Source organism: Syzygium oleosum, unplaced genomic scaffold (assembly GCF_021117445.2).
Source record: "Syzygium oleosum isolate NSW1041296 unplaced genomic scaffold, Sole_v2.1 Sole_v2.15, whole genome shotgun sequence".
NCBI lineage: Eukaryota > Viridiplantae > Streptophyta > Magnoliopsida > Myrtales > Myrtaceae > Syzygium > Syzygium oleosum.
The window spans coordinates 6,990,655-7,044,269 of NW_026607499.1; the positions used below are offsets into that span (position 1 = coordinate 6,990,655).

General features: G+C 41.4%; 6 protein-coding genes and 1 non-coding gene across 18 annotated transcripts; 2 read left to right on the forward strand and 5 right to left on the reverse strand.

Moving 5' to 3' along the window:
* Positions 1 to 7,791: 7,791 nt before the first annotated feature.
* Positions 7,792 to 10,373, reverse strand: LOC115675588 (GDSL esterase/lipase 7). Its single transcript, XM_030598309.2, has 5 exons — positions 9,529 to 10,373; positions 9,173 to 9,300; positions 8,826 to 9,065; positions 8,308 to 8,563; positions 7,792 to 8,216 (listed from the first exon to the last, which is right to left on the reverse strand). The coding sequence occupies exons 1-5, from the start codon at positions 9,896 to 9,898 to the stop codon at positions 7,984 to 7,986; spliced, it is 1,227 nt and encodes a 408-aa protein (XP_030454169.2). The 5' UTR covers positions 9,899 to 10,373; the 3' UTR covers positions 7,792 to 7,983.
* A 7,375-nt stretch (positions 10,374 to 17,748) lies between these two features.
* On the forward strand, positions 17,749 to 20,874 carry LOC115675550 (phosphatidylinositol 4-kinase gamma 4). Its single transcript, XM_030598273.2, has 2 exons — positions 17,749 to 19,348; positions 20,198 to 20,874. The coding sequence occupies exons 1-2, from the start codon at positions 17,981 to 17,983 to the stop codon at positions 20,573 to 20,575; spliced, it is 1,746 nt and encodes a 581-aa protein (XP_030454133.2). The 5' UTR covers positions 17,749 to 17,980; the 3' UTR covers positions 20,576 to 20,874.
* A 339-nt stretch (positions 20,875 to 21,213) lies between these two features.
* LOC115675372 (uncharacterized) lies at positions 21,214 to 22,321 on the forward strand. The gene has a single exon (XM_030597992.2). It carries the CDS (start codon positions 21,331 to 21,333, stop codon positions 22,039 to 22,041), a length of 711 nt encoding a protein of 236 aa, XP_030453852.1. The 5' UTR covers positions 21,214 to 21,330; the 3' UTR covers positions 22,042 to 22,321.
* Positions 22,322 to 25,758: 3,437 nt separating this feature from the next.
* On the reverse strand, positions 25,759 to 30,816 carry LOC115675377 (UDP-glucose 4-epimerase GEPI48). The gene is made up of 9 exons (XM_030598000.2): positions 30,426 to 30,816; positions 29,514 to 29,563; positions 28,902 to 29,037; positions 27,955 to 28,056; positions 27,531 to 27,758; positions 27,264 to 27,342; positions 26,625 to 26,707; positions 26,084 to 26,175; positions 25,759 to 25,900 (listed from the first exon to the last, which is right to left on the reverse strand). Exons 1-9 carry the CDS (start codon positions 30,606 to 30,608, stop codon positions 25,807 to 25,809), a joined length of 1,047 nt encoding a protein of 348 aa, XP_030453860.1. The 5' UTR covers positions 30,609 to 30,816; the 3' UTR covers positions 25,759 to 25,806.
* Positions 30,817 to 35,543: 4,727 nt separating this feature from the next.
* On the reverse strand, positions 35,544 to 41,879 carry LOC115675376 (uncharacterized). Of its 7 annotated transcripts, XM_030597999.2 has the most exons (12): positions 41,268 to 41,878; positions 40,753 to 40,916; positions 40,525 to 40,602; positions 39,782 to 39,861; positions 39,419 to 39,503; positions 38,583 to 39,002; positions 37,963 to 38,070; positions 37,242 to 37,309; positions 37,014 to 37,101; positions 36,846 to 36,917; positions 36,713 to 36,766; positions 35,544 to 36,079 (listed from the first exon to the last, which is right to left on the reverse strand). In XM_030597999.2, the coding sequence occupies exons 1-12, from the start codon at positions 41,767 to 41,769 to the stop codon at positions 35,999 to 36,001; spliced, it is 1,800 nt and encodes a 599-aa protein (XP_030453859.2). In that variant the 5' UTR covers positions 41,770 to 41,878; the 3' UTR covers positions 35,544 to 35,998. The 7 variants fall into 7 exon arrangements, 3 of the variants coding, with proteins under 3 accessions (XP_030453859.2, XP_056174156.1, XP_056174157.1); XR_008818013.1 differs by lacking the exon at positions 35,544 to 36,079 and having other exon boundaries at positions 36,716 to 36,766; positions 37,014 to 37,120; positions 41,268 to 41,879; XR_008818014.1 differs by lacking the exons at positions 35,544 to 36,079; positions 37,242 to 37,309 and having other exon boundaries at positions 36,716 to 36,766; positions 41,268 to 41,879.
* Positions 41,880 to 41,967: 88 nt separating this feature from the next.
* On the reverse strand, positions 41,968 to 42,040 carry TRNAA-CGC (transfer RNA alanine (anticodon CGC)). The gene has a single exon. It is a non-coding gene; the product is annotated as a tRNA-Ala (tRNA).
* Positions 42,041 to 43,052: 1,012 nt separating this feature from the next.
* Positions 43,053 to 47,304, reverse strand: LOC115675378 (uncharacterized). Of its 6 annotated transcripts, none has more exons than XM_030598003.2 (7): positions 47,136 to 47,304; positions 46,470 to 46,538; positions 46,322 to 46,380; positions 46,057 to 46,149; positions 45,785 to 45,924; positions 44,110 to 44,164; positions 43,053 to 43,542 (listed from the first exon to the last, which is right to left on the reverse strand). In XM_030598003.2, the coding sequence occupies exons 2-7, from the start codon at positions 46,534 to 46,536 to the stop codon at positions 43,342 to 43,344; spliced, it is 615 nt and encodes a 204-aa protein (XP_030453863.2). In that variant the 5' UTR covers positions 46,537 to 46,538; positions 47,136 to 47,304; the 3' UTR covers positions 43,053 to 43,341. The 6 variants fall into 6 exon arrangements, with proteins under 6 accessions (XP_030453863.2, XP_030453862.2, XP_056174309.1 ...); XM_030598002.2 differs by lacking the exon at positions 47,136 to 47,304 and adding an exon at positions 47,034 to 47,088 and having other exon boundaries at positions 46,057 to 46,146; XM_056318334.1 differs by lacking the exon at positions 47,136 to 47,304 and adding an exon at positions 47,034 to 47,088 and having other exon boundaries at positions 43,053 to 43,539.
* Between the last annotated feature and the right edge of the window lie 6,311 nt (positions 47,305 to 53,615).

Below are 53,615 nucleotides of genomic sequence, written 5' to 3' on the forward strand. Positions count from 1 at the left end.
CCTAGGTCCTTGGCGATCCGGCCCAGGTCTTGGACCTCATGGTCCATGTGAAACCTAGCACCCTTTTGAAAAAAAAAAATTATAAGCCGGTCTTAGGGTCCGTTTGGCAACTTGCCAAACAGTGAAAATTTCTGTTCTTTTGTTCCCAGAATCAGTTTGGGAACAAGAAAACCGTTTATTAAATTTTTTGTAGTCAGGCACAAATTTGCAAAAAATTGTTCTTACAATCAATTTTGGAACAGAATCAAGAAGCAACTTGCTTCTTGATTCTGAAACAATTTTTCCATTTCTGATTCTTTTTAGTTTTTTTTTTCTTGGTTTGTTGTTCTTCTTCTTCCCGCCCTGCCGCCGGTCACAGGCCAGGGCCGGCGAGGGCGTCGCAGCCCTCGCCGGCCCCCCTTGCCGCCTAGGCGAGGGCAGCTCGCGGCCGCGACGGTGAGGCCAGTGGCGAGGGCCGCGACGCCCTCGCCGACCCTGGCCTGTGGCCGGTCGCCGACGCCGGCGACTGGCCATGGCCAAGGAAGGGAAGGAAAAAAAAAAGAAGAAAGAAATATTAAAAAATTCAAAATATTATTAATAAAAAGAAATTTTATGTAGTTAGTAAACGCATTTTTGTTTTTTTTCTATTCTAAGAATAGAAATTTTGGGCAGTTACCAAACGCCTTCAAATGCTTAGAAATTGTTCCCGGACACGAAATAAAAAATAATCATTTCTGAGCAGAATCAGTTCCCAGGTATAGAATCGTTGCCATGCGCACCCTTAGTATATTTAGCATTTCTCATTCTTATTATCTTAGCTACTGCACATGCACAGTCCCACCGTATTACAATAGCTCGGTTGCTTAAGCTTTTGCAATAAATCATTGCGCACGACACACCCTATAGCCAAGTTCATGCTCTAGCCAATTTAGTTCCAACATCCTAACATATAGCCCATCACATTAGTTCCATTGAGTAAACACAACACCAGCACGTGAAGTAGTGTTGAAGTGGTCGAATTTCAGTTTTACATGTCTTCAATAATGTAGTAGTGGAGTCCTAGTTTGTAGGGGTTTGTTTCTACACGTTTTAGTTAGTGGGATATGTTAGTGGGTCTTTGTTATTGTTATCCTGTTGTTATTTTCTTGCTGAGTAGTTTTCGATGTTATGCCTATTTAATAGGCTTGTGATCTGTTGAATAATATGTACGAGAGTTTTTCAGCAGCAATTTTTTGTGTGTGTCCTCGTCTACTCTTTGCTCTCTTTAGAGGTTATTGAACCATACTTGCCGCTTGTTCTTTTTCAACAATCTGGTATCAGAGCCAGGTTCTGGGTATTTTGTGAGCATCTCTATTGCCAAGATGGGTGATCTTCAAGTCGTTGGCGGAATCAAGAAGCTCAGCAACAAAAACTACAATTCTTGGTCTACCTGCATGATGTCTTATATGCAGGGCCAGGATTTGTGGGAGGTTGTCAATGGAAACGATGTGAGACAATCGGAGGCTGAAGATGCGAATGGGACATTGCGGAAGTGGAAGATTAAAGCGGGCAAAGCCATGTTCGTTTTGAAGACGACAGTTGAAGAGGATGTGCTGGAGCATATCCGAGATGCGGAAACTCCCAAAGAAGCTTGGGATACGTTCGCCAAGCTGTTCTCTAAGAAGAACGATACGAAGCTCCAACTCTTAGAAAGTGAGTTGTTGTCGATGGCGCAACGCGACATGACGGTCGCTCAGTACTTCCACAAAGTGAAGACGTTATGCCGAGAGATTACTGAATTGGATCCGGAGGCTCCGATTGGCGATACTAGGATGAAGCGGATCATCATCCATGGTTTGAAGCCAGAATTCAGGAGTTTTGTTGCTGCCATACAAGGATGGCAAACTCAGCCGTCGCTTGTCGAATTCGAAAATTTGCTAGCTGGTCAAGAAGCATTAGCTAAGCAAATGGGAGGAGTCTTGTTGAAGAATGAAGAAGAGGCACTCTATGCCAACAAAGGCAAGTGGAATTCCAAGCGGCATGCCTACGGTGGATCCAAAAAGAACGACGACAAGGCGAGAAGTCATCAAGATGAAGGGAGCGTTCGTGCATGGAAAGGTTCTAAGAACCATGGCAATGGCCAAAAGTTTGAAGGGAAGTGCTACAACTGCAATAAGAAAGGTCATATGGCGAAAGATTGCTGGTCAAAAAAGAAGGCCATCGAGAGTAACGCTGCTACTTCAAAAAACGAAGACGAATGGGATGCTGAGGCTTTCTTTGCTGTAGATAAGGAGGAGCTAGCCCTTACAGCAACAACATTCAATCAAATCGATTATGAGAATGATTGGATCGTTGACTTGGGCTGCTCAAACCATATGACCAGTGATAAAGAAAAGTTGCAGAACTTGTCGAAGTACAAGGGAAGTCAGGTGGTGGTGACGGCGAATAACTCAAAGTTACCGATAGCCCACATCGGTAATACGGCCGTCTCTCCCCAATGTAGCGATGCCGAGGTGCCACTCCAAAACGTCTATCATGTTCCAAGTATGAAAAAAAATCTTCTCTCGGTAGCACAATTAACATCTTCTGGCCATTTTGTTCTGTTTGGTCCACAAGATGTGAAGATATATCGAGACCTTGAGATAACAGAAGAACCGGTAATGAAGGGACGAAGAACGGAGTCTGTCTACGTGATGTCTGCGGAAACCGCATATGTAGACAAGATGAGAAGGAATGAGACGGCAAACTTATGGCACATGCGGCTAAGTCAAGTTAGCTATTCCAAGCTAGATGTGATGATGAAGAAGTCGATGTTGAAGGGACTTCCACAACTTGAAGTGAGAATAGACACTGTATGTGCAGGCTGTCAGTATGGAAAAGCGCACCAGTTGCCGTATGAAGAGTCCAAATTTAAAGCGAAGGAACCATTAGAGTTGATACACTCTGATGTGTTTGGACCAATTAAGCAAGCCTCCGTTGGTGGGATGAAGTATATGGTGATCTTCATTGATGACTTCTCGAGGTACGTGTGGATTTACTTTATGAAGGAAAAATCTGAAACTCTTTCAAAATTCACAGAGTTCAAGAAGGTAGCGGAAGCGGAGGTTGGTAAAAGAGTCCGTTGTCTACACACCGACAATGGGGGAGAGTACATCTCAAATGAGTTCACAGATTTCCTTCAGGAGTGCGGAATACGCCATCAGTTCACATGTGCTAGCACTCCGCAGCAAAACGTGGTGTCAAAAAGGAAAAACAGGCATCTGGCAGAAGTATGTCGAAGTATGCTTCATTCAAAGAATGTTCCGGGACGGTTTTGGGCGGAAGCGATGAAGACTGCGGCCTTCGTGACCAATAGGCTTCCTCAACAAAGGTTATGCTTTCGTTCACCTTTTGAAAAAATATGGAACATGAAGCCTGCTGTTGGTCATTTTCGAGTTTTTGGATGCGTGTGCTATGTATTTGTACCTGACCAGTTACGTAGCAAGATGGAGAAAAAGGATGTTAGGTGTATCTTTGTAGGATACGACAGTCAAAGAAAAGGGTGGCGATGTTGCGATCCAACAACCGGGAAATGCTACACATCTCGGAATGTGGTGTTTGATGAAGCTTCCTTATGGTGGTCCTCGAACAAGGAAGTACTACCGGACTCGGATGTTTTTAAGGAAATGTTAGAAATTTCTCAATTCCAGTTGAGTTCAAGTGAAACAGAGGTTACAGACGACGATGTAGATGTTGAAGAAGGCATAGCTCAAAATCCTTGGCAAACAGGTGTATACCAAAGGCCAAGCGAAGAAGATGAGCCAAGTGGAGCAAGTACACCAACTGCACTTAGAAGGTCAACAAGAGCCCGAAAGCCAAATCCTAAGTATACTAATGCCGCCATAGTAGAAGAGGCAGATGCAAAAGAGCCTGAGACATTTGAGGAAGCGTCTCAGAGTTCGGAATGGATTAAGGCTATGGAAAAGGAAATTGCTGCATTAGAGCGAAATCAGACTTGGGAGCTCATACCAAAGCCAAGAGATGTGAAGCCTATTTCTTGCAAATGGGTGTACAAGATAAAGCGCCGCACAGATGGATCAATAGAGAGGCACAAAGCTCGTCTGGTAGCTCGAGGGTTCTCTCAACAATTTGGACTAGACTATGATGAAACGTTTAGTCCAGTTGCGAAGTTTACAATTGTACGAGTCCTACTGGCACTTGCAGCAAGCAAAAGTTGGAACTTGTGGCAAATGGACGTGAAAAATGCATTTTTGCATGGGGAGCTAGATCGGGAGATCTACATGAGCCAACCAATGGGCTTTCAGAATCAAGATCATCCTGAGTATGTGTGTAAGCTCCGGAAGGCTCTCTATGGGCTAAAACAAGCACCGAGGGCTTAGTATGGTAAGATTGCTGAATTTCTTACTCATAGTGGTTATTCGGTGACATCTGCGGATTCTAGTTTGTTTGTCAAAGCTAAAGGAGGGAAGCTAGCTATTTTGCTGGTGTATGTGGATGATTTAATCATCACAGGAGATTGGGAAGAAGAAATTCTCCAAACCAAGGAGAATTTGTCGGTTCGTTTTCAGATGAAAGAACTTGGACAGCTCAAACATTTTCTTGATTTAGAGGTCGACTATACTCAGGAAGGAATATTTCTCCATCAGCAAAAGTATTCCAAAGATTTGTTGAAGAAATTTGCAATGCTTAGATGCAAGCCAATTTCGACACCGATGGAGCCAAACGCCAAAATGTGTGCTCATGAAGGGAAAGATTTAGAAGATGCTACCATGTATCGGCAGTTGGTGAGTAGTCTTATCTACTTAACTTTAACAAGACCGGATGTTTCTTTTGCAGTTGGTGTGATGAGTCGCTACATGCAAAATCCAAAGAAGACTCATTTGGAATCAGTTCGTCGAATCTTGAGATATGTAAAGAGCACGCTTGGTTATGGTATTATGTACAAGAAAGGTGGAGATTGCAGACTAGTTGGCTACTGTGATGCCGACTATGCAGGTGACCATGATTCCCGGCGTTCAACTACTGGGTATGTCTTCATGCTTGGGTCCGGAGCAATTTCTTGGTGTAGTAAAAGACAACCAACAGTGTCTTTGTCAACCACGGAAGCAGAATATCGAGCAGCAGCGATGGCAGCTCAAGAAAGCACTTGGCTTATGCAATTATTGAAAGACTTGCATCAACCAACAGAGTATGGTGTCTCTTTGTACTGCGACAACTTGTCGGCAATACGTTTGGCGGAGAATCCAGTTTTTCACGCAAGAACTAAGCATGTGGAGGTGCATCATCATTTTATCAGAGAGAAAGTCTTGCAAGAAGAAATTGAGTTGGAGCATGTCAAAACAGAAAACCAAGTTGCAGATTTGTTTACAAAAAGCTTGAGTAGCAACAAGTTCGAAAGTTTCTGTCATCAGCTCGGTATGCTGAAAAGAGTAGAAGCTGGTGTTGAGGGGGAGTATTGAATAAACACAACACCAGCACGTGAAGTAGTGTTGAAGTGGTCAAATTTCAGTTTTACATGTCTTCAATAATGTAATAGTGGAGTCCTAGTTTGTAGGGGTTTGTTTCTACACGTTTTAGTTAGTGGGATATGTTAGTGGGTCTTTGTTATTGTTATCCTGTTGTTATTTTCTTGCTGAGTAGTTTTCGATGTTATGCCTATTTAATAGGCTTGTGATCTGTTGAATAATATGTACGAGAATTTTTCAGCAGTAATTTTTTGTGTGTCCTCTTTTACTCTTTGCTCTCTTTAGAGGTTATTGAACCATACTTGCCGCTTGTTCTTTTTCAACAAGTTCCACCTCCATCAGACATTTCTTGATCCTCTCTCGAATTGGAGAGATAGTACGATATTCTGTCCATGCAAATAAATCATTGAATCTGAAGTTCTATCTATTTGATTGAAAAGGGAACGAAGATATTCATGATATTTTAAGTGGAATTAATTCCTTAGGTCTTTATCCATATAAAGAATGACCAAACGGATTGCTCCTCCAATAAATTCTCTCGTTCCCTATACCGAGCAATGAACTTTTGTCCTGTATTTAACCAATGATTATCTGTCACATTCTGTCCAAAACAAGGGACCAGGTACTTCTAAAAACCATCTTTATTCATGGGCTGCATTTGCACTGGGCACGGACTTGGACACGAGGACTCTGAAGCTCTTGCCTCTCAAACCTGCTGTGTGCTTCCGTTTCTCATCAACCCCTCTCCTCTTATGGTCGCTCCTTTCTTGTTTTCCAGTTGAACAAATGTAGTTGTTGAGTTACACTCCGGCGAATAAGATGAAGTTGTTGGTACTCGTTCTTTCTAAGAAACGACTCTCTCGATTCTGTTCTCGCAGTTAATGCTGGTGAAGTCGAAGCTTTGTACCTTCTGTTCAAGAAATCAAGCTGTTGCTTATTGAATGATGGGCTCACAAGCAAAGTAAGCTTGTAGCTTTCCTTCCCTCTGCTCTTTTCACGTGCACAAATATAAACGTCTTGCAATCAAGAAAGCGAGCGATTAGGAGTTTCAGTCATGTGCTGTAGCAGGACTTTTTGGTAATCTTCACGAAGATAGAGTAGATTGACTTGGCTTTTCATCTCTGAGCAGAGTTTTGATGGTACAGGAGGAGCTTCTTCTTGGCTTACTCAAGGGCAGAAAGAAGCAGAGTCTCTTCACAGATAGGGTCAGCATCTTAACCATGAATTTTTAATGCTTTCTCGTCCTTAGCATCCTCTGTAGCGGGTCTAGATTTTTCCGGATCTTCCATTTGTTCGACTTGAAGCACAGTGGGGTGATCGAATTTCAAGAGTTTGTTCGCTCTCTAAGTGTTTTCCACTTGTTCGTTCTGTATGGAGTTTCCCATTTTTTATGAACTTCCTATGCATTTCTAGTCATCAAAGTCCGTTATTTGAAGGAGTTAATCGCGTGCTGCAGTTTCCTTCCAATTGTATGACATACAGCAAACTGGCTTCATCGGACGCAGAGAGGTAAACGACTTCTAAACATACGAAGCAGACGACATCTGCAAAATGAAACTTCTTGAGGCTGTCATAAATGACTAGCTCCTCAAATACCATTCATAGAAAAGTCTCATGATGAAAAGATAACTCAGTCTGATCAAGTAGCTAATACAAGTGACAAGATCTATAGTGCTGAACTCATGCAAGGTTTCGCTATTTGATCATATCTACGACTGACGCTACCTTTCGAAATCTCGCCGTGCAAGGTGGAGGAGTTTGAATTTGGCTCTTCTGAAGGAGTCGGACCTGATCCTCCCATGGGACACTGTTGACGCCATCATCTATAAGGTATGTGCAATATGCTAGAGATAATTGCGAATTTATCTGTCATATAACGGTGAAGCGATGGTTTTACTTCAAGCTCAGACATTCCAAGAAGTAGATAGGAAGAGAGACGGAAAAATCGATCTCGAACTCTACCCAGATAGTAGCAAGATATTGCACACCTCCATCAAACATCACATTTTTACTTTGAATAATGACTCTTTTCCTTCTCACGATCACCAGGGTCATTTAACCCTTTGCATCACTTCAGACCTCTTTCATTTATCTAGGCTCGACAAAGCATACATCTATACTAATCAAGACTGCACTCTGGCATTAGACATACATCTGTAAGAGAGTAACGGGAGTACTTGTTAGTTGCTCATGGCATTTTATCTGCATTGCTTTCGTAATCCTAGTGTCTTCTACATAGAAATTTTCAATTTGCTTCCGCAGGGACATTACTACTGCATTCCCTAGTTTCGAGGTAGGATCAGATATAAAAAATGACACGCCTTTCCTAAGAAGAGTTGAATGAGCAATATTGGAAGCTATCTTTGAGTTTTGTTGGATCTTCAGTGGACAATCTATTGATATGTAGAAGTTAACATCAGGTACTTCGATATTGATCATGAGATACTTCACTCATTATTCGCTACAGACATCACTTTTATAGCAAATGAACAGTGCAAGAAAAAATAGGCAAGTTTGCGGATGAATTCGGCTGGTCTGGCCTGTAGAACCTCTATACTAATCATTTGGCCCTATGAACCACCATCTCTTCCATGTTCATCGGATAGCACATCCTCGAGTGCAGCCCGTTCCACACATTGTCCGCTAAAATTGCGTTCGCCGCCGCCGTTGGATGGAACTGATCCCACCAAATATGCCTAGAAGCATCTTCGCATGCCATTTCGGACGACAAACACATGATCCAGCCTCTGTACTTGCCTAGCCCGCAGCATGCATCGGTAGTAAAATTGAAACCTGAACCAGAGTTTCAAAACTTCAATTCGAATTTCAAACTGCAGGATAGTTCATTCAAGTAGAGAAGATGGCTACTGGACAATAACCCCACCATAATGCTCGTGATTCTTCAGTATGTCCATGGAACCTTCAAACACGTCGCAGAAGGTGATGCTTGCGCCCGGGAGTTCCTGACCTAGCCCCTTGACCATGAATCTCATGGCGAAATTGAACTCCATGATTGTGTCGTTGATCTCGTCCACACACTCCCCATTTTTGCTCTTGTACTGCCACAGATAGTGAGGAGCGCAACCGATAGGCGGCAATCCCATCACCACAACCTTCCTAGCATACATGTTGTGCAAGTTCTGCATCGAGGATCATATACATATTGGCAATCCATCAACAAAATAATCAACACTAAAACACCCTGCAAATTTAACAAAACACCCCGCTCCTCATCACCTAGCAATAGTACTTATAATAAAGCACATTTCTTTTGTTGACAAAATTGGGTTGCCTGTAAAATTGAACCAAAGTACTTAAACACACCGTAATTCTCCCCTCATAAGTAAATGTCAGCAAAATTCAAAGGTTATGCATCTGAATGAATAGGGACACTATAGCAACCTTAATTTCCTGCCTCAGGGATGATGCCAGAAAATGGTTGAAACCCCACGGTAAGTACAGGCTCTGCACGCCGGACACATTAGGCAAGTAGTAATGTATGTAGTCGTTGATTCCGATCGAGATATAGATCACCGAGCTCGAGATGAGATCAGCCGCAGCGTCCTCTCCCATTTTCAAAATGAACTGCTGGCGTGTGTCTGCGAATTGCTGGACTTGCTGAGTGAAGGAGACATGTTGACCCTTCATAGGATTGTTAGTCAAAGTCACTATGCTAGTGATGAGTGGTTCATCAGCAAAAATTCATATCATCCATTTTCGTTTTATGAGAGATGTTATGAAAGTTGTACCATCGCCGATCCGCTCGAGAAGATTAATCCGGCACCGGCGGATGCGTAGTTCACTCCATGAATCATATCTTCCACCCGTCCTCGCTGTCCAAGATAACTCGGAACAAACGGAAGACCGAGATATAGAGCTGATAATAAAAAGAACGAGGACCCGACGAGTAATGAGAAATAAACCTCCACGGATATTTCGATGGGATATATGATCATTGAAAATGGTGGGGAAAATGAGATCTTCACAGAATGATTTAAAAAGTGGGACTCTCCATGTCTTTTGAGTGCTTGATGAAATTTCCTCGGGTCCAAGAAAAAGGGTCATCAAGAAATCAAAGAAAACCAAGAAAGTGAGGTGAAGTTACCGAGATAGTCGACCGGGATCCGTCCATTGCAGAACCTGCCGGTGGGCTTGTGGGTGTCGAAGTCTCTGCCGTAAGGAAGGCGGTCCGCCCTCGCGAGCGTCCCGAGGAAACTGTTGGTGCCACAGTCGACGGAGGAGTCGCCGAGCACAAACAGGGCAGGGGCGAGAGGACGGGGGCTTGGACTCGGAGAAGTCGGCCGTGGAGATGAGATATGGACGCCAGAGTCGTTCAGTGGTCCTTGACGAGAAGTCGAAGGGGAAGGCGATGAAGCAGGGCTCGACTGCGGCGAGGGAAAGGACGTGCACGGCGAGCAAGCAGCGGAGACGAGGACGAGAGAGAAGAGGAGAGAGAGTTGGAGATCCATCGACATTGTTCGTCGCGTTCTACGCAGAGATACAGAGAGAAAGAGAGAGGGGAGAGAGGAGGGAGGCAGGTCACATTGGCGGGAAGATGTGGCGGTTAAAGTAGTTGAAGGGAAGAGTGGCCGAAACAAAACGACATTTGCTCAACTTCTTTCAGTCTCGTGCAATCTTTGCATAACTTCATTATTGATGGTCACACATCAGTAGAGTTCGAACCAAACAAACTAATGCCAAATCAGCCTCGAGAGCTCTCTTTCTTCAGTTTTTCAAAGATATCGCGAGGGGCGGCGGAGGTACCGCTCCCCGCCTCCCGGATACCGTCACCTCGAAGTCGAACCGACGACCGCACAGATGAACGGACACGTTGTCCTCCTAATTTTCTCGGCTGTTGGATCTTCTTCTCTTGGATTCTCTGCGGAATTCTTTTTCTTGTTAAGATCTACAAGTTCAGGTTGCAGAAGAAAGAAAGTCGCAACCCACGCAAGACTTCTGTGCAGCAAAAGTGAATTTTCAATTAGTAATGCTTGGAATGCCATTCAAATAGAGTTCCCCAGTTGTGGTTGAGTGCTTGAGCGTTTGGTTCTGCTGTGGAAAAATCCTATATTTGAATTACTACGTTGCACTCACAGTGATGTTGTGGGCACGTCCTTCACGGGTTATCCGAACCTCTCTCACTTGATCCTCATGATTGCACAATATGCTTTTAATAAAATCAGTGCTTGGAGTTCATTTGGCTTTTAAATTCGCATTTTCCATATCATGTTTTCAGCTTGAAATCAAAATGACTTTTAATTAAAATATACAACCGCAAACTTTGCCGATAAGACCAAAAAAAAAAAAAAAATCTTAAATTTGATGTCGCAAAATGAAGTGTTTTGCGAAAGAAGAGGTGATCAATGAAGCGATTTAGCATTTGCTTTCGGGCCAAAAAGCAATTATATCGAAAGCCTTTAAGATTTCATGCACCGTTGCCACCACAAGGCCAAAACTGGGCACGGACTATTTTTTTTTGTAACTAAAATCCTTATCTAAGCCCGTCCGACGGTGCCCTCACGGCTAATGTGGCCTAAGCTCATCCGTGAATCGCCAAATTCATGACCAAACCTAATGCGCGTGCACTCCGGATAGGTAGCGTTGCATGCACCCGATACACACAACTCACCTAACTCATTAAGAACACTAAGAAATTTAATTTAATTTCTTTTTTTTTTTGGGTCGGAAAAACGCTAGCGATATTCTCGTTCAAGTAAAAGTCCGAGCAGACAAAGTACGGGCTTCGGAACAAAGCGACTCTAGAAGATAAGTAAGGGGATGAGAGACCCGAGTAATCAAGCAAAAGCCTAGCTCGGCGGGCTTTGACGATCCGATCCGCTACTTGATTGCAATCTCTCCTGCAATGGGCCACTTTCATATTTGCTAAAATGCGTTGACACGGGCATGGGCTTCAACGATCAAGAACACTGTGAAATTTTAGTAACTCCGTTTGACGTTGGGGCTTCATCTTTCCCACTTCAGGACGGCAGAAACAGAGACAATCGAACCGGACCAGAAAAGAATCTGAATGAAAACAAAAAGGAAAACGCCGAACGAGGGAAAATTCGTTTTGCAGCCTAAATTTCATGCACCGTGCCACCACAAGCCCAACTGGGCCGGACTCTTTTTTTTTATAACTAAAATCCTTATCTAAGCCCGTCCGACGGTGCCCTTACGGCTAATGTGGCCTAAGCTCATCCGTGAATCGCCAAATTCATGACCAAACCTAATGCGCGCGCGCTCCGGATAGGTAGCGTTGCATGCACCCGATACGCATTACTCACCTAACTCATTAAGAACAATATTTTTTTACTTTTTATTTTTTTCTTTTTTCCTTTTTTCGTTTTTTTTTTCTTTTTTTTTTTTCCTTCTTCCTCCGCCATAGGCAAAGCGACTCTAGAAGATAAGTAAGGGGATGAGAGACCCGAGTAATCAAGCAAAAGCCTAGCTCGGCGGGCTTTGACGATCCGATCCGCTACTTGATTGCAATCTCTCCTGCAATGGGCCACTTTCATATTTGCTAAAATGCGTTGACACGGGCATGGGCTTCAACGATCAAGAACACTGTGAAATTTTAGTAACTCCGTTTGACGTTGGGGCTTCATCTAGACATGACCACAGCCGGTTTGGTCCGGGAACCGGCCAGTGTCAAACCGGGACCGGCCGTTGATCGGGCCCGCGGTTCAACTGCCCGGCGGTGGCCTACGAGCCTGGTTCGGTTTAACAATTTTGGGCAATTGGAATGCCCAAAAAAAAAAAAAATATAGATAAGTGGAGAAACTCTTTTTTTCCCCAAATTTGATTATAATGTATATTTTGATTACATTTTATATGAATAATTCATTATTTCATAATTTGATAATTTATTATTTTTTATTTCATAATTTATTGTTTTAATTTTTTATTTGGTTTGAACAGGGCGAAGCGAGACATCGAAGCCGGACAGAAAAAATCTGAATGAAAACAAAAGGAAAACGCCCGAACGAGGAACAGCTCTCGTCTTTTACCCAGTCACCCTCCGACACGTCTGCAACTTTGCCGACCACATCGCTCGACTTCCCCAACGGCCTTTAGGAGGAGCGTCATCGGAACTTTCGTTTGGCGGTGCCCTTTTCTTTTTTCTTTTTTTTGACCATTGTGTGCCAAGAAAACGGCGAATGATATTTTCAATTTCGCCATTGAATAACCGGCCGATTAGGCCAATAGCGAAGATTTTGACAATTTTGAAGAGAGTTTGAGAATTGGGAGACCGCATGTTTAAACCCGTATGAAGCAGTGAAAGGAAACTCTTCGTGGCCCGAAGCGAGATTCTCCTTTATTATTGCAAAAGCAAGCAAGATATCCTCATTTCTCATTGAGCTAAAATCGGGTCGACTTTGCAAATTCAAGTAAATAAATATATATTTGGTAAGGAGGTAAAATTTAGGAATACATTAATCTCCTCATCGAGCTTTAATTTCGAAATTGAGGTTTGGTACAATAAAGTTGGGATTGTCAAGCTACCGAAACCGTGGTAATTAAAGTAGCGATTCATCCATTTACTCATAAGTTTTATCCTCGAAATGCCACTTATGGAACTTTATAGTGGTTGAGTGATTGGCTTATGAGTTTCCACAGCATACCAAAAAACAAAAACATTATATATATATATATATATATATATATATATATATATATATCTATTTTTGCTGCGCAATGTCTGGAGCAATGGGACGCTACATTGATAGAGAATTAGATGAGAAACAAAGAAACAAATACCGGGACTCCGTGGTTCAACCAAGTTTTGAAATCTCCGACCACTAGGAGATTGGCAACAATAATAAATTCACAATGAACAAGGAAAGTACGAGGCTGAATCTATATGTCTCTCTGAACCTGAAGTTGGACTCACCCAATATTTCACACAATTTCTAACATTATTTTCCTCTGAAAAAACTCATCGAAAGAATCTGGAAACACTCTGCTCTGATGTGTAATCTTAGAAAATAGGTAAAGCAACAACAAAAACACAAAAGTTTTAGCTAATCGGGATTACGGTTCTATGGTAAGGTCCTACCAGTGGTTGATCAAAGAACGGGGCTTCGATCTTCCTTTCAACAATTGGCCAAAACTCGAGACATACTCAACAATGTCCACTTCAGCGTGCATACGACCCATTCGGAAATCTCTTCCCCTAGTTCTAGGAAATTAATCTTGCTCTTCATTGTCCCAGAGTTCCATGATGTCGCCACTTGACGGTAGAAAAACAGATCATCACGCAAGGACCCATGAAAGAAGACAATCATGGAGAAGAGGACCCCATATGCCACATGAAGGGCCATGATAGTGCTCAAATTTCCATTGAAAAGCGTGTCCCCACTTGTTGCTGCTTCTGCCATTGCAGATCTTTGCCCCTTTTCTTCCCTCTTTAAAATTGAATTCGAAGTTAGACCATCTAAGTTAATTCAACTTCCCCAAAAGCAATCATGCCGAAAGGGGCCTTTTGCACATATATCTAGCTCCTTTTTCATTGGACGACTGGGGAGCAAGAACTTGCGATGCAAGTCTCAATGTTTCATGCATCCCTAAACTTATCTTTTCCTCCCTTTTTTGGCCCACCAAAGTCGATTCGTTCATTATTGCGAAAACCCATTTTGTCCATCGCAATCGCTATTTGCACCCCATCGATTCTTTCGAGGAACCTTCTTGGAGGAGGCTTGAGCAAACATCAGCCTGCATCGATGGCATATCATTTAGCAATCGGCCTAATTAATCCCACCCTGGAAAGTTTGATGATCATGCCATCCCTTTTTTATTCTTTAAAAGACGAACAAGCTTTTCCGACCGTAGAAAAGAGAAAAATAAAAAAAGGACGAAAAAGCGCGATGGGGTAAGTGAATTATGGACAAAGTATGATGGGGTCGAAATTATTGTGAACGATCCGAACACAAAATCGTTTTCAATCAGTGATGAGGAGAGCTGAGCCCGTGTCGTGCATCTAATAACCCTGCATAAGTCCATGTCTTAATTGCTAAATCGATCTTATGGACTTTCGGATAATCGAGTCTCTATACTCGAGCTCTGGATTATTAAGAGAAAAAAATAAAATCTCGCGAGATTGGTATACATACCATCCCTAAATCTGTCGAACCAATGTCCAAAGTCACGAAGAAAGTAGAGGAGATGGTTATTATCAATTAATATATCGGCGATTCTTGCACAATAGTTTAATGACGCAAAGTATAATGCCCATGAAATAATTCTTCGTCTCAAATATAATCCTATCTTTGTAATCTTGGTACATCAAAAAAAAAAAAAAGGAAAGGGGTTAATTTGTAAGCTCTTTACAGAAGACAATTCTATAAATTCCGCGCACTTCACTTGGTGACTTAGCCGATGCTCCATAAGCACCAAAAGAATGGTTCAATAATCAAATCAAAATAGAAATATCAAAGAGAGTCTTAAAGCAACTTGGTCAGGACACATTAAATGTGATTTTAAAATTGTAATTGTGCCATTTAATGTGGATATACTTGTTATTAGGTTCGTGAGGACCGGTTGCTAACAAGATCCGACATGAATGCGAGTAGTGATCCTAAAGCACCTGGCTCCTATCTATATAATATACTCAACTCATCTAATTCACTTTTTAATAAAATTTTTTGGAATAATTTTAAAGCAATCTCAAGATACTTTGCGCCATTCGTAGCGTCTTAGAATAGTGCACTACCCATTTCATTCGAATGAATTATTACTTCTTTTTTGTGACTTTTTTTTTTGTATCGATAATGTGAAACAATATTTATTGAAGTGATTTGATTGTACCGATTTAGAAAGATTCAAGACTTAATTGCAACAATTGCAATATTCAAGATTCAAGTACATTCTGTCCTAACAAAGAAGAAAAAGTCCATTATATTTTTCTAACAAAGTTTGGGACTCTCGACATTTATATACCTTCTCGTCCTTGAAAGAAAAAAAAAGAAATGGAAGCCTCAAATCCCAGTTGAAGTTTTTATCTTTAAGCAAACAAATTCCTAAAATTTTGAACATTAATATATGGAATCAGAGAATGTATTAATCCAAATAATAGTACTCAACTTCTAGGGTTGGCCTATTGAAAATTACATAAGTTCAAATTATATCGACTGCGTGCAAATTGCTCTAACTTGAAGCAATCTACAAAGACTAAAAAAGCGGTTAATGGGACTTGTAAATAAAAAGTAATTGTCGGTACATCCAACGGGCAATGAAGGCCGGTACGCGATGGGCACACTCGTCCAAGTTTACATCCGCAACATTCATAAAAAATTTACGGAGCACTTATATTTTCCATTCTAATTAACGAGTTCCATTCAATAGCCAAGGAACATATTTATTTATAAATTAGGCACACGATACAATTTCAAAAACCCCGTAGCACCAAGAAGCTTTTTCTATTGAGAACATCCATTTGAGTTTCGGTTTGCATCTCTAACTCGAGCTTTACCTACTGAAGATGGGTAACGAAATTTTTTTTTGGTCATCCTCGAAGCATGATAGTTAATTAGCGAGTTCTAAACAATAAACACTCGGTGATTATTATCATTACTAAGGTTAATACCACAAAAAACCTCAAATTGATACACCTGTGATAAATATACCAAAAACTAATTTTGTAATCACAAAAAACCCTAAACGGATACATCCGTAACAAATTTAGTTTCCATCTGAGTTTGATGACACGTGACAGTCGACAGGTATACCGGGTTTGGGGTTTTACCCATCGTTTATCACAGGTGTACCGGTTTGTGATTTTTCGTGGTATTAAATCCAATTTAACGGAAACTAATGGAGGGTAAATTTGTCACGGATGTACCAGTTTGAGATTTTTTATAATATAAAAAAATTAATTTTGAATAAATTTATCGTAAATATATTAATTTAGAGTTTTTCGTAATATTAATTCTTATTATTCGTACCTCGGGATGCCGGAGGAAGTGGCTTCTAGCTGTTGCCCCCAAGAAAGCCATTTGAAGAGTTGTTCAAAAGGACGAGGTGATTCTTACGAGACGGAAAGGACAGGTAATATATAAACAGGGAGCAGCATGATTAAGCGACAAAAGCGGGATCACCTTTTGAAGATGTGTAATGTGGAAGTTGGACCCTTTTCTGTAGCTAAGGCACTTAAAACAAGGTCCAATGAACCTAAACTTTCACGGAATCAATTTGTTTTTTTTTCATGATCTTGTTTGAAAATTTCTAATGGTACATTTATTATAATCGATTGCAATATATATAACGTGAGAAGACGGATAATATTCCGAAAAGAAAATGTCTTTTCAATTTATTATTATTTTTCCGAAGATAATTGCAAATGGCCCGTAATAATAGCTAATTCCGTGGGCATTGCGTGTTAATTTAAAAATAGCGTTACCCCGAATCAAGAAAAGAGTGGAAAAAAAAAAGGAAAAGAAAAAGAGAAGAGAGGATTAAAAGAAATCGCCATAATTCCCCAAAAAAAAAGAAAAACTACTTCCAAGGGGGGGGGGCATTTCGGTAACTTCCGCCTGACGGACGCTCTTCCCTGTCCTCCTCCTCCTTCCGTGAAGCTGCGGTTCGCAGCGGCTCCTCCAATGAAACGTCCGTTAGCAAACGGTTTAAAAAAAGAAAATATAAGAGAAAATCGAAACCCTCGTCGTTTTCTTCACCCCCCAACCAAAGAAAGAAAGAAAAAAGAAAAAAATTGGGATTAAAAAAAAATAAACCAAAGAAAAAAAGAAGAAGAGAAAAATCGAGAAAGCTTTTTGTTGTTTAAAATCGAAACACGTTCCGTCATGGCCGTCGGGTCAAAAGGCTTGATCGTATCTGCGCGAGAGCCAACGGCTACATTCCCGCTCTCTCTTGCTCGCTCGCACGCTCATCCGCATCGGCGACATCCTTATCGGAACAGAGAATATCGGCGAAATGATCGCGCCGTTGGCATCGACGGCCCCCTAATCTTGGAAGGAGCTGTTGTTGTCCACCCCCCGAGTCATCGCCAATTCGTCGCTTCTCGATTTAACCCCTCGCCCATCTCCTCGTTTCGGCTTCGGTTCTTTCCCCTCGAGGTTAGAATCCGCTCTCTCTCTCTCTCTCTCTCTGTGGACGGAAAAAAGAGAGCAAAAAGGCCTTGATCTCGCGCCGGTCCTCGCCGTCCGTTTCGCTTCTCTGGGTCCTGAGCCGTTCGGTTCACCGTTGGTGAATTGAGGGGGGCGGGGAGGAGGAGGAGGGGTTTTGGTTTCTGGGTTTTCTGGGGATTGGAGGTGCATTTTGGAGGGAGGGGGAGGGTGAGGGAGGGGTTTGGTCTTGGATCTTTTCGGGCTCTTTTTTTTTTGTTCTTCTTTTTTTTTTCATTTTCGTGTATAGAGTTCTTCTGGGTACTGGTCTTTCAATCAATTTGATTGAAGGGCCTCATGGAGGTAAAAGGGTGAAATGGGCTTGTGTAGTATTGTTACGTAAATGTGTACAGGCGTTTAGGTGACGAAGAAGGAAAGGGATTTTCGCGGGTTTTCTTTGGGGGGCGGCGCCGGCGCCGGCGAGAATTTTCATATAAAAAGATGTCTGCTGCCGATGTCGCCTTGAGCCCGGTTCGGGACGGGTCGGTGAGGTTCCCCGGGTATTGCCATAACAGGGCGTCTGATTCCGGGTCGTGCGAGTCGATCCTGATATACCTCACCGTCGGGGGTTCCGCGATCCCTATGCGCGTCTTGGAATGGGACTCGATTGCTTCGGTGAAGCTCAGGATCCAGACGTGCAAAGGGTTCGTGGTGAAGAAGCAGAAGCTCGTGTTCGGAGGCAGGGAACTAGCGCGGCACGATTCTCTCGTTAAGGACTATGGGGTCACGGGTGGGAATGTTCTGCATTTGGTTCTCAGGCTTTCCGATCTTTTAGTCATCAGTGTTAGGACCGTTAGTGGGAAGGAGTTTGAGTTCCACGCGGATCGTCATCGGAATGTGGCTTATCTCAAGCAACGAATAGCCAAGAAAGGGAAAGGCTTTGTTGATCTCGAGAGCCAAGAACTCTTCTGCAATGGCGAGAAGCTTGAGGACCAGAAACTTATCAGTGACATCGGTAATAATAGGGATGCTGTGATCCACTTGCTGGTCCAGAAATCAGCAAAGGTTAGAGCTAAGCCCGTTGAGAAAGATTTCGAACTCTCTGTCGAGGCAGCCAAACCAAATGTTACTACAACATATGGAGACAAATCTTCAGGGGGGCTTGCGGTTGTAGCTGGGGAGCCACCGCAACTGGGTCGAAATTTCTCACTTGAACCAATCACCGGCAATCCTAGGGTCACATTGCCCTCGGTCATAGGGAATATGATCAAGGCAACTTTTGATGGCTTGGAGAGTGGCAAATCACCTATTAGGTCAAGTGAGGGCGCAGGAGGAACTTACTTTATGCAGGACTCGCTTGGAGCCAAGCTTGTTTCCGTTTTCAAGCCCATTGATGAAGAGCCAAATGCTGCCAACAACCCTCAGGGATTGCCCGTTTCATCTGATGGCGAAGGTCTGAAAAGAGGGACAAGGGTCGGTGAGGGAGCACTGAGGGAAGTTGCAGCCTACATACTAGATCATCCAAGAAGTGGGCCTCACATTTTAACTGGTGAAGTAATGGGATTTGCTGGTGTGCCTCCAACTGTGATGGTTCAGTGTTTGCATGAAGGGTTCAACCATCCTGATGGTTATGATGGCACGACAAAGAACATTAAGACTGGGTCTTTGCAAATGTTTATGGATAACTATGGAAGTTGTGAAGACATGGGTCCTAGGGCTTTCCCTGTGGAGGAGGTCCACAAAATTAGTGTGCTGGATATTAGAACGGCAAATGCTGATAGGCATTCTGGGAATATCTTGATTAGCAAGGATGAAGAGGGTCGGACTGTTCTCATACCAATTGATCATGGATACTGCCTGCCTGAGAGTGTGAGTAACTTCCATCTGCTTCTATATGCCTGACTGTTTCATTATATAGTTATTCATTGGTAACTTATGGCGTGGTTGTTTCAAATTTAGTCCATGGAGTCGTTAATTGTATTATAAGATGGTGTTCTTGGATATTTTTAAGGGGTCTCTGTGGATTCTTACACTTCGGTAATTTCAATTTGAGGAGAAAAGAAGGAAGTTGTAGTTTCCCTAGCTTATGTGGATGCATGTGGAACGGAGTTGTTTCCCTGTGATTTCTGTGCATTTTCCTTTTCACCAGATAAACGAAGAACCACTTATATGAAGGTTCCGTGTTGATGGGATGTGAGTGGTTATTGTCCCAATGGTATTTCGAGGACAGGGCTTATTTGTGGAATATCTAGATTAGATTTTCTTTGCTTGATTACTATTTGGGAGGATCAATCGTATGTAGGTTCCATGTCAATGGTTTAACCCGAGAACTGGCATAGCTAATTTGAGAAAACCATTTCAAAGATATAGTTCAGAGTGCTTCACATTTTTTTCCTCCAAGACTAAGACTGACTGAATCAGATTATGACGGTCGTTTTTCCTGTAAACAATGTTCTAGGCTGCGAGCTTTTTATTTATACTGTTCTCCTCTGTTAAACGTAGCATTGACTAAGCTGCCTTGAGTATGTGAAAGACAACTTCCACATACTTGTGTATTTATTTGAGGAGCATATAGGTGTTTAGATTTTGTGTGAAGTCATAGTTTTGGCACAATTTGACAAGTTTGCTGAATGAGCCCTTGTGAATTCTTCTCATTTTGTCTGCTGCCAAACTCAAGTTCCGCTATGCCTAACATGCATCCGTTCCCTTGTTCTGCAGTTTGAGGATATCACTTTCGACTGGCTTTACTGGCCCCAAGCTCATCAACCCTACTCTCCTGACACGGTCGACTACATAAAGTCTCTCGATGCCGAGAAAGACATAGCGCTCCTCAAGTTCTATGGCTGGGACATCTCACCTGAGTGCGCTCGCACGCTCCGCGTGTCCACAATGCTCCTGAAGAAAGGGGTCGAAAGAGGCCTCACCCCATTTGCCATTGGGAGCATCATGTGCAGGGAGATGGTGAACAAGGTGTCCGTGATTGAGGACATGGTCCGTGAGGCCGAGGACTGTCTGCTCCCCGGAATGAGTGAAGCCGCATTCCTCGAGACCATCTCCCTGATCATGGACTCCCGGCTCGACGGGCTTGTCAAGTAACTTATGTGTCCGGTCTCTTGCTTTCATATATATAGGTACATATGTGTATGTATGTCTAAAAATCGAGCCCGAGTCCCATTTTCGGGTGGGCTCGGCTCCTGTTTGTGCTTGGATGGCTTATATAGTTCTTCATGAGCCTGAAGCTTTCGGTTTGTTCTTTCCCTTCTGTCAGCTGACTGCTCGGAATTTATGTTTGGAAACGTTGAACAGAAGAAGTTCGAGAGAATATGAATAAAAAATCATGTATTTTTTCTCTTCTTCGGTCGAATGGAAAAGATTCAAAAGTGTGTATTTAATAATGTGCTATTTGCGCATCTTTTATATGTTTTATTTTTTAGAAACAAATGCCTTGAAAGTCCTAAAATTTGTCACGAATAATTGAATACTAAAACTTTTAAAAGGTGTAATTAAGTCCATGAAAGTTTTAAGACTCGATTGCACTTTCGTGACTAATTTTAAGAATTTCGATGCATTTAATCCGTTTTTTTTTTATTATATCAAAAGGTGGTATGAATTTCCTTCTTACAAATTGCTTACAAAACACCAGGAAGAAAAGAAAAAAGCAAAAGAGAGAATTTCAACAGAAATTTGAAAAAACAAAGTTGAAAAAAATCAAAAGAGACAACAACAGAAACAAAGTCTCACTTTCAGACAAACGCACTCGGCTCTGCTCACTCTTCACTCCCAACCGTTCCTTTCCAAGTATATCAGAAAACTCCCAGCTTGCTCTCTCTCTCTCTCTCTCTCACTGCACAATGGCCAAGCCACACGGCGGACCGCGACCGCGACCGCGACCGCCGCCGCCGCACTCCTCCGGCGGCCGCACGAACTTCGCGTCGTGCGTGGTGGCCACGATCTTCCTCGTGTTCGTCGTCATCGTCGTCCTCATCGTGTTCTTCACCGTGTTCCGGCCGCGGGACCCCAAGATCTCCGTCAATGGGGTGCAGCTCCCGTCCTTCTCGATCGCCAACAACACCGTCAACTTCACCTTCTCGCAGTACGTGTCCGTGGAGAACCCCAACAAGGCCGTCTTCTCCCACTTCGACAGCTCGATCCAGCTCCTCTACGCCGGCAACCGTGTCGGCTTCATGTTCGTCCCCGCCGGCAAGATCGCCGCGGGCCGCATGCAGTACATGGCCGCCACCTTCGCCGTCGAGTCCTTCCCGCTCTCGGCGACGCCGAACCCGTCCGCGGCGGTCGAGGAGGAAGCGGCGGCCGTGGCGGCAGCGGCGCCGCCGCCGCTTCCGACGGTGACGGACGGGTCCGGGTTCGGGTTCGGGGGCGTGGGCGTGGGCGGAGGAGGCGGAGGCTTGAGGGTGGGGCCGACGCTGGAGATAGAGTCGAGGATGAAGATGGCGGGGAGGGTTAGGGTTTTGCACTTCTTCACGCACCATGTGGAGGCGAGGGCGGATTGCAGGGTGGCCATTGCGGTGAGCGACGGATCCGTGCTGGGTTTCCACTGCTGAATATCTTTCCCTCTGTTCTTGTCTCTCCCTCTCTTTTGTTCTACCGAGGTTACATTTGTCGGTTAGATCTTAGCTTCTTGTTTTTTCTTCTCTCTCTCTCTCTTTTCACCTTCTTTTTTGGGTTAGAATTCATTAGGGCCTTTCTTGCATCTGGGGAGGGGGGTGTTCAAATTTGCGTTTGCCCTCTGACCCATTTTCGAGGAAACGTAAGTGTAAAATATTCAAACTTTTTCTTGGAACTGTCCTGCCTGAAATGGAGATTAGCTCTTAGCTTTGGACTTGGCTGCGGTTATTAGCATTATCTTTTCTTTCTTTCTTTCTCTTTCTGTAAATTAATACGATGAAGTTGTTCTGTATGTGAGGAACTATGGAGAGTTGATTGCGGTTTTGAGTGAAATCTCACTTTGAGGTTGATTCCTTTTGGTCGTGTCATTGTATGGTGCCGCTGCTGCTGCTGCTGCTGCTGGAGGGGAAAGAGAGGAAAGGGAGGTGGTGCGGGGTGGTGATAAAGCGAACGAGAAAAGCCAGGAATTAAGGATGAGCGATGATGAGTTTTGGGCCTTTTGGCTTTAGCTTTTGTTAATCAGGGGAGATTAATTGGGTTGTAAGTAAAGCCACGATGCCCATTTGCCAAAAGGAAGAAAATTGTAATCGCGGTATATGCTCCCCCCGATCACGGCTTAAATTCAACGACAGGAACACGCGATTCACTCGAAACTTAAGCGACAAATTCGTAGGCTTTGCAATCGGACATTGCAGACTGAATGTTGGTAAGGTAACGATTATCTTAAGGGAAACCAAATCCGTAATCAGAAAGTCGTATTTATAATGGACACCGAAGGGTTTTCCCATGGGAGATTTGTTGGGTTTTCATTGGCTTCGTGCACAAAATTTCCCAGTGTCTGTCCAATCCGATAGCTGGCAAGAGCGGGTGGGGAAAAGCAGGGGCGGGGAAACGTTTCTCTCAAAGTACGTGCCCTCTGAGTTGATTAATTGGGGGGGGGGCTCCCCTCCGATATCCAACCCTCGTTCCCTAAAATTTATTCCCAATTTATCACACTTGTAAAGCAAAGCAATTGCAAAACCCAAAATAGACGGATAAGTGTGTTGGAAGTACTTAGACTTATCACGAAAGTATAATTAAATTTTAAAATTTTTAAAAAGTATAATTAAATTTTAAAATTTGTCACGAGAGTGTAATTGAGTCCTAAAAGTTGGTCCAATAAAGTCTTTCTGTTGATTACACTTTTCGAAAATTTAGGACTCGATTGCACTTTTTAAAAGTTTTAGGAGTCGATTATAATTTCGTGACAAGTTTTAGGACTTGATCTCATTTTTTGAAAGTTATCGGATTTTCAGTGCACTTATTCCAAAATAAAAGCATTAGCTCGACTCGAACATGACCAATCTTACTATTACCAAGTTAAATTATATAAATCAATAATGACCGCCCGCAATTGCCTTTCATGAATTTTACTAGAGTCGAGTTAAATCATATGCATATACTGTTAAGTTGGGTATGGTAAGATTGGAGTATTCGGGATGGTTCGGAGGAGCTTTTTGTTCTTTGGAAATTGAGATTGAGCTTTTAGGTTATGGTGTTGAGCTGCAGTGTCCGGACACACCTATTTCCACATTTGAAAAACCCAAAAAAAATGGTGAAACGAGAAATGAATTCATCATTCCACAAAATAATGACAATGTCGTATTATGCAAGTATGCAGGACATAAAACTTCCACGGCTCCAATTGTTTCGTAAAAAATGATTAAAAGAAAATTTCCTAAAAGTGATTGATTGTGTCGCTTAAAAATTATCCAATAGAATTTTTTTCATCATCGACAACAATTTATGTATAAATATTTTTGTCAACGACGAAAATATTTGTCGGTCGTTCGTTCATTCATTCTTGCATCGATATAAGCGATCATGTTTAGGAAAATATTTTCCAAATCACTCATTTTCAACAAAACAAGTGGAGCCTAAGCATATTATTCAAAAAGAAATAAGTATCCCTTTATCTGCTATAAGGAATTGAATAGTACTCGTGCAATCTAAAAGATCTCAATTAACGTACCCAAAAAATAAATGGTCGAGAAAATTAAGTTTATCAGTTTGTTTCCTCCACGTTTGAATCTACAAAATGACTCATGCAATCTAAAAGTATTCAAATATGATCGTTTTTGGATATTTATTTTACGGGCAAATCTTCAAGATTCGATCCGTTAATCGATTTTAGTCTCAAATTTGTTCATCATCCACAAAATACGTGGTGGGTGTAAGTTTAATAAACATAGCTTCTATTCAATTTTCTTGTATTACCTACAGATTATTGTAAATATTTTGACTTCTTATTTCGTCCATCGTCGATATAAGGTAAGATGTTCTCTCGTCACAGAATCACTTTCTAAGATGAGGAAATCGACACATGCGTCCCAAACGAACCATCCACTATAATCGTAAGATCAATGAGGTGTGGCACATCGACCATTATCGACTCGATAAACTCAACATCAGCCTCGGAGTCGAAGGCCGTCCGAATTTACAGCGCGAGGTCGCTGACCCGGTTGCGCCTTGCCAACTCTGATTTGGTTGCAATCGTATCGTATTCTAACTTCCTGATGCAAGATGTATGCCTTCATGACTATGAGTATTTCTTGGGAACTCCGCTGGTGTTTTGTGGGCGTTGCTATAAATGAAGATGCTAGGAAGCTGAGAAACGAGTTATAGCCCTTTTAGTGTCGATCACGGTTAATCTCCGTGGGTCATGTGAGGCTCAAAAGATTGGCCACGGCGGTGCTTGATAAAAAAACTCAAAAGGCCAGAGAAGATTCTATGGAGTCGGTGGGATAAGGAGTTGACTATTTGTCACGCAGAGGATGCATGTCTAGATGCATTTGGTTCTTCTGAGTTAGGGAGGATTTTGCGGGCATCAATTAACCGCAAATGGATCATGTCGAGAATCCCGGCCCAAGACATGGCTCGGTCGGACACTAACACGCGTAATTGAGTGCCGTGAATGCAAAATCGGGACGGAAACCGTGAGCCCGCTTCAGCAGTCCGCATTGCCTATGAAATGAAGGGAATTTATCTTTGATCTCCTAATTATTTCCAAATGAAGCTTTTCCTAAGCCTCTCTCCTTCCAGAGTCATTTTGGACTCACCTAATCTTAGCATGGTAAGTGCACTGGTCCCCCTATATCCCATGAAAGAATCAAACTCATGAACCGAGCATGACCGGGGCCTTACATGTGAAATCAGATTGCAGAAAATTATTCCAGTCACTTAAAGCTTTACAAGAGAAAGAAAAGCTGAAGAGGACTTTAAACATGGACATTAGTCATTGCTCATTCAAAGCAGAGCCAAGAATACGAGAAATCTGATGAGGTAACTTTCATTCGATCAGGCTGATGTTAAAAACAGTGTTACAGGGACCAGGTTCGGAAACTTCAGTTCAAAATCTCATGCGTTAGCCTCACCAATTTGTTCCCGATGGAACTTGACAATGTCAAGAGAGTGAAGCCAGTCGCAAGAACGCATGATGCCGTAAAGAAAGTATGCACTGCACTTTCCCCGCATAAATAACAAGGCACGTCAGTTTTGTTAAAGTTCATTCAGTAGACTATACAGCCCACTGAACTCGAGATGTAGGTGAAAAGGAGCAATACAACTTTCGTAGATTATTGGGGAGAATCTACCTACAAAGGTCTCTAGGGTAAACAATCAAAGTAAATCTAAAAGACAGGTCATAGGAGTAATCTCAGCTTTCAATCTGATGTCTCAGGAGATCCATAGCCATAAGGGTTTTGGCTGGCCCAGTTCCATTGATCCCGACACATCTCTTCAATCCCATAGTTGGCCCTGCACAGACATTAACATACAAAAATCAGAATCAATACTGATTTTTAACAATAGATGAAACCAGGTTTAATGAGAAGCACAATTCTTATGAAAGTGATGCTAGTAAGATCATCAATGCAATGTGTTTCATCCATGTAATGCAGGACAATAAATGATACAGTGGTCAGGTGAATCAGCCCTTACTTCCAATTCAATTCGCGCTCAGCTTTCTCTGTTGAAGCATACACAATTTCTGCATCGCCAGGTCGTCTTCCAGCTATCACAAGAGGAATTTCCTGGAAAAAGAATAACCCCCACGCTATTACACAAAAGATGATATATTAAGTGCCATGGCACTCAGGTAACATTTTCACATATTGCCCATCATCCCCCTTCAGTCTCACATGGTAAATTTTTATTAGCTTTGAGACGTCTTTCCCAAACTTTAAAATCTCCCAGAATGAATTCGTCACAAGGAATAATCAGAAACTTTACAGTGAAAGTCAACCACTTGATCAAGGCTCGAGATAAAAACTTCAGAACCTTCCACAGGACAAATACACAAAAATGAAGTAGTTGGCTTTGTTGTCGAGTCATTCGAATGCTAAGTCGGTGAATAAGGTCAATAAGCCTTCCGTACCATGGATAGCACATTTTATTGGCATATGCGATCTGTCTTCTTTCGGCATGCTTTAGCGCAATTCAATTAAGGAGTACTACAACAGAGCTTGGATGAAAAAAGTACCTTTCCAGATGCCTTTTCAAATGCAGCAACCATCTCCAAAACTGATGTTCCTTTACCTGTTCCTAAGTTGTACACTTCGCAACCTGCAAATAGATGTCGATCATAAACACATTATCAAGCTCTGCTTCCAGAAGTTCCTCATGAACTATCAAAAGATAATATAGAGGAGCTATGTTTGCTTCCATCTCCGGTTGGAGGGAGTTTCCTCCAACCTCTCCAACCAGGTTCTGATTGGTGGGTTACAAACTAGCACACTAAATTATTTTGCCAATAAGTACACTTGAAACAATTAAAATAGTACATAGACCGCAATATCTGACGGAAAATCCAAAAAGATACTGCAGCTGAAAACAAACATGACTTCATTGTCTGACTATTGTCAAAACACAAAATGAGCAGACAAATGCTTCTCCAGCACGGATAATCAAAGAGAACGTGTCTCTCATAGTCGTCAAATGCACATTCATTGTTTTTATAGATCAATTGATGATGAATATCAGGACAAGATATCCACAATTCACAATACATCAGAAACTGAAATAACACAGGTAGATTTATCCCATCCCACAATCAAAGAAGAACCAAGGATGGGTAGCTTTGCAATTAACTGACATAGAGTGAAAGCACCAGATGACATACCGATACCAGATTCATCAAGCTTGCGCAACGCTGCTATATGTCCATCTGCTAAGTCAATCACATGAATGTAATCGCGGACCTAAAATTGGAAAAAAACCAAGCCATAGCAAGACTAGTAAAAAAACAATATGCATCACAGTAAGCCCAAAATCACCATCTCTTTAATCCATAATCAACAAGACACGCAGTGCCAGTCCCGCACGAAAAGTATAATGCAATTATGTACCATCACTGTTAGATACTGGACTTCCAGAGTAAAAGACATACCCCTGTACCATCTACTGTTGCATAGTCATTTCCGAAAACCGTCAGGGCAGGTCGCCTGCCAACAGCAACTTGCTGCACATATGGCATGAGATTGTTTGGAATACCACGAGGATCCTCACCAATGTATCCACTGGGATGTGCACCCACAGGATTGAAGTATCTTAGCAGTATGATCGTCCACTCAGAGTCCGCTTGGTAGATATCACGACAAATATCTTCAATAATTAGCTAAAACAGAATATAACAACCAAGGAAAGGGTTTTTGTCAGTCAAATGGCAGAGTGACTAAGCATCATTCTATATAAATAATATACAGTAGAGCTTACAACGAGGATTTGAATTGCCATTATGCTTAAAGAAAATTGGCCAGGCGCTGATCAATATAAAGCAACAGATATTGAATGAGGAAAAGAGCAATACGAACCTTGGTTCGGCCATATGGATTCGTAGCACAAAGGGGGAACTCCTCTGTGCATGGGACCTCCTTAGGCCAACCATAGACCGTAGCAGATGATGAAAAAACAAGCTGATACGAATTAAAGGTAAACATTAGTTGGGTCCTTCTCTCTGTATTAAGTAACAGCAGTTGCAAAAGAATCTTCCAGGAATAAAGGCAAAAGAAGGAATGACATTAAGGATAGAGCTATAGAGGAAGATAAACATCATAAGAAACATCAAGTGGTGGATTTTCTTACAGCTCAGGAGATTACTCTCCTGTTCTTTACTGGTACACAGCAAATCTTTCTAATAACCAACAAAAAATTCAGTAAAGCAATGTCACAATCATAAGTTCTACTGCACAAATTCCCTATACAAAACTCCAAATGGATGAGTCACTGAAATATTACCTAATACTTATCCTCAGAACTTTCCAGAGGCTAATGTTTCAGTTTTAAGAAGAGGACAGAGACACTGTAATGAAGGATTTAAACATGGCTTTATCACTCGTTCGCACATGGTTAGAGAGGAAGTAGGTAAGTGATTACAATGTAAATTACACTTAAATAATGAACAACCAGCTGAGAATCTGGAGAAACTCAACAACAGGAAATTGCTATGGAGCGTGCATGCTTGTGAGGCCCACCTCATGTTATGCTATTATTGACATGGAAGTCCAATAGAGCTGGCTGATGATATGGGTTACGAATAACAAACAGCAAATTTTTGATACGTCTATATACTAGGATCTACAAGATTACCTTGTTAAGATTAAAGATATATTATATGTCAAGTGTCAATAAATTAACTTGTTCTTTAGTAAAACAGCCAGCAGATCCTCTACAGCAGCCAGCAATAATCTTAGCAAGTTGGATTCTCATAAGTAAATCCTTCCATGGCTATAGGAGTCTTTCTCGTATGTATTGCACATACCTTTTTACATCCGTGGGAAGCCATCACTTCTAATAAAGTAATTGTCCCAATAAGATTGTTATCATAATAAAGCAGCGGTTTCTGTACACTTTCACCGACTGCTTTCAATCCAGCAAAGTGTATAACAGCATCAAACCTGCAGGATTTAAAGGACAAGACAGTTAAGGAATGTTGGCAAGATTAAAATAATGAGCAAAAAGAAGGACAATGCATTAAAACACATGACTTGAACACACTCTCGTGACTAAATTTTCAGAATGACCTTCATTTTGACATAAATCATCACATTCTCTGAAATGAAATCATCCAACAACAATGTTGGGGTCAGAAGTTAGAACTTCGGTATCAAAATGATCCACTTTGTTTTTTTGGGTAAAGAAAATGATCCACTTTGTTAGTAGACAATGAAAAGAAAAAAATCTTTCCAAAGTAAAATATTGGTTTTCCACAAAAATAGTGGAAATCACTTGTCTGCTGATATGTTCTGTGCAAAGAGGAGCTTTCTTTTGGGAAAGAGAACTGAATCCACTCACGGGCCGACAGAAGCAGAACATTTGTCCCTAAGAGTCAAGAAATACTGTCAAACAAGCAATAGAAATGACAGGGCTTTACTTTGTCGAGGCGAATAGTTCCTCGAGGGCCGGTCTGTCGCGAAGGTCCATCTGCAAGTAAAGGCATATACACTAATGTCAAGGCCATAACAAAGATATGTCGATCCCAACATAACAAGGCCAGTGAAAATGGAGATGTCAATACAAATCATCTCAGTCCAAGAAGGGAAACGAATGAATTCGCACATAGTCAATAGAAGGGGGATAAAAGGGACTTGCCCAGAACAGCCAACATGGGTGTTCAACATTCATCCGCATCTTTCATAACTCAGAACAATATGAAACAATTTTTAATCCCCCGACCCCAGCACCATAAAAATGCAACTTTCAAGCAAGAGCATGAAAAACTGTAGAAATCCACTGGTAGTAATTAGCATTTTACCTATCACATAACAATTTCCTTTTTGTTTCCAAAAATTCTGATGGGGCAATAAGGTTGTAATAACATATTTATATGATCTCAAAGGCCGATAATCAGAAGCCACCAACGTACGTGTCCAATGACGGATTTATGATCACATCGCACAACGAAATATAACTTCGAAAAGAAGCCGATGAAAGGATTCAATCACAAATTCAGAGCAGCACCAACCATCCGAATGACTCCCGAAACAGCATGCTTCATGAAGAACAAAAAAAAAAAAAGGGGGTACAATCCCTAGAATCAAACGCGGAAGTCACCGATGAACACAGCAAAAAAAAAACACCTGACACGCCTTCTCAGCACGGACCGACCAACAACACCTTCCGCGTCCGGAAAAACGAGCGAGTACGATCATGTAATTACCACGCAGTCCAACAAAAGCCAAAAAAAAAAAAGCAAGCGAAGATTTTGCCGACAGCGCCCGGAAAACCGCACGCGCGAGACAACGGAAAGGAATCGTATTCGACCGGGGAAGGCTTTCATGCGAACCTTGCGGAAGTCGAGGTTGGGGCCGTGCTCGCCGGCGAGCTCCCTGACTCTGTGGATGGCGATCTCCGAGGAGTTGTCGAGGTTGTCGACGACGGTGGCCCTGAAACCGCCGAGCAGGAGCTGGAGCACGGTGTGGCTCCCAATGTAGCCGCACCCGCCGGTGACGAGGACGCTGTGCGCCATAACGAGCCGGGGAACAGCACGAGGCTGAGGAGGAGGAGGAGGAGGCGGAGGAGGAGGATGGGCACCGATAAAAATTCAAACTTTCTGCTTTGATCAGACAGGGCGATGGAGGGAAACAAGGAGAGACGCGGCCATTTATAGAGAGCCTGTCTGTGTGATGAGAGAATAATTGCAGATTGTGCGACGGAGCGTTGAAAGAGAGAGAGAGAGAGAGAAAAGCAGGGGATCGATTTGAAAGAGAAATTCCAGGGCAAAAATGAGCACGCCACCACGTGACCATGAGATCCTGCTGAGGGCGGTGAGATCAATTCGTGAAAGGAAATACGAAGGTACGATTGCCCGAGATGAATGCTCGAGTCGCGTTAGAGAAGTCTTGCATCGAAGAATGGGTGTAGTGTAATTTGGCGTAGAGCAATTGATAGATTTGAGTAGAGCTCGTAACTCATTAGGTGGGGTCCAACTCGATGTATTGATTGACGAACTCAGGCTCGGGTTCCCTTTTGGCGATCTCCCTAGGCGAAAGTATCAGGGGCGGGGGGGCTGGCTTCTGTTACATGCTCTCGACAACAACGTTGTTTGAGACCGATAATCAAGAGACCGGTTACAATTTGGTTTTATTAAGCAACGATTGATTTATCTGACATGACTCGCAATATGATTTCTAACTGCTAGATTAATCTTCATAAACCTAAAATAATGGCACTCTACATCGTGTTAAGGTGCTATTGTAAATTTTAGAATACTCTCGCAGAGCGGATTTCAGTATTCTTGATATATAATCACAGACCATTAACTCGTGCACATTCTACAACTAATCATAATTTGATAGGAATGATATTTAGGTTATGTTCACACGGAAAGATCATAAATTGTGTTACATGATATCATATTCAAGGAATGCGCTTTGCCTCCAAGACGCCTCGGCGGTGAAACGGTGGACACGCGAGGCTCAAAATCTCGTGCTAGAGAGCGTGGTGGTTCGAGTAATTTGGATAAGTTCGGCAATGAATCACAAAAAATCTAGGCAACCTTTTTTATCTAATGAATGGAGAGGCCGCTTAGATGTCGCCCGCCCGGGCACCCGCTAAAAACCCGTGTGCACCAAAATCATTTGGATTGCGACCCACATAAATGGTTCAAATTAATAGAATCCACGTGATTTATGGTCATGCAATTTTTTCTGAAGATTGGCAGCAGGATAATATTTCTTTTCAGAAAGTGCAGCAACTTTATTCTCAAGGTCCACGCGGCACAGGTGTCGGTCCTATCTCCGCACAGCACATCAAGATAAAAAAAGAAAATATTCCGACCTAATCTTTTCTTTTTTTGGGTCAGAATTCCGACCTAATCTATTCGCCCTCTTATTTGGCAACAACGTGGCCTTGCTAAACAAAGCAGAAAACAGCAAATTTCTCCTCCAGAAGTTTCTCGCACACTTGGCACGTCTTGATTGAATGAGTGCCTCCCTCTGCAGAAATTGGTCAAGGTGAAGATGAAGATGATGATGATGATGATAACGATGGATATCGATCCACGTAATGCATGTTCCGAGTAATTTTTCATTTTTTGTTCTTCGATTGTTGGATTTTGTTTTTTTCTTTTTAAATTTTTTTTTCTTTTTCTTGGTACCCTTCATATGCTTATAAAGGATTCGAAAGCGACTAGTTAAAGTACATAGAAAGGTGGGGAAATCAAATGATGGGGGTTTTTAGTTATGAAGGTCGCTGCTGGCGAATCAGATGCACTTTTCGACCAAACAAAAATATTAATGAGATGCAGTTAAGTGACGACGATTGTAAATGTGCGTCCGGACCCATAGCTACTGATGAATAACATCATATGAACTTTAGGCCCATTCGTTTTCGCAAAAAATAAATAATTTAAAAAATATTTTCTAAAAAATGATCATTTGTATCGGTTACAGAAATGAATGAATGAAAAATATATATGCAAGTGATCGATTTTAAGGAAAAAAAAATTTCCAAATCATTTATTTTCTGCAAAACAACCGAAACTTTAATTTCGTTTTATTCTGAACAGAAAGTCATTCATCACTCGGATTCTTGTTCGTGGGTATTTAATCTCCCTATAGAGATCAAGATGTTTTGGATTGGGAAAATTGTTCAAAAAGTCTTAAACTTATTGCACTTTGGCCAATTTAATCCAAAATATTTCAATTATGTCATGAACCTTTTAAAATTTGTCAATGTAATCCATCAGGTCAATTTTAGCCAAAAATCGTTGATGTGGATTGACACCCAACATTGATGTGGAATTTTTTTTATTAATATTTAATAGTTTTAATTTATTTTTTTCTTTTCTTTTCTTTCTTTTTTTTTTCTCTCCTTTTTCCTCCGCTAGTCGTGCAAACTCGGCGATGGCCAGCGATCGACCAGAGCTACGACCGTGCGAGGGTCGCCCTCGCTAGTTTTGGGCAAGGGTCGCCCTCGTCCAATGCCAATGAGAGTTAGGCTTGACCTCGTCCGAAAGAAGCGAGGGGCGACCTTGCCTAAGGCCGGCGAGGGCCACCCTCGCTGGTCATAGCCTCTGGCCAGTCGCCGGCCATTGCCGAGGCTGGGCAACTGGCGGAGGAAGAAGGAGGAAAAAAAAAGAAAAAAGAAATTTAAAATAACAAAATTAGAAAAAAAAATTAAAATATAATAAAATTTGTTCATGCCCGGTCATGCTACATACGATAGTCAATGTCCACGTCAACGATTTCCAGTCCAAATTGTCCGGATGGATTATATTGACAAATTTTTAAAAGGTTTATGACTCAATTGGCACAGTTAAAAGGTTGAAGACTGAATTGACAAAAGTGCAATAGGTTTAAGACTTTTTAGAAAAATTAATTTTCCAGTTTTGCGTGCGAGTCCTATTCTCTTTATTCCTCGTAATGTTTGCCTTAGAGAGAAACATGAAATGGGTTGCTTGTGTTGTGACTCGGCTTGGTCAAAAGTGTCTGAATCAATGAGGTACATATCACGAGGATGGTCGGTCGAGCACAACTAAATATGCCTGCCCATTGGATAGGACGAGGCGAAAGTCACGTGGTCTTTCCGGGATACCCTCAAGGAACGCTTCCCAAAAGAGGGACTTTTACGTTTCATAGGCAGCCAAAAGGTCAGCAACATTAAAATGAACATCGAATCACAGTGAAACACCAAACCAGGAGTCAATTGACAATTTAATATCATCTATATAAAATTTTCATGTTATTTCATAAGTCCCTAAATCCATATACAATCATTTTCATTCTATAACTACTTAAATTCATCTCCTAAAATAATCAAGTCACAACTTCCTTCCTTTCGTTCTTTATTAGTTTTTTTTTTCTCGCACACATAATATCCGCCTCTTTTGATAGTGAAATAGGAAGAATATGTGGCGATTTCTTTTCCTGTGTTTTGAAAATTTTGAAATAGAAAAGAATTGAAATCCAAATGGTAAAACATAGCATGAAAAAGAAATGTTATTTCAATTATTTTCGAACAACGAAACTACAAAAATAGAAATAAAATTAGACCTAAGATGGAGACTCCATTTCAATTCTCAATCGTCTTACAAAAGATGGATTACTTTCTTTCTTTTTTATGATCTCACTCCTCTTTTTTATGTATATGGGTCTACGGTGCTCACATGGATTGAACCTTAGACCTGATACCTTTCGGCCGCACTCCCCAATCCCTTTACCAGAAGGGTCGCATATCTATTGGCAAAGATGGACCACTTCATGATGCGAGCTTTCCGGGAAAAGTGTTAAAAAAATCCTAAACCTTTTGCATTTGTGCCAATTTAGTCCTAAACCTTTTTTTGGTGCCAATTGAGTCCTAAACCTTTTTTTGGTACTAATCCAGTCCTAAACGTTTTGTATTGGTGCCAATTCAGTTTTAAACCTTTTACATTGGTATCAATTGAGTCCTAAAACTTTTTTCTGTGCCAATTCAGTCCTAAATCTTTTGCATTGATGCCAATTCAGTCCTAAACATTTTGTATTGGTGCCAATTCAGTCCTTTTAGTTAATTTAGCTAAAAAAGGTTTAGGACTGAATTGACACAAATGCAAAAAGCTTAGGATTGAATTGGCACAAATGAATAAAGGTTTATGACTCAAGTGGCACCAAAAAAAGGTTTAGGACTCAATTGGCACCAATGCAAAAAGTTTATAACTCAATTGGCACAAATGCAAAAGGTTTAGGATTGAATTGGCACCAAAAAAAGATTTAGGACTAAATTGGCACAAATGCAAAAGGTTTAGGACTGAATTAGCACCAAAAAAAGATTTAGGACTAAATTGACACCAATGCAAAAGGTTTAGGACTTTTTTGACACTTTTGCCCGAGCTTTCCTGTTAACACCGTATTGAAAGGAAATTTCATTCTTCGGCAAAAGAGAGGCTCAATCAATCTCTCTAGTCATACAAACATAAAATAAGACCACCGGCTAAAGGTTTTCCTGGCGTGAACAAATTGCAGCAAGAGGCGTGACGCACGTCACTTCGAGAGATTCACAAGAAAGGCAAGAGCAAGGAAGCAACATTAAGACGCTTGCTTTGGCGTTTCCTACTTGTCTCCGCATCCCACGTGAAAGGAAGATGAGTTTGGAAAAGGAGGTGGAAAGGCAACAAAAACCTCAAGATTCCCCATCTTTTTCAAAACCAATAATGCAAAACTAGAATGATTGTTCCACATCAACTAAACATCAGTTCAGAGTGTGATGATACCTAGCGGTCAACATAACAACAATTATGCATTCAAAAAAAAACATAACAACAATTAGTTTGGTGGAGATGGACAGAATATGCTTAGCTAGGTGCAATAGGACTATTTCGGCAAAAAACTTTCAGGCCTTCTATTCTGGTGTGTGACTAAGTGAGAGGCAACTATAAACATCATACATGTACCGATATAGTATTTTTCTTACAACAGTATCACGGTTGCGAAGGCGATTCCATGATTTATTTTGAAAGAATTGAGAAGGAGCTTTTTTTTTTACAAACAGAAACATTTTGTTCTTTGTGGAACAGCATTGATGAGAAGAGAGAGGAGATTCAATTTGACTGTAACAACATTCTAAGAACAAAGCCTCCTTAGCCCAGACTCGGTTACTTAAACAGCTAGAAAGGAAATAGTAGGAGCCGAATCTCATGGAGTTACCTTGTATAAGAAGTGCCTACTTTCATGTCACTTTTTTTCCCACAGAACTGGTAAAAGATTCTGAACTTTACGACCAGTAATCATCATTATGGGAAGAAAAACCGTTCAGCACGGTGTGTACTTGGCTTGTGCAAAGAAGATCGCCAGCTGACGTTGAATGATCTGGCAAAAAATCATGAAGCAGGTAGAAGAATCTGCATCTGATGCCAAAATTGGGTAATAAGTAATATATAGTTTAATCCTGTTCTGTAGCTATGGGTTGGGAACTGAGGAGTCTTTCAGCTTCATCATTTGCTTCAGCTTGTAGCCTCCATTTCTGCGAGAAAAATGAAGAGACTTACTAATCGACATTTTTCAATGTGCATGCTGTTCACAATTGAAATGTCAGCTAGCAGCCATTTAGATCGAATCACCTAGGCAAACAAAATCACGGTGTATGGATTAACTGGAAAAAGGCATTGGTTAAAAGACTAATTCAATTTTATCATAAACAGTAGTGGTTCATATACCCTACTATAATGTCTCCACACAGTCACATAACATATTTGCAAAATTTGTAGGAGTGTGAGCTTAGTATGTGTAAATACTAACAATCAGTTAAGCAAATTCTATTAAATAAGTTTATATGCAAATATGATTGCACAACAGAGAATGCCATTTAATAGGTTCTATTATAAAAGAAGAAAATCCATCTTTATCAGAAGAAAAGACTAATGTACATAAATTCCGTGATTGCCATGTGGTGCAGTCACTTGCTTCCTTTCTAGCCACCATCATTTTTCAAATTTGCAAGAAGATAAGTGACATTTAAGTGTCGGTCTAAGAAATAGTCTCCACTATAAAGTGAAGTCTTCCATCACTACAACCAATCCACGTAACTAATTATTTGTCAATTTCCCATCTCAGTTTGTTATGAGAAAAAAATAAATTCAGAGTAATCAGAACGTGCCTCTTCAAGTTTTTCTATCTCCATTATCTGCTGTATTTGTTCAGCAACACTTTCCTGTAAACAGAGATAAGTTAGCTAGTCTATCTCATGCATAATAGATGGTTGGGAAAGATCACAAATCAGGAAAACAAACCACATTGCTTGCTGCTTCAGCTGCCAGAACGTCAAAGTCCATTTCTACCTCAATTTCAATCATTGAAGATATCTGACAACCAAATCCAGTAAATAAGATACTAAAGAATGTATATAGGCTGAAATTAGGTGGTGAGAGACTCATGCGATAAGGTTTTCCAAGTCCTACTCTTGCATAACTTTCAATTAACTCAATCCGTCCCCTCAATGAGTTTTCCAGGCCTTCTCGCACCCTTCTGACTCGACTTTTCCGTGCCCTGAAAAGGCAGGAGATTCCTATAAATTCGATGTCCAGAAAAGAAGCAAATACTGCCTCAACATGTCAACAGAGAAATAATACTATGAAACATGAAAACGACAATGAGCTAACTAGAGAATCCATTTTAAAGAGGTTTACCGGTAAGAAGGTTCTCCAACAGCATAAATCTTGTTTTCAAGTTGACACATGCGAGCTAACATCCATACCTACATAGATGCACACTGTTCTGAAACTTCTCACCATCTTGTCATTTCATGTAAACAAAAGCAAAGAAAATATCTAAAGTCGCCGATTGAACTATCATAAGTCATGGCAAAGTGAAAGTTAGATGATCAGAGTTCCAGGAGCAGCATTCAACTGCCAGGTTTGAAACAATTGGCAGCAATGGAAATTCATGCTTGAGATTCGCTTCATTCAAGATTTGAAAAGATCACGTTGCTTAATGATCCTTTCTTTAATTGCCAAAGAGCTATGAACCTACTATCTAATAAGATTGACTCCACACTTTCAAGACTTGTTAGTTGCCCACATGAAAACTGATAAACATGGAGTTAATCGAAAATAGAGAAAATCTTCAAGGATATTCAGACTGGAGAGTGAAGAGGATCTTTCCATGTAAAATCACTCATTGACTTCGCAGAGTAAAAGAATGCCATACCCAGATAAGCTAAAACAGCAATTTTAAGTTTAACGGTCAAATGCCAGGTAATGTGGAAGCGACGCAGCCTGAATCAGGGGTTTCCAACAAAACGGAGAGTTGACATTACAGGTTTATCCCCCATTTCCAGTTCCCGTCTCAACAGCAGGAGGAGTTGCATTTTTATCAATGCAAAATGGTCGCTACATTGAAGGATTATACCTCTTTTTCAGCAGCTTGTTTCAGCTCTTTGATGCGAGACTGGAGTACGGCATATTGAGACAGAAGTTGCTGCTTGATTGCAGTTGCATCGACTGATCTTTGCGGAAGCTGACAAATGACACAATGGATGACTAAAAATGCATAGAACTAAGCTTATGTTAAAGGCAGATTCAAAGCAAAATGTGAAATCATATGACTAGAATTCTTGGTAATTAATGCTTAAGGGAAAGTCTGAGCTTGTCTAACAGATCTGGACAGAGAGGTTAATTGACTTTGATATATAAATGCAGCATCTGGTATTTGGAGCGTGAGCAGAGGTATCAAAGCAAACATGCAAGATACTTTAGACTCTGATGACATTACACAAGAATATCCAGCACACTCTAAAATCTAATAACAAAAGTACCTATTTTCATGATTCAATCTGACAAAACATGGATTCCCTAGTGTTACCTTCTATTATATGGAACTGACAATTAAAATACTAGGCAAAGAATTATTGATGTCAAGAAAAAAGCAAAATTTGAAAATGTTGCTGCAAAAGAAATTCAGAAGTAAAACTACACGGAATATGCAAAGTCCACTCGCACCTACTGCATCAAACAATGTGATAAACTTACTCTGTTTAATTGGGGAAAAACCAGAACATTTAAAGTAGCCCCAACTGTGAGAGATGCAACTGCACCAACTGAAAGGAGCTGAGGCAAGCTGGGATCAATAAATCCAGATGCAGCATCTCCAGTGGCCAGCACAGCTAGAAGTGGAAAAAGGACAGACGGATTGAATAACAATGCATTTCCGTCTTTTGCAGGTGCTCTTAAAAGTAGTGATTCCCTCCCATCTTTGTGGTTCGTGAGGCACATGGGCTCACTGGGGTAGAAGTTGGGAGCCTTTGGGCTAAACTTAAATGGACCCACCTCCCGGTAAACATTGGATGGAGCTGCTAAAGCCATAGTTACTCTATCTCCTGCTTGAGCAGGAAGAGTAGCTGTTTCAGTGGCAAACCGGTGGGTGCGCGCCACACCAGAAGGGGTCTGTACCTACAAATTGAATATGCACAAAAGTATCTATTAAGTAGTAATGAAAGAAAATTCGCAATTTAAGCTTCAAATAAAGCTATTGATGCCATGTCTGCAAAACCTTTAATAGCTATTATATCAATGGGAAGATCAAACCCTTCCAGCTTGTTTTTTTTTATTTTTTTTATGGGAAGATCAAACCCTTCCAGCTTGTTAGAGAAGAGAGGAAAAGATGAATCAGCACAAGTGCTTCTGAGGAGACATAAAAATTGAGTGGATAGTAATTTTTTCCAATTCATTCTAAGGTCCCCATTTAATTGCATTTAGGAGGACAACAAGCCAGATAGCTTTCAGCACAGCTGAGAAGATACAATCTGATAGATCTCGCAAGATTGAACAAACCGCATAACTCCTATGTCATAGTAATGTGAACATACCACAACAGAGTGAACTGCAGCAGGGATAGGTTGCTTTGTTAAATTCAGAAATCTTAGCCCCCGTTTCCATGCTGGAACATCCATGCTGCGTTCGGCAGGAGGAGACCCTTAGAAGAAGTGAATATCCAAGGATCAACACCACACAGAATGATATGTGTGATCAACTAGGAAACAATGGCTGTTCAAACTAATGATACCAGATCTAGCTTATGATTAGAAGCTATCATATGGCTGATCAAAAGAGGAAATAGTATGTGACAGTAGATATATAAATACCCAGGAGATCGAGGAAATAAAAAGTTCAATACAGGATTTGGTTAAGTCATATTCAATTAATTATGCAAGAAAGATAGAAGTAACAACCTGATCTCTTCGGAGTCAATACTAATAATGTCACCAGAAAATAGCTCATACTTGTAACGGCAGGTGGCACAGGAAACAATCTGCGGCAGCAGGTTCCGAATAAGATGTTATCACAATAAAATGTTTGATGAATACTTGACATAAATATGTGAATGAGCTATCATAAAGCTGAAGAGCAAATAGAACTAGACTCTCAAGGTCAAAATGCTCATCAGCAGAGTTAGTTATTAGACTCAATCAGGGCACAGAATTCTATGAACCCATCAACAAGCCTCTTACAAGTAAAATTGCATCCACCTCTTGGTCATTCATCGACAATACAAAGAAGAAAACTCAGGGAGGATGACCGAGTCGACCCTACTAACAGAAGAGCAACACGAACTCGACAGGGCCAAGGATTCATATCCATAAAAAGCACCATACATCGATATTTTGAACTTTGGAAAGGAGAAGGTATCACAGCTTACTTTAATCCTAACCATGACTCTGCACTATTTATGCAGCGCTAGAGAAAGTTGTGAAAAAAATCAAACTATGTGGCAAAAGGCAAGTATACTTTTACTGCGTAAATCACAATGATCATCCGATTCTAAATCCCTGCAGCACATCTACGGCGGAGTCCGCCTACCTTAACATCTAGGCACGCTTAGTAAGCAATACTTGGAACAAAGTATAGAACTTGAAGTTATCTTCGATAACGAAATGGCATAATCAAGACTAAGAATTGAACTTTGGTAGCATACTTGAATACCATCTTGGGGTTGTGCAACAGCGACAGCTATCATACAACTTGGACATCTCACAACCTTCCCGAAAGGGACCTGCTAGAAGCAAAAAAATTCCAGGTAGTGCAGGGTCGGTAGGAAAACTACCAACAATTATCCAAGTAAAAGTTTTCTAAGGCAAATGCACGATTAATTGGCAGCCAAAACAAATTTTAAATTTTAAAGCAAGAAAGAGTGGGATTTTACCTCCACACCGGGAGAAACCCCTACTTGGCATATGATATCAATCACACGTAGAGCATCAGAAACCCTTAGTGATGCTGCAAGACCCTGAACTAACAGTGTGTATAAGCGCACATCAGGCCTGGACCATCTCCACCGGTCGACATAAGTACCGTCTTCAACTGGACCTGGCCATCATCAAGATATCAACATTAGATTCACAGTCACACATTTCAAATTATCTCCACCTCATTCCGGTTGAATTTCTAGACTTCCTCCTACGAACCAAGCATATTCATTGTCCCTCCCTACAAAAAATTATCTAAACGACATTTCTTCCCACTTTAAGCCGCGGAACAGAAGAAAGCACCGACTAAGTACGAGAGGAAGTTAAGGCACTAGTATCAACCAGCGAAGAAATGGTTCACGTTCAATTTCGATAAAGCATTGAGCACTTTCACACGTTGCGATTATTGAAGAACACTTAGTTCAGAAATCAGAACCGGGAAACACCATGTATATGGAATGACAAGACACACCTTGATCGAAAGTCGCGCGCATGGCGTAGAACACGGACAGAGCCAACCCGGCATTGCCGCGCTCAAGCGCCGCGCTCGTGATCGAGCAGCAATCCGACACGCCGACCACGCCGCCCCTCCCGCCGGCCTTCTCCGCGATGATCCGCAGCGCCTCGTCGGCGTCCCCAGCGCCGGACGCTTCGCCGACCACCTCGTCGCTCAAAACCGCCGACGAGGAGGAGGAGGAGGAGGAGGACGGCTCGCCGGCGACGCTGCTCTCGCTCTCGCTCAGCGAGGCCCTGCTCTCGAAGGAGGAGCGCCGGGAAACGGCGGGGGGAGAAGGAGCGGCGGAATCCCGGAGATGGCGCGGGGCCGCGGGGCAGTGGCTGCTGCCGCTGCTGCAGAGGAGTATGGATAGCAGGGCGGTGTTGGTGGTCGGGGAGCAGCATCGGGAGAGGTGAAGGGAGGAGGAGTGAGGGAAGCGGGAGAGGCAGGGCGAGCCCGAGCACAAGCTCAAGGTCATTTCCGGAATTTCGGTCAGCAGCGACGACAGGAAGAAGACGGCGGAGGAGGAGGAGACGGCGGCGGCGGCGAGAATGGAGGGAGGGAGGGGGAGTGGGATGGGGAGTGTGTGTAATGGTGGTGGTTGAGGATAACGAACGAGAGGTTGATGTTTGTTGTTTTTGGATAGAGGGAAAAAATGAAGAAAAGGAAGGGAATGTGGAGGTGCGGGGAATCGAACCCCGTGCCTCTCGCATGCGAAGCGAGCGCTCTACCATATGAGCTACACCCCCCTGATGAATTTTACGCCTCTAAAAATTTGATAAATCACTTAGGTCAAGGAATCTGGACTCTACTCTTTTGCTTTTGGACGAGGGTCGAAGGGAAAAGGAATCGAAATCTGACAGTATCTTTCGCCCAGAATGTTTCGAAGTCCCACTTAATATTTGAAGGGAGTGAAGCATCCGTCTAATAAGATTATGATGTCCCCCTTGAACAAACCACCGGTTTGTTTAGATTGAGGTTTGGGTTGTTTTTGATCCGTTTTACAAAAATAATTTTGCACGATTTACTATTGCCACTTGTGTCTAGCTCTTCCAAAGGACTTAGCCTTCGACCCAAAAAAAAAAACAAAGGAACTTGGCCCGTAAAACGATATCCCGGGATAAACCGGTACATTTTAATTTTGTATTTAATATGCAAACGTTGACACCATAAATTTACTTATAGTTTCTATAGTTTAAGAAAACTGTGCATGATATTACGAAATTTTTGGTGGGGGAATAAATAGTTTGCTTTTCGGTTTTGAAGAAATCATAAACAAGCAAAGCACTTAGCCTTCAAGTATCAATTATCAGTAACCCCAAGAGACCAATAGATACAAACAAAACTCATCCCCCTGGTTATTCAATCCGACTATAACAAATAAACTACAAAAATTTGAAATACACACAAAATCTGTGCACGCGGATTTGCCAAGAGGAGGCGCTTCATCCGATGGACTAGAGGACAGGAGATTTAAGGTTGACGACGTCTACCAAAAGGACGAACATTCACCTTAGCTGTCTGGAGCGACACCAACAAGAGGAACCGTTCGGTTTGAAATTGAAGGGACTATCGAGAATGGTCTCATTCAGCTTATCTTCCGACATTCTGTGTCGGCAATGACGAGACCGTCTGGAGCGACGCCTCTACCGAAAATGATACGTGCAACATACCCAGCAGATTGTCTCACCGTACATCAAACACCACCACGAGATCCTAACATGAAGATATTGATGATATTGAAAGATTTCCGCTTGGGCATAAAGAAAAACAAAACAAGCTCGCCTAATTGATGTTGATGATGGCATTGTCAATCAGCAAACCAAATTGAGTAAAAAAGGTAAAGACTTTTTATAGACATGGCCACTACGGCCACATACAAAATCAACTCGATGAAAACTATACTTTCACTGGAGCACTGCTAGGTACCAAAAGGTCGCAACAAATGGATGTGTAGGAAGCCACCAGCACCACACCAAGGGCATATACCCACTCTTAAGCTCTGGGAAAACGACAATTCGTTCCAGCCGCAACTTAACTGGGGCATTAATTAGTTTCTGAATCGAGCTCTATGCCACGGGGGAATTGGGTGGCCACCCCTGTTTCGTGGCACTGTATTGATCTGGCGAGGCACTGTATTGATCTGGCGTGGCCCAGCCTTCATCCTCTGCTCCTTCAGATCTGCAAACAGAGAATCCAGTGTCTTAGGCCTCTGCTTGGCGCCTGCATTGCTTTCATTCTCTTTCTGCTGCTGCAAATAAACCAAAGACGCATGTCATTGAAATTTAGCTGATGTATGTGAAGGTGTGCACGTAACATTGCAGTCATCATTTGTTTGAGGAACTTTAATAAGCTAAAAAAAATGTGCAAGACAGACTTACAAAAAACACCAACAAATCCCAAGTTCTAATCAGCAATTATGCATTCCTTACAAACAACCAAAAAAGCTTACCGAGAAAATTGTAGTGTGAAATACAAGTGAAAGGGAACTACAAAGACTTCCCTCCTTCAAACTTGCATGGACGAAAAAGAACAAGAATAAAGGAGAGGCTGTAAAGTAGCATCAATAAGCCCATGTCGGAAAACAAAGTGCTCGTGTCACTACTATCACTACACACTATAATTGATCGAGCAAAGGCCAGACTACCAATAATTCCCTGTATACTAATAACCGCTCAAGCAATTTTTAATAATCAAACATCTACCTCTATAGCTATATCTAAGACTGGTGCAGTTCAACTACACATCATCAAACTAACCACTTAAAACCATTAATACATTAAAAAAAAAATCATATTAGCATTAGATGGTTCCGTACCTTTGCAGCTACAGCTCCATTTGCAATCCTTTTCTGAATGACTACACCTCCAGCCCTGCAGAATAGAGAAAAATCGGATTTAAGAGAAACACTAGAAGGTTACTCACTTCCTCTTAAGTAGCCACCATCACTTCTCCAGACAAATGGAGCATTAAAGTACTTACCATCAGGGAAAAAAAAAAAAAAAAAAAAACCAACCAAAGATAAGAAAGGACAAACCAGACCGCAACATGACAATCACCCTAGATAGAGAATCATCTGCAGCTGATGGATTGTTTGTTTTCTCAAATTTCCTCAAAAGCACACCAAATTACATGATTCCAATAAAGGCACATATCTTCAAAGGGACACCAAATTGCTTGACTTGCTTTAAATTGTAGACTGTCGAGTATAGCCTTAAGATTGCAAAATGGGCAAAAGTCTCCCCTTATTCTCCATAACTCCAATGCCAGAATCTCTAATGTGAAGATATCCAACGAGCCCCATTTTCAGACTAAAAAGTCTCAAAACTAGATATCAAGCACTTTCTGTGTCAGGGATGAGGCATAAAATGCTAAAAAAGCATCTACTTCAGCTATTTTCTGCAAGCTAAAACTAAAATGTGTCTCCTCATCCTTCGATCAATAAATGAACTTTCAGAAATCACTTCAGATGCATCACAGCTTATTCATGAGGAAACTCCCACAAAAACCATATGAAACCAGTTATATCCCTTCCACCCCCTTTGGGATCCAGATGCCTCTCGTCCACTGCATGAAAGTGCTACTGTTTGATACAGACGATAAGTTTAATGCCTCCAGACATACTTGAAGCTCAAGTAGTTACCACAGATCGCTAGAGAGTAAAACCCCATAGATTAGCCGAATTCAACACCAAGATCATGGAGTATCAAGTAAACAGTTTCAATCCACACATAAGCACTAGTTCAAATTACAGGTCTCTGCAGTCATTAAAGATGAGCGCCGATCCAAGGGAAGCCCATAAAAAATGCATGAGATGAATGCTGAATCCCTTGACCAGATCTATTATGTCTCCAGTCTTCACTTGTCTGTAAAGCTGCATGCTTTCGTAAACAAACGCACGCCAAATATGAGCCCTTTGACAAAATCAAAGAAAATGAGAGTTCCTCAGTTTTACTTAGAAGTCGTGCAGTCCCTCAACTGTCGACTAACATGCCGCTACCATCGGAGGCCAAGAATATAGTAAGACACAGTCAAGCAGTCATATGAACTGTCTCACATCCCAGACTGAGAGGCTCCATGACTAAAAGGGATACTCTTCACTAAGGAAGGTACAGCTGCGAGCTGCAAAGCGGAACATTGCAGCTACCAAGAATAACTAGACCTACGCCAATATTGCATGCATTATTCTGGAAGGAAACAAAGATTAAACAGCCAAACCACCCAAATGCCCCAAGCTGATCATTTCCAAGACAAACCCATCATCCATCTTATAGGGGAGGTGGTGTCCATTCAGACAAACTCATACATAATAACTTCCACGCACATGGAACTTGAGCGATTATTATTCAGAGAAACCATGCTTTACCTACAGCAAAGGGAAATAAAAAATGGTGTTAAACTTAAATATAAAGGATGGCAGCAAGTTTACTTCAATCAGCAACACCGTCACTTTAATAGTCTACAGCATAAAAATCATGGGCGTGAAAATATACCTTGGCCTATTTGCAATAGCCGTTCTATCGCGGTTAAAAGCTCTTCCACCAAAAGGATTGACCCCAGCCTTTCTTGCAGCTTCAGTTGCCAAAGGAAAATGGTTTGGTTGAAAGTTTGATCTTTTCCGAGCAAGAGCTCCCTGCATCGGCAATGTGACGGAATCAAATCAGGAGACATACAGATTTCTAAAAGTATTAAAGAGAATTAGAAGATTAAAATAAAAGACAGAGAAGAATCAAGTCAACAGTGTAATGAAAGAAAGTCTACCAACCTGTCTAAGAGATGATCTTGTGTCCATGAAGTGTCTATACCTCAGGGATTTTTCTTTGGCAGCATTTCTAAAACTTCTCTGACTTTTATTCTGCTGCGACAAGAAGAGTGACATAATTAACCAGAACTCTAATTTTGGAATAAGAACTTCATGAACAGCAAACTAACTAGCATGAGCTTTTTTAGAGTAAGAAATTATGACCAGAGACAAAATCAACAAAACAGAATGAAAGCACCATAGTAGCACGGACAAAAAAGTAACTTACAGAAGGTCTAAACTTCTTGGCTTTATTTGCAGGATTCTTGGACATTTTGATAATTTCATCTGCAAAACCACACTGCCCATAATAAGTATCATATATCATCCAAGTCAAAATCAAAAAGCATGAAGTTTGGATTAGTCGTTAGCCACACCTAGAGTCATGTCCATTTTCTTCTCCGTAAGAGCGATAGCATCGCTCATCAAAGGTTTAGCTGCCATCTCTGAGAAAAAAGTTCAACTTTTCCGTCAGAGATCATCTAAAGACACGAGGCTTGGACCCAAATATAAAACATCATCTCAGGGAAAGCACACAAAAAGAAAACAATCTTAGCTCAAGACAAGCACACAAAAGATACCCCATCAGAAAAAAGCAATCAAGTCGAACCAGTAAAGCATCAAACTTTCCGACTCAGACAGTGATTTTGGGTTCCCGTGTGAGGTATCCAGAGTTCGGTTTCGAAGCGAAATCTAAGACTTCGAAAGTAATGTCGCTTCCAATCGAGTTCAAACTACAAAGCAGGCTCAGCCAGAAGAAAAGATCTACCCAACTAAAACCGAACGCGACCACAATGCTCGAGTCCAACCCATACGATACTTCTCACCCCCCCATTACCCAAAAACACGAAACGCAACACAAGTTCCGGCCATCAAGCATCGCCAAGCAGGATCGCAGCAAGAAGCTCCTCAAAACAAAGAAGGGAATCCTAACCAACAACCTCGAAAAAAACCAACACGAAATCTGCCTTGCTTGTCCATAATCAACAACCTCCGAGGAAGAGAGAGAGAGAGAGAGAGAGAGAGCGAGAGAGAGGGCTTACCAATTCAGACAATCGCAGAAGAGAAGCCGCGTCGGAGAGAGAGGGGATGGAGAAGCAAATCGAAGACGAGGCCTCGTAGGTGCGAAGATCAACGTTAGGGTTTTCGCCGCGTTGGTTTTTCTCTGTCCGTGTAGGGAACCGAACCGAACCGAACCGACCTTCCGGCTTATGTTTTTTTGCTTCCGAGAGAAGCAAAACCGACGATGATAAAAAGCGGAAGTGAGAAGAATATCTTTCGATGATATCGGGCTTCCTTCCCATGCTGGATCCGGAACACCTTCGCCGGTCCTAACAAATCGAATGGGCCCGATGGTCCGGCCCCATCAGATCCAGGCCCAATAGAGTCTCAGGATTTCAGGCTCTTTTTGGTTTGTTCTGAACTCCCCTGGTTCGTGTGATGCTGCTTTTTGATTGTTTTGAGTTCCATTTGGATCGAGTCCACAAAGGCCGAGCGCAGGATCCCGATACGTGGGCTTGGATCCCAAACACCTGGGCCCGGGTTCACAAAGGCCATGCTCGGGTCCACAAAGGTTGTGCTAGGGTCCATCAAGGTCTGGCCTCGATCCCGACCGGGATCCCGTTGCCCACGCCCAGTCCCCTTACAAACCTCCCCCCCCCATAAAAGACCTCCAAAATAAAAAAATTTAAAAAAAAAAAAAAAAAAATCAAATTGTATTATCAATACCGAATGATGGAAAATTTTGCTTTAGGCATTTGCATCTCGTATTCAAGTTTACTAAAGAATTTTCGTTACGAATGATGATTTTGTCCTGTTCAACACTGGATTTTGACGTGGGCTCATCAAACAGAACTCTAGGAACGAGAGAGATGATGACTGTGAGTGGGGTCAAAGAAATGCAAAAAAAAATTAATGCTCTATCTTTAATGAATTGTGACATGCACCAGTAGCGTGCAAGAATGGTTATCTCGGAAAAATATCAAGACATTCAATAAATACCAGAAAAAGTGTCAAAAAAGTTTTCATGCTATTGCATTCGTATTAATTTAATTTTAAACATTTTTTATGCTAATTCAGTCCTTTCGACTAATTTTGATCGGATATTACTGACGTAGACATAGGTCGACCTATGTGATACCGCCAGTGGTGACGTGAATAATTTTTAATAATCGAAAAACAATAGCTATGATTGGGTTTATTTCTTTCTTTCTTTTTTCCTTTCTAGATCAAATTGATTGACAATCAAAGATTACGACAAGCATGCATTACAACTTCACAAGCTCCACATCAAATACATCCGTAGCTTATATTATATATCACACATGGGAGTTTGCCACAAGTTCACAATAGTCAGCAAGTAAACACAACAACAACTTTCCTATTCTCGGGAATCAAAAGAGCAAGCAACTTATTAAGCTTTGAGAGCTCTTTCACTTCAAGTTCCAACATTACGAAAACAAATAAGTATAGATGAAACAAGTCGAAATAATAGTGTTTACAATTTACGGACACTTTGTATTGAAGAATATGAACTTACGCATGAATAAAAGCAGCAAACAACTTCTCGGGCTTTGAGTGCTCTAAAACTCCAAGTTCCAACCTCCTTAAAACAAAATAACAATACGTATAGATGCAGATGATCACACAACATTAGTTATAAATTAGAACTACAAATTGAAATCAAACAATTATTGAAAAATCTCACCACATATATTTCTTTCGCTTCAACTTGTAAACTCTATGTACTGTTAATCTCCACGTTAACATGATCCATATCTAATAAAAAGAAGATATTAAATAAAGCATTCACTCATTAGATATATGAAATAATTACAAGATGAAAAGATATGGCCTTACCCAACTCAAACTTTTCCGCATTCTCGATGCACTCTTCAATATTAATCGGCTCGATAACCGCTCTCAACCAATCTTGAGTGCAAATCAAAGCTTCCAAGACTCTAGGAGTCAAAGAACTTCTAAAGCCATCAAGCACACGACCGATGTGCGAAGGTAGACTCAAGCAACGATGAGTTACGGGACAGGACAAAATATCCCGAGCCATCAAAGATAGAATTTTAAACTTTTGACCGGTCATGCTCCACCACATCAAAATGTCAAGATCGCGAGCCTCTTCAAGTTCAGCTTTAAGATACCGATCGAGTTCGGATAAGTTGCCCTCGAGACTTCTTTTTCTCCTCATTAAGAAATGCTTCATATGATGGCTCTTGCACGTAGAAATCCAAACCGCAATCTTCCCCTTCATTTCCTCATCGCAATAAGGATCGCAACTACTACCAGCACTAGTAGAACTCAAAAGTTGACCACCCAAATTCTTATCACAAGACCCAAGAGAAGATTTCTCATAAAATTTAAACAAACGTTCCATGGCGAACTTCACCTTGTCAAACATCTCATCAACTATTGCAATATCATCATAAATGAGTCTACAACAATACCTCACATAATTCATTTTTTTCTAGGATCCAATGCTAAGCAATCAACACCATCATATTCACTTTCTCAAAACTCCCATAGTATTTGTCAAACTTATCTTTCATTTTCGCACCCATAACTCTCACCCTAGGATCGAAAGCCTTCGCCGCTTCTTTCGGATAATTGAATAAAGAAGCTATTCCCTCAAAATAATCATTTGAAGTGATATACAAAGTCCCGGACATCTTGTTGGTTGCATCATAAAACTTCTTCAAAAATTTGCAAAGAATAATGGCATTTTCCCAATCAACACTAGTTGGAGTATCGGAGCTAAGCTCAGTTGAGAAAGAAATATCTTCTTCATCCATCCTTTCAAAAGCTTTTCTTAGCCTTATGGCGGTGTCTAACATTAGGTAAGTGGAGTTCCACCTAGTGGAGACATCAAGACAAGCGAACCCTTATAAGTGATCCTTGTTTTCTCAATGCAATCTCGAAATGCTTTAGCTCTCATGGGAGAACTTCTCACATACCTAACAACGTTACGAATACGTGCAATAGAATCGCGTACCTCGGCTAAGCCATCCCTCACAATCAAGTTTAATATATGAGCCGTGCACCTCATGTGTAAAACTTCACCATCTAAGATCAAAAGTTTATCTCTTGCAAACTTTTCTTTCAAATAACCAATGGCAACATCATTCGAACTAGCATTATCACAGTGATTGTTGACACTTTTTCTCTATTCCCCACTCGTAAATGCATTTCTCAACCATTTTCCCAATATCTCTACCCTTGTGACTAGGCAACACCACAAAATTGATGATTCTTTTGTTCAATTTCCAGTTTTCATCAATAAAATGTGCGGTGAGACATAAATAGTTCAAATTCGAAGGGAACTCCATGTATCGGTTGTGAGTGCGATTCTAGAATTAAGCTTATGAAAGGAAGCCTTCAAACTCTTTTTTCACAAAAATACAACTTCATACAATCTCTAGCCAAGTAAATCGCGACACATGCTTGAAGAGAGGCTGTAATTGATTGGTATAATCACGAAATCCAACATGCTCAGCCATCGAAAATGGTTGTTCATCAATTATAATCATTCGAACTAGCATTTTCCTACATTTCTCCCGATCAAACTTCCATGTCGTTAAAAACTAGCACTTCCAATACTAGTATTTCCCCTATCATTTGATTCCCACATACGTATGTGATGCAAACAATTTTTGCTTCTTATCTATATTGCGAGGATACTTAGGGCACTTTCTCAAATGTTTCAACATAGTTGAAGTGCCATTATCAACATGGTACAAATACTTGGTCCCACAATAATTGCAAAACATTTCAAGTTTCCCGTTCGCGTCGGTTTTGCCTTTACGAAAATGAAGCCAAGCTACCGATTTTCGCTTACTAGGCGAGGACAAGAACCGGATACCTTATCGATGCCTCTTCAAAGTCATCTTCCCTCCTCCATGTTCTAGTGATTCGATTCAATTATTGGTGTTATCTCATCATAGGATTTCTCTACTTCCATTGACATGTTAATAGATCACCTGCTCAAATCAAGCAACATGTCATTAACGGATAAAATTTAAGGTCATCAAGATTCAAAACTAAAGCTAGAAAACCCATCTAAACGACTCCGAAACGCAAAAAACGACGTCGATCACGGCGTAGCCGTGATAAAACTTATCATGACGGGTAGGCTTGATGGGTCTTGTTAAGCCTCCCAACCAGGCTGAAGGTGAAAAAACATTGAGACCATATAAGAGATCTCAAGCACTTGTCAACTGAATACTTCACAAAAAAACAAAAGAAATTTACCAACATAGCAAACTTAATCGAACATAAAATACCAAGAATACCAATTCTAGAACACCAAGCAGACTTGAACATACTAGTGATGGTAAAAGAAAGCATCTTTTGGGCATGGATGTTCCAAAATTTTGCCCTAAAGTTCTACCATCATGTTAACAAAAGTATAAAGCGAGAATCACTCGTGAGATAGGAGAGCATGGCTCATAATCAAGGCAAGCATTTATAAAACTGCACAAGTACCAGAATGTTTTTCTTTTATTCAAGAAGCTTGATGCAATTTAGCATTGCTATTGTACACAAAACCAAACTTTGAGAAAGGTTCAAAACAAACCTACAAGATGCAAATCACCAAAAGAATATCGGCGTAAGAACAAGCTAATCTCGCTTGTGTTCTCGTTCGATTCTCGGTGTTTTTCTCTTGTCGGGATTTATTCAAGCAAGTCAAGAAGAAGATCTCTTAATCACCGGCTTCATCTCGCTTGTCCTCTTCCGGAAATCATTCCCAAGTGCGAAGGATCCTCCAAAGCATCATCTTCGCTACCAAATATCCTGCTATAGACCATGATTGGTACTTTCTTGCTTGCTTGCCAACATATCTACCCGTTTTACCATCATAAAACAGAGATGCTCGAAGACCCATCTAAGTGCATCATTTTGTAAATGACTTTTAATGGGTAGTTTCTCCAACTAAACTACCCATTTACAACCCACTACCCAGCAAGCAAATGCGAGAGGAAAAAGCTGAGCGAATTTGACCAACCCATGTCGAGAATCGCACGAAACGTAAACGCTCTGAAGCACCGAAACATGCGAAAGAGGAATTCACACGAAATAGAGATGCGGCTGAAACACGCGAGGAATTCATGCAGCATAACATCCAAAGCCCAGCAAAGTGCGTGGGTTTCTTCGCACACGTACACCCCCACATTCGGGCGAAACGAAGCCACACCCCGAGAAAATCGAGAGAGCAGCAAATGCAAAGGACAACCGGCTAGAGAGAGATAGCGAGAGAGAGCACAGCGATCGCAATGGAAGAGACGGAGACGGAGATCGGCGGACCCGACGGAGACGGAGACGGGGCGATGGAGACGGAGACGGTGAGATCGGAGAGGAGAGAGTATCGGAGATTGAGACTTGAGAGGCGTCGACCAAGAGTGGACCGAGTGAGCTTGTGTTGTGAGAGAGTATCTGATTTAGGGTTTTGAACTTTTTAAATTAAAAATTAAAAATATTATATTATATATATTATACCGGTCCGGTCCGGGTGGGCGGGTGGGCGGTTCCACACCCGGAACCGGGAACCGGACCGTACCCACCGGTTCCAAAAATTGGAACCGGGAACCGACCGAAACCCTTAGAACCCATCGGTCCTGGTCCGGTTTCGGGCGGTCCTGGGCGGGTTGGGCGGGTACCGGGTTTTTGCACACCCCTAGTGAGGTAAGCGCAAAGCTAGAGAGCATCTCTCAAGCACACGAGAGATAACTAGGATAGAGTCTTTCCGAGTAATTGTTCTCCGAGTACCATGAGCAATTGGATAATAACAAATAAATCTCTATAAGTGATAGTATCTTTTTAACCTTTTTATACATTGTAACACTCGGTTACTTTTCACCCCTTGCTTCATTGCTACTTTGAGATGTGACATCTGCAATTTTCTTCGTGGTTTATAATACTCAAGGTATTAAGTTAGTACGAATTATTGAAGGAAATGTGACTAGTTTGGCAAAATTATCAATAGAGACCGATACGCTTCTGAATAAGTATCGAATAATTTTCAATTTTCAAGATTTTATTGAGTTTAAGTATTCCCATTGTTTTATGCTTTTAATAATAATATTAGTGGACTCGGAATAATTTGGATCAATCGGTATTTCAAACGAATACGATTTCCTTATCTATTTTCACCTAGTATTTACCGTATTTTTTTATTAAACCATTTTAATTTAGCTCATGATGACTTCATGCATGACATAATACTTTGATGACTTCATGCATGACATATTATTTTTAACCATGGTAACTTTATATCTACCAATAACTCTAGTTAGTACTCTATTATTAATTTTGACTCTAACTATTAATTAAGGCCTCAATAATGAAAGTGGAAGAGAAGAGATAAGATAGCAACCCTTCCTCCTTCCTCTTGAGCGTGAACTTCATCTTCTTCATCTTCAAGCTTCAATTTTCTATTATACTCTCTTCCAAACTAAACAAAGCTCTAACTCCATTTTCACCCAAGCTTCCAAGATTATCCAATTTGTGTTATTCTA

Coding starts and splice junctions, on each gene's coding strand:
- LOC115675588 (XM_030598309.2), bottom strand. CDS start 9,898: ATGTCGATGGATCTCCAACTCTCTCTCCTCTTCTCTCTCGTCCTCGTC. Junction 8,564..8,825: donor CCCTGAGGCAGGAAATTAAG/GTTGCTATAGTG, acceptor TCCTCGATGCAG/AACTTGCACAACATGTATGC. Junction 8,217..8,307: donor GAAGAATCACGAGCATTATG/GTGGGGTTATTG, acceptor ACTCTGGTTCAG/GTTTCAATTTTACTACCGAT.
- LOC115675550 (XM_030598273.2), top strand. CDS start 17,981: ATGTCTGCTGCCGATGTCGCCTTGAGCCCGGTTCGGGACGGGTCGGTG. Junction 19,349..20,197: donor GATACTGCCTGCCTGAGAGT/GTGAGTAACTTC, acceptor CTTGTTCTGCAG/TTTGAGGATATCACTTTCGA.
- LOC115675372 (XM_030597992.2), top strand. CDS start 21,331: ATGGCCAAGCCACACGGCGGACCGCGACCGCGACCGCGACCGCCGCCG.
- LOC115675377 (XM_030598000.2), bottom strand. CDS start 30,608: ATGGCGCACAGCGTCCTCGTCACCGGCGGGTGCGGCTACATTGGGAGC. Junction 29,038..29,513: donor GAACTATTCGCCTCGACAAA/GTAAAGCCCTGT, acceptor TAAATCCTGCAG/GTTTGATGCTGTTATACACT. Junction 27,343..27,530: donor CAACAGTAGATGGTACAGGG/GTATGTCTTTTA, acceptor TTCCAATTTTAG/GTCCGCGATTACATTCATGT.
- LOC115675376 (XM_030597999.2), bottom strand. CDS start 41,769: ATGACCTTGAGCTTGTGCTCGGGCTCGCCCTGCCTCTCCCGCTTCCCT. Junction 40,917..41,267: donor GCGCGCGACTTTCGATCAAG/GTGTGTCTTGTC, acceptor GATGATGGCCAG/GTCCAGTTGAAGACGGTACT. Junction 38,071..38,582: donor TTTTTCCCCAATTAAACAGA/GTAAGTTTATCA, acceptor GTCATTTGTCAG/CTTCCGCAAAGATCAGTCGA.
- LOC115675378 (XM_056318333.1), bottom strand. CDS start 47,073: ATGGACAAGCAAGGCAGATTTCGTGTTGGTTTTTTTCGAG. Junction 46,381..46,469: donor GAAAATGGACATGACTCTAG/GTGTGGCTAACG, acceptor GTGGTTTTGCAG/ATGAAATTATCAAAATGTCC. Junction 46,150..46,321: donor CCAAGAAGTTTAGACCTTCT/GTAAGTTACTTT, acceptor TTCTTGTCGCAG/CAGAATAAAAGTCAGAGAAG.